We start from the raw sequence: 64,322 nt of genomic DNA, 5'->3' as shown, positions 1-64,322 counted from the left end.
GTAAAACTGAAGCCGCAATTCTTAATAATAATATTGCTTTAAAGAATGTTTTTATTCTTACAAAGGGTCTTCAGCAAACTGTTATCTTAGGGACTCCATTTATCAATTTGATAACTCCCTTTAAAGTGACAACTGCTGGTATCATTTTCAAAGCCAAAGATTCGAAGATTGTTTTTCCTTTTATAGAAAAACCAAAAAAGAGAAATTTGAATCTTATCAAAGCACATTCCATTTACAATTTTGAAATCAATGCTTTGATCAAAGGTAAACAAACCCATCTTTCTCATCTTCAACAAGATGTGGGTTTGAAGAGAATCCTAGATCAACTGCAAAATGATTTTATTCAAAGAAAAATTTTTGATTTTCAAATGAAGATTTAGAATGAACTCTGTTCTGATCTTCCAAATGCTTTTTGGAATCGGAAGCAACATATGGTAGATTTGCCATATGAAAATGATTTTTCAGATAAGCAAATCCCTACCAAAGCCAGGCCCATTCAGATGAATGAGTCTTTAGAAAGCCATTGCAGATTAGAGATTAAAGATCTTGAGTCTAAAGGTTTAATTTCAAAGTTTAGATCACCTTGGTCTTGTGCAGCTTTCTATGTCAATAAGAATAGCGAGATAGAAAGAGGAACTCCTAGGCTAGTGATCAACTACAAACCCTTGAACAAAGCTCTTAAATGGATTAGGTATCCTATTCCAAATAAGAAAGATCTTTTACAAAAACTGCATTCTGCATTCATCTTTTCAAAGTTTGACATGAAATCAGGATTTTGGCAAATCCAGATTGATCCAAAAGATCGTTACAAAACGGCATTTACTGTCCCATTCGGTCAATATGAGTGGAATGTGATGCCTTTTGGATTAAAGAATGCCCCTTCTGAATTTCAAAAAATCATGAATGACATTTTTAATCCATTTTCAAAGTTCTGCATTGTCTACATAGATGATGTTCTGATTTTTTCAAATTCCATTGAACAGCATTTTAAACACCTAGAAACGTTTTTCTATGTTGTTAAGAAAAATGGTTTAGTGGTTTCAAAGTATAAGATATCTCTTTTTCAAACAAAAATTAGATTTCTTGGTCATTACATCTCTCGGGGTACAATTACTCCAATTGAGAGATCCCTTGCATTCACTTCAAAGTTTCCAGATAAAATTTTGGAAAAACCCGACGAAGATTTCTTGGTAGTTTAAATTATGTTATGGATTTTTATCCTAATTTAAACTGTCTTGCAAAGCCCCTGCATGATAGGCTAAGGAAAAACCCTCCTCCTTGGTCTGATCAGCATACAAAGATAGTCCAAAGCATTAAAAAATAAGTTTTAGAAATTCCTTGCCTGTATCTAGCTGATCCTTCTGCATTTAAGATTGTAGAAACGGATGCATCAGAGTTAGGATACGGTGGGGTTCTAAAGCAAGTTCAAAATTCCAAAGAATGTATTGTCCAGTTTACTTCTGCTCACTGAAATGATACCCAAAAGAATTACTCTACTATCAAAAAGGAAATCCTTTCGATAGTTCTCTGTATTTCTAAATTTCAAAGCGATCTTTTAAATCAAAAATTTCTTTTAAGGATTGATTGCAAGTCTGCAAAAGAAGTTTTACAAAAAGATGTCCAAAATATAGCTTCAAAACAGTTTTCGCTTGGTTGGCAAGCTATCTTATCCGTTTTTGATTTTGAAATTGAATTTATTCGAGGAGAATCAAATTCTATTCCTGACTTTCTAACCAGAGAGTTCTTACAAAAACAGGAGTGATACAAAATGCCAAGAAAATCGAAGTCCAAAGAAGAAAAGTCCACGGCTAGTTCAAAACCGGCCCAAATTCAAAGACCAATGAAGGAAGTTCTCCCTTCAACTTCAAAGCCCATCAGGACTTGGACTGAGATAATCCAAGAAGAAATTAATCAACCGGATCCAGTTCAACAACAAAGGGATCCTTTCAAAGTCGATCAAGCCAAACAAATTAAGGAATGGCTTGCTCAGCAAGACCCTGAATTCATTCAAAGGGTGGAAGAATACAAAAGACAAATGGTTCAATCCCTGTCTGAACCATCTACAAAGCAAATTATTCCAAAGCCAGAAGCGACTCCAAAGTCGTCCTCTTCCTCTACAAAGGGTAAAGGTATACTATCTATCCCTTTTCAAAATACCGAGATAGAGATTTTCCCTCCAAATCTATCTCAAAACTCAAATAGTTTTTCAAAGCCAAACTCTCAGGAGATTGTTTTGACGCAATCAAAACGTTTTAAATCAAATGAGTATTTGGAAAAACCTATTTTTTAAAATGTTTTAACCATTGAGGAAGGATTCTGCACAGAAAGCCCCTCAAAATTGGTTTCAAAGATTTTCCCTCCAGGTTGGTTTTTTAAACCCTGGAATATTTCAAAGCCTCAAGCTTATTACCGGTCAATCCTTGAGGTTCTTGGTTCGACCAAATTCAAGCATTTCAAAAAAGACAAAGCCCATAAAGACCCTGCATATTCAACATGCACAATCCAAAGAATCCTTCACCCGTCTGATTGGGGTATGGATTTACACTCTCCTCATTCCTTCCCTACTTCTCTAAAAAGAACCTACCCTTCAAATCTAAACACCTCTTTCTCCTATTGGGATTACCAGCAAGCCTGGTTCAATACCTTTCTTATCCAAAATGAAGGAAGAAGCCACTCCTGGCTATTCTACTTCGACACCAACATCCAAACCTCCAAAATCCCTTACTGGTTTAAACAGTGGTGGAATTACTACGGTAATGCCCCTGAGACCCTTATTCCCGAAGTCTTACCCTGTTCAACATCTTCAAAGCAAATTACAAACCAAATTCCATGGAAAAGCGTTTTTCCCCGCTTCTCCTTTTCTGTTCAAATTTCTTTTTACCCTGGGTATGTGTATGGTACTTTCACTTCAATCTGCTTCCAGATGGTGAGATTACACTTATCCGTCGCTTCAAAGTAAAATGGTGGGATAAATTCAACCACCAAGACAAACTGTCCCTAAAAGCCGTTCAAAACTTCTTGACCAAACATAGCTTCTTGCCTCCTCCTAAAGAACAAACAACGTTCTTGGCACAGAAGTCTTTTCTCCTTCCAAAGTCGGTCATGACCAAACCGAAGAAGATTTCCTACAACTTATAAAGCGGTTATGCAGGGCGACTTCTTCTAAAGGCAAATCCAAAGCCTCATCATCATCCTCTTCCAGTGCTAGTACTGCTGCATTCGATTTGGATGATCCAGCGGGAGACGATTGTTATGGGATACTCAAAGTCTCATAAATATTATCTCATTCTTTAAAAGCCCATGGGTTGAAAACCAGAAATGGTAGCCCAAGGTTATTTGTGTTGGGCCAAAAAGCCCACACTAAAGCCCAGAAAAGGAAAAGAAAAAGAAAAAGAAAAGAAAAGAAAAGAAAAAGACAAAAGACAAAAGAAAAAGAAAAGTCAAAAAAGTAAAAGATTCCTTCAAAGCATGGCCGACAACTTTCTCAAAAGACGGTTAGCATTATCAAAAGACTCCAAAGCATGTGAAGCATCTCCACAAGACTCCAAAGACAAGTGGAATCATTTCTACTCCATTAAGCAAAGTATCCAAAGCCCGTGACAAGTATCCAAAGCTCCAAGACCTCTATATATAGAGGAGTCCTCCTTCTTCATCCCTCAGAACTTAGAAGAGAGAAGAAAGCATTCTAGAAAGAAAAGCCCTTCTGTTATCTAGTTCTCACAGAAGAAATTAGAGTGAAAAGAGTGAGTAAGAGAGAGAGAAATCTTGTAACTCCTCTTGTAAGTCTATATTCTTCTTGTTTCAAAGTTTTACAAAGTTGTATGTTTATTTAAAGCTTTCAAAGATTGTTTATATATTTATGTTCAAAGCCTGTTATTATCAATAAAGCATTCAAAGTTTATTTCTTTGTCTATCTTCTTCTTTCCTGTTTCTTTCATCAAGCGTATGCTCTGTGCTTGCCTCGTAAGAGGATCCTGCACATCAGAAACTTGCTGATTGTTTCTGTTTAAATTTATTTTCAGATCTATAAGTTTATAGGCTGGAAAACAGATTCTGCAAGAGCATCTAAAGCTCCCACAGGCTGCTGAAAGCGTGAATCTGGTTACAACACCACGAACTTAGATCTAAATCTTCATTGTTTATTATTTCCTTCTATTTTCTAGATCTTGTTTCAATTTTGTGGCTCTGATACTAAAATTGAAATAAATTTATGAGTTTTCAAAGTTCCCTCTCTTCAAGACTAATTTTACAATCAAGACTGAAGAAAGAGATATCCAAATTTCAAAGCCTTTTGAAGAGATTTATCTCTTAAATCCAAAGACCCTCCAAAAGCATATGGAAAAGGATTATAAGTATATCCACATAGGTCTAGTCCAGGTAGGTATTAAGCCCCTTACCAGAGAAGGTCTAGATACTTCCATATTAGCCGTCCTTAGGGATGCTAGGTTTACAAATTTCTATTTTCTAGATCTTGTTTCAATTTTGGTATCAGAGCCAATTGGGTTCCGGGATTAGAAGCATATCTATATTATAAAGATTTTACATTCATTTTAGACTGCATCAGGTTTCCTATAGGCAAGTTCTGTTCATTTTATCTTGTGATAGTAAGTCCCGACCAGACGGTGAGAGAGCTGTGGTCCAGGCTTGTCTAGAAAGTTATTTTGGTTTAGGTTAAAATGAATTTAGAACCTTTCTTCTGTAGATCTTCTTCTTTCTCAAATTCTTCTGCCTCTGAATCATCGAGGTACAAATGTCTAGTAAATAGTGAAGAAATCACTATTGAAGATTTTTCAAAGCATATTGACGATTGGAAAATACCCAAAGTCCAAAAGAAACAAATTTATGAGTTTTCAAAGTTCCCTCTCTTCAAGACTGATTTTACAATCAAGACTGAAGAAAGAGATATCCAAATTTCAAAGCCTTTTGAAGAGATTTATCTCTTAAATCCAAAGACCCTCCAAAAGCATATGGAAAAGGATTATAAGTATATCCACATAGGTCTAGTCCAGGTAGGTATTAAGCCCCTTACCAGAGAAGGTCTAGATACTTCCATATTAGCCATCCTTAGGGATGCTAGGTTTACAAATTTCTATTTTCTAGATCTTGTTTCAATTTTGGTATCAGAGCCAATTGGGTTCCGGGATTAGAAGCATATCTACATTATAAAGATTTTACATTCATTTTAGAATCGCATCGGGTTTCCTATAGGCAAGTTCATTCATTTTATGCTGTGAGTAGTAAGTCCCGACGGATAGGGCGATAAAGGTAGGAGGCGTGGTCAGGGCTTGTCTAGAAAGTTATTTTGGTTTAGGTTAAAATGAATTTAGAACCTTTCTTTTGTAGATCTTCTTCTTTCTCAAATTCTTCTGCCTCTGAATCATCGAGGTACAAAGGTCTAGTAAATAGTGAAGAAATCACTATTGAAAATAAAAATGAAAAGGGAAGTTAGAAGAAGGAAAAAAAAAAGAGAAGAGTTTGGAAAGAACAGTAAAAATGATATAAATGGAGTTAAAATAAGTAAAATGAAAGTCAAAATAAGTAAAAATAAAAAATATATATAGTAAAAATATTATTTATTTTCTAAAAAATAGTATTTTATGTAATTTCCTCTAAGCTAAATTGAGCAGTATAGAATGTGCAACCTACTTTTTAATAAAAGTGCCGAACTCCCAAACTACACACACATGTTTAAAAAGTTGAGGAGCCCATAAGCGTTAAAAACAAAAGACTAAATTGAGTCTTTAAATATCAAGTTAAATTTTATTCCAATTCATTTCAACCGAACATTATAAAAGCATTACCACTACATGATAGTCCAATAAGACATTTCCTTCAATTCAAAAGAAAAAAAAAAAAATACATTTCCTACCTAAAGGCAAATTGATGAGGAAGAGTCAAAATAAATGGCTTAGTGTGTTCTTGATTTCTTACATTTCCTTTGATTAATAACTTGAATTGAAGGAAGTGGAAGATTGCACAAACTAGTGGGCTCCTTCCTAAACTGTTCCTCTTCTATACATTTGATTTTTTAAAAAATTCAGTAAACAAATGGCAAAATAGCAGAATAGTTTAAAGGAAAGGTTCAGTTATATGTCCCTCATGTTTACCTTAAGAAATCACATTAGACCCTTATGGTTTTTCTTAAGACTATGTCCTTCTACTCTCTAAAAAGCAGCAGTTACAATCTGACTGAGCATTCCTTTTCCCTCACATCTATGATTCTGTAAACTGCAGTGGTCATCAAGTTATTGCTCTATAAGTGCAGTAGCTATGTCAATTTCAGGTGCATCAAGAAAACCTTCCGGAACTCTTTTCTGCATATCAAAATCTAGTATCTAGAAGGCAACTATTAGAGGGGATATTATATAGTTGAAGACTGGTTCAGGAACAGGATAACTAAGCAGCAAAGATTTACATAGAAGATTATCTGAACCTCGAAAGAGTACGAGCAGAAGAAAAGATTATGAATATTTTACAGAGTTCTTTGAAGTGAAAAAGTGCGAAAGAAAGGAAAAAAAGAATAACTATACTGGAAGGGACATGAACATCAATCAGATTCTGGAAGGGATTAGTGGGATGTTGTTCTGCAGGTAAGCACAGGCTGCTGCTACTCCACTTCCCAGCTTGACTGGGTAACCCACATCCTTCAGTATCATCTCCACTCCAGCTAGACAACCCAGTAGTTGCAACTGAAAACAAAGGTTTTAAGTTACAGTCAGGCAGGGCAACAAATAGAAAATGTTCCTGAAACAGGAACGAGTACATGTTTTGAGATATTTCTAAATGTTGAATTCCAACATGTAAATTTCACATCAAGGGATATGAGATTACCTCATTTAGGTTGCCAAGATGCCCTATTCTGAATACCTTTCCAGCAACTTTGTTAAGACCCAAACCCAAGCTCAAATTGTATCTTTTCCATGCCCTCTTAACAATTTCTGTGCTGTCAATATATGGAGGAACAAGGACAGCAGTCACCGTGTCACTGAACCATTCCTCCTTTTGGGTACAGTTGTTCAAGCCCCATGCCTCCACAGCAAGCCTACGATTTATTGCATCATTTTTCGTCATCCAATACTGAAGAAAATGGAAAACTTTACTATTTAAGGAGTTAGTTACCTTGTTGCCTTGCCAAGACGAGCATGCCTTTCAATCACATTGTCCAGTCCTTCCTCAAAAATGAGATCAAGAGCTGCTCTAAGTCCATAAAGCAACTGAATGGAAGGGGTGTATGGCCAAAATGTTCCCATTTTGTAGAACTTCAAATAGTCCTTCCAGTCGAAGAACACCCTAACTGATTTCGCAGTTTTTGATGCTTCAAGAGCTTTGGGGCTTGCACAGACAATACCCATCCCCGTAGGAAGGGAAAGAGCCTTCTGAGAGCCAGTTAAAGCCACATCTACGCCCCATTCGTCCATACGGAAATCAAGAGCACATATGGAGGACACTCCATCAACAAGAAACAGAGCTGGATGCCTGTAGTCATCTGAGCATCACACAACAAACATGAGGATCAGATTGTACAATATTGACATCCAGATTGAAACAAGGGCATCAGAAGTAGAATCAGCAGGTTTTATAAATGTAATGAAAGTTAAGCTAACATACTCCTTAAGTGACAGATGAGACAAAATCCATCAGTAAATTAAGTTTATGACACTGTCAACTTATCAGTTGAGCTTCTACAACTACAATGGGCGTCACCCACTTGAAATGTGCAAATATCAGCTTAAGATCTTGTCAGAATGAACAGAATTATATGCTGATGTTTCAAATTTCATAAGTTATCACTGAAAAATTGCATATGCTTTCATTATTTTAGAATCATATACTTACCAAGTATTTTTCTCACTTTGGCCAAGTCGTTGGTGACTCCAGTAGCTGTCTCATTATGGACAATGCAGACAGCCTTAATGGTATGTGCTGAATCCGCTGCAAGTTTTGATGCAAGAATATCAAGGTTGGCACCTTGACCCCACTGGCTTTCGACTACATCAACATCGAAGCCAAGGCGCTGCTGCTGATCAATCCAAAGCAAGCTGAATTGTCCAATCAGGAAAGAAATAGTTCGATCTCCAGGAGATAATGTGTTGGTGAGTGCACTCTCCCATGCACCAGTACCTAAACCAGAATAGCAACATTACTCAACACAAACTGATGCAGCAGAATGGATCCATTATGCATTGCTTCAAATAAATGCTAACATTTCTGTAAATGAAAGATCAGATACCTGTGGTTGGGAATAGAAAAGGAGTTCCTGTAGTTGTCTTGAAAATCTTTTTGACATCCTCAAGAAGGGTTTTGGTTAAAGCTGGAACAGCTGGAGAACGGTAATCCTCATTGTTCCGATTCATTGCTCGAATAACTGGTTCTGGAATATTGACAGGCCCTGGAACAAACAAATGGTTCCTTCCTGGTCCATAGACGTAATCCATCTTTCCCCCTTTTACCAGCTAATTTGATTCTCACTGAAATCCTGACGCCTCACAGCGTCAAAACACCTTCACTAGGACATGCCATTAAGAAAATCAGTCTCAAGTCCTCCAACCTTTAGTCTGTGTACATTTTTATAATACATTGGAAAGATCCCATTTTCCTTGTTAAATTTATATGAACTTTGTGCTAAAATTGTGTGTATATATAAGGAATCACAACTTGGAAGATTAGACCATAGCCACCAAAGGCACAAATACTACAAGACTGAAGGACTTGAGAGAAACATGCCTATGAGGAGTCGGAAAATTTAACTTAGCCATATTTTCAGAGCTCAAATTACTCAATGGACATTACGGAAACTGATGCAAAAGTAAAAACAGTACGAGCAGAAATGGGTTGAGAAAGAAACAAACAATCTGATATTCAGTAGTAGGATAAACGGTTAAGAAAGAAATTTACAATATGATGATGTGTTAAACTCAACTGAAGGTTTCTTGGCTTTGCATATAAAATTTTCTTTCAAGTTGCAGGCTATGCAGAGGAAATAGTTGGTGGATTCAGGAAAAGAATTACTAGGAAAGACGAGAAACAAATAAAAAGGACTAAATGAATCTTATAGTCAAAAGAAAGGAACCATGGAAACTAAGTTTCATCGTGAAGCCCACAGTCATTATTCTCAATTTATATTTGGAGAAAGAGCAGACGTGGGACTCGGTTCGGGGCGCAGCCTAACTAACAAAGCCATTCCATTACAACAAGAAGAACTGCAAAGCCGAGGCAATCATTGATATTCCACCACCCTACTATTCGAAAGCCAACCTCTTCTTCATCCGTGATAGCGGTTGCAGATCAAATTTCACAATTTTATCTAATTATTTAAAAAATTTAAAGTAAATATTTATTTTCTAAATTTATTTTTAAAAATATTTTTAATAATAATTTTTAAAATTTAATAATTAATAAAATGATGTGGAAAATCAATTTTATTTACTAATATAAAAATTATAAATTTTATTAGATTAAATATAAAATATATAAACGTTTTGATTGTCTTAAGCCTAAAATAAATTATTTTTATTTATTTATAGTTGTTATTCTTTTAATAAGTACAATCGAATTTTTCCATTATTTGTCTTACTATAAAAGTTTAAAATTGTCATCAGAAAATATTTTTAAAAATAAATTAAAAGTTTAATTTTATAATATATGTATATATATTATATATAATCTGTTATTATTTTTATTTTATTTTTGTCATGACCTAAAAAGGAAAATTAATTATGTATAAATAACAGTATAAATTATAAGTTTATTTGGTGTCATAAAATTTTATTTTTAATAAAAAGTAAAATTTATATCTTTAAAAAGTATTATATAATCAGAAAATAAAATATAAATATTAATGAAATGTTCACGTGTATTATCATAATATAGCAAAAAAAAATTTATTATTCTATAAATAAGTCTTTTATTTAATAGTTATGATTAAATTTTTTATAAATTTAATGTCTTAAAATAAATTTTTATTCGACCGTTATAATTAAAATTTTAATAAATTTAATAGTTTAAAATATTTATAACATTGGTATCATGTTACACTAAATTAATTGTATAGTATAAAAAAAAATTATCAAATAAATTAATAGCCTAAAATATCTATAACATTAGCATAATGTGACACCAAGTCAATTTTACAGCATAAAATATCAAATTAATTACAATTACAATAACTATCTGTTTAAAACTCTAGCTCTTTCTCTTTCTCTTCTATTATCTCACTTCCGATCACTGGTTATGACCAAAACATATTTGGATACATACAACACTGGAATAGTTTGTCATAACTTTATGAAACCAGTTTCTTAAATTTTATTTTATTAAAAGAATTTTGTGAATCTATTTTTTAAAACAATCTTTTTGAAATTACTAAGAAATTCAGAATCTTTCAAAAATTAATTCTAAAATAGATAATAATTTTTGAAAAAAATTCAAAATAAATAAATAAATTTATACTATGCAAAACGGGATAAAACAGTATTGAAGAGCAATATCATTTTTCTCACTATCATGTCCTTTCGTCTCAAGACAAAAGTATAAGACACCCTTTTCTTACGTAAAGAAAAATACCATTTGTATTAAATTATCAGATGACAAACAGGAACATACAACTTCAGGATCAAGAAACACAGCTTTAATCATCAATGAACTCTTCGTAATTTCTTCGCAATTTAGCTTTGCCTCTCCAAGAATTTCAGATTTATATTCATTACCATTCTTTATACTTTTGTGTTAGTTTTGGTTTCCAGGATTAAATCTCTCTCTTTATCACTGATTCTGTAGTTGCTTTTTATTTCTTTTCTTCCTGAGTTATGAATTAAGAGAGGAAACTTACCACCACGGAATTTGTTATTATTTTCATTTTCATTTTTTTCTCTTAGTATTAAGAAAGAAATTACAGTTGGTAAGACTAAAAACTAAGATAAACTTGTTGTCTTTATCATCAGGCTAAGTTACCAATCCCCAACTTGTGACAAAGAAAAACAGAACCACTGGTAGAAGTGGAAGAACCAAAAAAACAAGATTATAAATTTCACATAGATAAACACATGAAAGAGCATGTATTAGTACCAAACAATCAAATAAAAAGCCAGAACCAATCAAAGCATGACAATACTTTCTAGCTCTGAACTGAATTCTTTCTGAATACTAAAATAATGGGTCTAAAGAAGCAAAAAAGAGTACAGGAATATCAGTGAATATGTAACCCTAATAATAGCAATAATGGAAGAAAAGAAGGAGGACAAGCGTTGATGATACCTCTTATAAATGGTGAAATTTCCAAAGCTGAAACTAGCAGAGAAAGTGGTCTCAAAGTGTTGAATATAACAAAAAGCAAAATGCTGTACGTTGCTATAAGAAGCCAAAGAGGGAGTTCGTTTTAATATAAGAACGCGGGAGAGCCAATCATTATCCCTCGTGGGGCCCCAAGTTAGACACACGTGGCAGATAAGAGTAAACCCATAAAGAGTCTTGCGGCTAAGAATGACTGACATGGAGACATTTCTGATAAAATGGTGCCTTGTATACTAGCCTTTGGTTTTTCTCATAATTGCATCCTTCTCCCATTTTCTTTAAGAATTTCTAGATAGATTCAAATCTTATAATGGTAATATCAATTTTTATTATTAAATAAAATATTCAAATTAATTAGTTCCTAATCATGAGTGATTAATCATAATTATGCATTAGCCATTACCAATGGTTTTATCTATAGATTCATAATTATGAATGACATAGGAAATTATGCTCAGTTTAAACGGTTAGCTCCTGCACAGGTCTTACTAAATTATGAAAATCTAACATCACAGAACAATTTCCAATGGATGTGGGGGGGACGGAGTTGAGCCACCTATGCGATTGATCAGTCAGTAATAGAGTTTCATGCTTGAAATGCTAACATGGTGATAGCACTAAGTTTTGGCCATCAAGTTCCCAAGAGAAGCAACAAACATTAGGTCATCAAAATGTGCTGAACTATTTGTGACAATAGTTTTTAATTAAAGGGTGTAATTTCCCTTTGTTATATCAGTTTTGAGTTTCTTGTTCAAATTGTCTGAAAAAAGACCATTCTGCCCTCTAGCCGGCAAAAAGAGAAAAAAAAAAAAAAAAACTGAAAATGTTACCATATTAACATGACAAGGGCATAAATGAAATAAGGAAATCAATTAGTGGGCATAAACATGAAAATTTAAGAATAAAGGCAACACCAAAAGAAATGCAATAAAATATTTGGGCATCAAGTAAAGAAAGGAGGAGAATTTAAACTAAAAGACAAGATAATAAATAACAAATCTTATTTTGTCATGGCATACATGGTTCTTGGAAGTGGTTTGTATAATGAGAGGTTGAGAAAGCAATGTGAGAGATAATGTGATAAAGGGCTGCCAGCCACAGCCTTTCTTGAGGAAATTAAGACCACAGCACTCACTTTTCATGTATATACATATATGGGTCCTCTAATCTTTTGGCTTTTATCACCTAAACTTAGGCTCTTGGGTGTTGAAATAGTTTGATAATTTTCTTTTTCTTTATAATTTTCTCAGTTTTACCACTTTTTCGCAGCTGCCTAAAAAGAGTTTATCGGCATTTTATTAAACTTTTTTAAAATTTTGAGAACTACTTTCTAAGAAAATAGATAAATTAATGGATTTTTTTAAAAAACAAAAATTGGTACAAACAGTTTACAAAAGATTAATCAAACAAGCCTATATGCTTCGCATATAATTTATAACCACAAATGTGAAAATTGGACTCCTATTTTTCCTCTTTCTAAATATTCCGTAAAATAAAACGGAACACTGACACCAAATCAATAATAACAATTCACAGCAAGTAAAAACCATATATAAACCTTTAAACTTTTCCATTTTATGAGATATTTGTTTGTTTTATTTAGCTTGTTGATTAAAAATTCTTAATATAAGGGTTCAATAAAATAAAATAAAAATTTAAAAACTCTGTCAAATAAAACCAAGTGTTTAAAAATGTATTTTGCCAAAGCACTATAATCAGTAAAAAGAATGGACAGGATAAATATCAGTACTCATAAGAGAACAAAACCATATAAACAGCTGACAATTGAAATAGTAAAGCAACGTTCTTCATAATTTACTTACAAGAGCCGAGTAAGGAAGTATAATCAAGAATAAAAATTACATAAGACATCACAAAAAAGAGTTAAAAAGAGAGTTTACCATTAAAGTCCATATGTAGATTACCTACCTCTCCTCCAAAACGACTGGCCTAGCCTCAGATTTTGGAAACTATGGGCTGCAAACAAGCAAGAAGCAGATTACTTAATTTGAACAATAAATAACAGAACAGGGTCTTCTCTTTCAGAGAGAGAGAGAGAGAGAGAGAGAGAGAGAGAACTTTCCATTCTCCCATGAGACAACTACCAACTTACAGCATCCCTTCTAAAGGAGGAAGCATATGCTAATCGTCTCCATCCAACAGATACACCTGCCCAGACTTCACCACTAAAATTCCAAATGTTGCAAGGAAGCAAATGTAGAATTTTTATTCCGTACAACACAACAGTCTCTCAAGGCAAATCCCCTGGCTTATAAGGGCATGCCAAAGAGGTTTTTATATTTGGTAGTCAGTTTGACAAAATACTATACCATAAGAAAAAAGAAAAGAGAGAGAGAGAGAGAGAGAGAGAGAGGAAGAGAGAGAAATAAAATAATTACTTAAACTTCTAACAAACTTTGGAAGCACAAAAGAAAAAGAAAAGAAATGTTCATAACTATGCAAAACTGATAATGTACACTTTTCACATTGCAGAGTAAATGTAACTTTGTCCCGCTCATGTATGTATATTTGAAATTGAATTAGATGCTAATATTTCTCTTCCCTAATTTCTTCACTATATACGTAAACAAATTACTGGACTCATTTCCTAACAGACAAAAAAATTGTTGCAAGATACATTCATCTTGCTCATGTTAATTGAGTTTGGCCTTCTCCTCAGCCGCCTTTTCACAGAGATGCAAATTCCCCACCAAATAGAGACCTTCTGATCAGCCACATAAACACAAAGAGGAACCCACAAACTTTTATTTTGATGTTGAAAAAGAATTCCATAGTATATCCAATGGCTGACTCAGTCAAGCGACAAGGGGAAAGCCACTGGAATCAGTTTTCAATCAGCTGCTCTCCTTCATTAAATACTATGACTACTTTATACCTGACGGGAAATTCTGTTTCGGAGGAAAACCAGTTTGATGCATCCGGAAAAAACGACTATTATCAGATGGTGCAGCCCCAAGAATACCTAATGAATTAGGATCAGTTACACGAGCACCATTACTCATTGGTCTTTGCAAGGGAGGCTGAACTTGAGATTGCATATCTGCTTCAGCTCTTTTCCGTCGTTTCCATGCTTCAAATTTCCCATTATCATGACCTTTCTGAATTGGGTCTGACATTTGATAGGCATTCATATTTTTATACCCTCTTTGAACATGGCGTGAAAGAGGAAAATAACTGGAATCACCACCAGAAGCGGAGCCATTGATGTGGGAGGGCCCAACCCCTGCCTCCTCCTGCTCCTGCTTGAGTTTGGAATATATCTGGTGAAGCCTCTCCCCAGATAGATTTGAAAAGGTGGACACATAGTTCCATAATCGCATAGTAGTCCCTGGAAAAATTAATGTTATATTAAAAAAGGAAACTGGGGCAGAAAATAATACATAGATGTGGAAGAGGAAAACAAATTAAGAAGAAAAGATGGACACAACATACTATCTTGTCTATAAAGTTCTCTTTCATAATCTAAGACAATTTGGTCTATCCTCCGTCCAATAAGCTGCAAATAGTTCCGAATTTTTGAAAGCACCTGCAAGGGAAAGTTGAATATAGAGTTCTATGGATTGAGCACGCACAGAGAACAAAAATACAAAATATGGAATTAGAACTGATATCTTTATACCTTTTCCTTAGGAAGGTCGGCGCTGGTAGTCTGCAGCTTCTGAAGACGTCTAAGGGTTTTAATTTCAGCAACCATGACATCTTCACACCATTCCATCCATTTGACTTCCTTAAACTGCTCACACAATTCTTCATTGTCTGACATTTCACCCTCCTCTTTCACCAGCTGCTCAGCTTTCTGAGGTTTCTGAGGTCGATTCTTGCTCATTTGAACAGCGACCGTTGCAGAACCAGTTTTTCCTTTCTTGACCCTACCACGAGATACTGAGATGTTGAGAGCATTTTCCTTCTGCTTCTTGGTGGCCTTACGACCCACTTTAGCATTTGTACTCTTCCCACCAGCATGTGCAAGTTCCTGAACAAGTTTAAGGAATTAAAACAGTTTTAACAGTATAATTTATAAATGAAACGCCTGACAATTTTGAAACGATCAATCCACTTAAACAGAAGCAATTTAATCTCACACTGCTTCCATCTCGTTAACTGCCTGAATGTTGACATATAAAAGAACTAGGTGTTTCATGAAATGAGTGAATAACCTACAGAATGACGTGTGGTGAAAGAAAATTTTTGTGGAGGCCAGCCACAAAATGTATTGAGAAAATGGCACAGGAAAAGCAATTTGCCCCTGCTTAGTGTGCATTGGCTGGATAAAAATCACACTATAGTTAATAAAATTTACTTAGCTGATCTTATTGCTCACCATTTCCAGGAGTGCATTAGCACGGTCCCTCAAATTTGGAGCCCGTGGTAGGAAAGTCTCATGGTGTTGTAGTTCCACTGGAGCAATCTTTTTAGAAAGGCCAAGCTTTTCATCTAACCTTATCTTTTCCCAATTCCCAAATCCATGATAGTGTATTCCCAAAAGCAATCTTGCATCATCAACTAATTGACATTTGGGTTAGCCACAATTGTTTCTTTTTCCCCTTCTGAATCAATTTCATAATTACTACAGGTGGAAAATGATATAATAAAAGTAAACACATACTCTGATTCCAACCGCAGCCCTTGGACCAGTTCGAAGGTTTAAGGTATGTTAATACTCGAAATTGTGCAATTGGGTTTTCATAACGATTAATTCGTTTTGCCAGTAGCTGAAGTTCTTGAACGCGGTTTAGTAGATCATTAGCCTTCACGGGGACACCAAAAAAGTCCAACAAAGGACCCTAGAGGTAATCATTTGAAATTGTTAAGAAAAGCTTTGATAAACCTTTCAAATTATGAAAAGCTTGAGTACTCTCACGTAAACTGGCAAATGTACCAGCAGAAATAATGCATGGGCATGATACCTTTGGGTCCAGACTCTCTGCATCAACTGCTTCCTTGCAACCATCAACCAAAGCATCAAAAAGCTCAATCTGTGCATCAGGCGGAGCCACTACAAGTGACCCGCCAACCTCTGCAACTATTAAGTCTATTTGGTTTGCATTTCCAAATTTCATTACCTGTTCCAACAAAATGATACAAATAAGAACTAGATACAAGACAGCAGTTAGGATCAAATATATGACTGCTTGTCAAAGATTTTTCAAAATGACATTAAAGTCAAGTGATGCAGAAGGTCCATGAAGCAGAGAGAAAAATAAAGCATTTATAAGAACCCAATTCTCCTTCAAGATTTCCAACTCATAATAAAATGGCTTCAAAAATAGCAGAGCTGCCTCTTTTCGATCTTATAAAAAAAAAAAAAAAACAGGTTCTTACTGCCACCTTTAATAGTTGGAGAAGAATCCATAAAATTCCAACACTACTGAGAGAATATTTTACATACTACCCTCTTAACAACAAATGGTCAAAAAAATCTGTTGCAAGCTGTTTCTAGTCTCATGAAGCCTGCTAAGATCAGTAAGACCTGGTTGGAAATCAGAGCAACCACAAACTAATGATCTTGTTATAATGATACTTTATGGAGAAGGAAAAGTGCAGTTTAACTCGAGTACAGCCTAAATTCAAACTAAGAAAAGAAAACAGGCATTATCACATTATAAGCATGAACCGGTTGCTTAATTTTTGAACCTAAACCCATGGACCCAACACATCTTCCTTACAACAAAAACAACATTAAGAAGCATAAGACAAATTTTGACATGATTATATGACAGGAAAATAATAGAGACCTGAAGAAGACTGATAATCAATCAACATTTTCAAATACCAGACTCCAATAAACTTGAAAATTAGTCAGGTGTAGGCAATGACTGGCAAGGCTGAAAAAAGTCAATAGCGTTGACAATATTGAACAATTACCAAAATATGAAATTCCAAACCAGTAAAAGATCAAAGTGGTCACATCTCCTAAATTAACGAAAGCCTTGTCAGTCTAGATGTTAGTTCAATTGGAAAGGACAGATGCATTTAAGAAATCAGATATACCAAAATCTCTAGTATATCCAGGAAAAACCAAAGAAACAGTTTTGAACACAATTAGAATGCTTTATAATAGGGAACAAAAAAGACAAAAAAGAAGGCAATTACTCTAATCATTGAAAATTACATTCATTTTTCATTGTGATCACAAGACTTTCAGTTTGTTTCAGTAAGGTAATTAAAATTAAATCTTGTTTCTTGCCTAATTCCCGGTGAGACTCTTACCCCAGTCAGATTCTAACAGTCTCACCATAAAATACAAGTCAATCTATTGTAACACTAAGAATGTGTAGACTAAAACCAAACTGATAAAGCCTCTCTTTTTTAACACAGTACAAATCAATTCTGGAACTGAATGCTACATCAGAGTTCTGGCAGAATTTCCTAGGAGCTGAGTGATGCCTTAATTATATAATACAAATTGAATTCAGTGGCCTTACAGCAGCAATTTAGTTTTGTAACCACAATGAAATACTGTAGTAGTCATTTAACAGAGGAAAGAAAACTATTTATTCTACTTTGGAGAAAAGACTTCACATAATTAGCAAGAAAAGTACCGCACGAGAAAAACGCAAGGCATCTCTCTTAGAGAGATTCCCTTGAGACCATTCTCTCACTTGGGCAGATGCGCCTTCAATCATTGGGACTGAAGGAGCAGTATAATCAGATTTGCGACGCTTCAGCACTCGCTCCTGTGGCTCCAGAACCTCAGAACTTTTCTTTTTCCTTTTGTTACTTCCCTCAAAATGGTTAGCCTCAGCATAACTCTTGTTGTTTCTTGCAGAACGTGGAGCTAATGCATCCTAACCAGGGATATTATAAATATTTACAGATAAGGAGAAAACCCACACATGATAATAGGCTAAAAGAAAAACAACATAATAAGTTCATACTTCAGCTTGGCTTATAGCTTCTGGTTTTATCCAACGACTCCAAAAACTCCCATCGTCTTCAGTGCTACAGAAATTGGCAACCTATATTCCAAAGAACTAAGTTAACCCGCATACACTGAATGCAGAATATAACCAAAGCAGGGAAATATAGAAAGAGAGCAACATGATTAAACCATGAACAGTAGACAATTGCTTACCTTAAAAGCACTCAACAATTCCTTCCCTTCCTCTCCTACAGGTTCCTCCTCTTCAACTTTTTCTGCTCTTTCAAGAATTTCATCAATATCCATACTTAATAGTCTCTTCTTGCTTTCTTCTTCATTTTTGTCCTCTTTAAATAGCTCCTCTGCTCCGAACCTTAAAATTGCAGAAAGTTCATTCTGCAATATACAATGTAAAAGTTTGTATTAGCACTGGTAATAAGGATGTTAGAACCCTATGCCAAACTAAGATAACAAAGTTGCACTACAACGAAAAGCCAAACTCAACAGATTAGCAACTTATTTATACATCTATAGGAAACAGTTAAAACCAGAACAATGTCTTTAAGACATCCTTACTTTGTCAAAATAACTCCCTTTTTTTGCTTCTTTCTTCTCAAGTCTGCCCTCTGCATTCAATTTTTGGATCACCAAATGGTCAAGAACCTAGAGGAAACATGCAAAACAGATAAGATGCTTAAGTAATTGGCTCTAGTTATACAATCAAAGCACGTACACAAAATGCATATATAGAAAATATGCATATATTATGGGAATATAAAATACAAATACCATGCATCTTAACCTGTAACTGTAAGAACTGAGAAACACCACATGAAAGTTGAAGATGTAACTAAGAAAATTACCATCTTTTTCTTAGCTCGCTCTAGGATATCTTCCTCAACACTTTTGCTAGTGACAAACCTATATATATTAACAACTTCTTGTTGCCCAATCCTATGAGCTCTACTCATTGCCTACCATATGAAAACAAATAAACTGCGTTAATTACGAATAATCAATTCAGCAAACATGATGAGCAATAATAAATAGGAAGAAAGTAAAAAGAAAAAATAGAGGGAACTAGATAATCTTGAAAACCTGTAAGTCATTCTGGGGATTCCAATCTGAATCAAATATTATAACTGTATCGGCTGTAGCAAGATTGATACCAAGGCCACCAGCTCGAGTTGAAAGAAGGAAGCAAAAATCATCACTACCAGGTGCATTGAAATGATCCATAGCCTGCTGACGCAACTCAGCCTTTGTACTACCATCAAGCCTTTGAAACTGGAAACCCCTAAGAGACAAGTATTCTGCCAGTATATCCAACAGTCTGACCATCTGTAGCAATTATAGACATTGCATATCATTAATATTATTGTCCTGGTGTACTTTTGAACCAGCTTAATCCATACAGGTAGGTAACATTAATCAACTCCTACACTAAATAGATACATGTGTCAAATGAATTGAAAAATAAAGATAAAAAGAAGGATTTACAGAAAAATCCCTAAGCATATGCCAACTCAATCCTTACCTCGTTCATTGAGTTTCAGCAGAGTTGTGATAGAGACTAGCTTTTAGCACTTGTGGAAGTATTAAGAGGAGAAACTAATGTCTCAGCCCCTCAACCTTTTATGTTTTGGCCATTGGGCCCCTTGAATTTCGATTTCTTTTCCAAGATTGAAGACATTTTTTCAACGCTAAATCAGACTAACATTATTTGTTTTGAGGAAAAAAAAAGCATTTTTAGCATATTTGAAAATAAAAATTTAACGGTCTAAGGACTCAATAGAATCAATGAAGATAGGGGTTCAGGATTTATAGTTTTTCTACAAATTTTAGCTCGCTATTTATTTAATAAATCTTATGATTTAGTTATAGCAAAGTTAAATATCTTTTTAAGAGAAGTCCTCACATCTCTTAAACTAATTAAAACATGTTTTATATCTAAAATTTTGAGAAAAGGAAAAAGATAGAACTTGGAGAAAGTAAATTAAAGGAAATTTGGATATTGATTTTGTAATTCATAATATTCTCCTATATTTTTCTTTTTACTTGATTTCATAGATCTAATGTTCTCATAAACATAGATTAATCTAAAATTAAATTCTGTTGAAGATGCTACATTGGTATTAAACACTAATTAAAGAAGTTAGTATGTTAATTATCATCTTATCTACATATCTCTCACCTATTAAACTAAAATATTTTGCAAGTTTTGTGAGAAGATAAGCAAGTTTGATAATAACAATGGTGAACTTAATTTATCTGAAGTTCGAACATCAAGTTCCCATTGTACTTCTCTATTGTTTCCAATAATTAAATTTAGATAAAAGCTATCTCCACAACAAAAATTGCTAGACCACAAATTTTTCATGTAAATATTTTTTTGTGTAAAGAAAAAGTTGTGGCCTTAGGACTATATGTTGTGGAAAGTGGCTCACCCTTAAATACATTACTTGTGACAAAGCCCTTGTATTTTCATATTTTGTCAACTGAGCCCTTATCAAGTCTATTGAGCTTTTGAACTTCTATACATATATTAACGATCTTCCGACATTGGTTTAATGTGGCATTACAACAGTTACCGATTGTTATGTGTATGTGTGTAAGTAAAAGGTCCTGGTTGTTACATGTGTGTGTGTTTGTGTGTAAGTATAAGCTTGAGGACTTAGAGTTCCAAAGTAGAAGTGGAGGCCCAATAGCCAAAACTTGAAAGGTCTTAGGGCTCAAACATGGATTTTCCAATTAAGATACAAGTAGAAACTAAAAACCGGTGAAAAATTAAGACACATGTATATAAGATATGGCATCAAAATAATATAACACTAGTTCTAAAACCAATCAGGAAGCCATGTGAAAGTAGAGCAATCTGAAATGCCACCAAGCATGACCTCTGGTCCATGCTTAAAATTTTATTTCGTTCCACAGCAGCTTTACTGATTTGACAAAAGCCCCGTTTATTTCACAGAAATAACTTCCCTCAGGAATATTTTTTCCTCGGAAAACATTTTCTCAGAAAGTATTTTATATATATATATATATATATATATATGCACAAATATATATAAACTATTGAAATATTTAAAACTCATCAAAATTTTAGATTTATATAGGAGATTATTACACCAAAACAAAACATTTTGAATCTTTTCTGATTACCATCGAAAGGCAGTGCTGACCAGCAACCTCTTGTGGTAGCCAGAGGTCATCAAAGGTGATTGACAGTAGTTGATGTATTAATTGGTATATATGTAGTCAGTTTTAGTAAAAGTTTCTTTTAGCCAGAAAATTAGTTCCCGCTTTCAAAATGTTAAATCCATTTTCTAACAAATTTGCTTAATTTTCCCTTTGACCAGGAAAATATTTTCAGTTGACCAATTTCCATGGATGCACCAAAAACAAGAAAAGATACAGTAAAATAATTTACTGGAAAACAAACAGAGCCTAAATTAAGAATAGATAATGCATGTTAGATACAGGTCCGCAGTTCTAACTATTATTCTTGTTCATGATTACAATTATATTATTTCATAGAATATGCTATTCAAATATCTGTTAAAATGAATCTGAAACAAACCTGGGAAAATATCAAAACACGGTGTTTTGTCTCATGCAACCTAACAAGTAACTTGTCAAGAATAACCAGCTTTCCACTGCTCAAGATAATTCTCTCCAACTTGCTGCTATCATTGAAACCAGAATCCCCACCATAACCATGGTCAGCACTTTCAAATAGGAAGGGGTGATTACAACACTTCTTCAACTCTACCACAATATTTAGAAGTGAAACCTGCAAATGAGGACCATTTATGTATCTCTTATAAACTACTGACACCAAAGCAGTAATGACAAGGCAAAACAGGCATTTAGATACTTTCTCAGATGCAGGGGCCTAATAAGATCAGCAAAGAGGAGATGGCTGATAGTGTAGGTCTGAGGTTTAACAACTAAATTGGGTTCTGCTCATCTCCCAACAGATTTAAGCACCTAGACAAGCTGCAGACAGTTAATACATGATTCACTGCACAACCATGTAATTATGCTGTCTATCCTAAGACGGGCAGTATGGAAGACCTGCTTTTTGGTCTTCATACACAGTAGACATTTGGATGCTGTTACCAAATGGGATCTGGGTCAACCAAGCAGAAAAATTCTCTATTGCATAGCCGCACCATGTTAATCACCAAAAATATTCAGACACAGCAAGGTTGAAACAGAAACCCATCAACCTTGTGACTAGAAACAGTGTTCATAAATACTTCACTGTAACTCTTTTAGATTAAAGATCAGCAGATAAACTATTTCTAGATAAAGATCAACAAATACAAATGTATAATTCAAGGGAAAGCTGCAACATATCTTTCCAAGACAAAAATCTATCCAGGTAATAGTCAAAACAACTACTAACCTGATTTCCACGAACACCTTTGTTAAGGTCATGAAAATTTCGTTCCAAAATCCATTTATAGTACCTATACAAACACAAGCAGAAATTCATATAAAAAGGCCAATCAACAGATAATAGCAACAAAAGCACAGCAGTAACTAGAAATTGGAAAGAAGAACGTACTGTTTCTGGAGTGGGGACATCTCAACCCTCAAAATACGCTCAATCTTTGGAGGCAAGGATTTCTCTACATCCTTGATAACTCTTCGGAGAATGTGAGGCCTCAATTCCATATGCAGATTGGCCAGCTACAAACAAACAGAAAAAAAAAAGGGGGTTGCAGTTCATGGTGAAAGGAAGACTGTTCGGATAAATGGTAAGCATAGAGAAGATAATGCAACAAAAGCATCTCTAAATTCAACCTCAATTTCATTGAATGAGCTAAGGTTCTTGTAATTTTGCACAAAGTCATCCTTGCTCTTGAACTTATCAGAATCAAGGAAGTGGAGCAAAGCCCTGACAGCCATAAAAGGAGAAAATCATATAAGCTACGGAATCAAGTATGGCAGCAGCAACAGTAAGAGAAAATGAATCATCGGAAAAAATGGTTAAAAAATAAACCAGAATATTATCTTAATTGGGCCTGTATGTGAGAGCATGTGTGCTTGTCGACAATCTAAAAATAGAAGTAACATAATCCTTTTATGATTTAAGCACAAATGAATTTGATATTAGCATTTTGTTAATAAAGCAACAACTACTCAATTTCAAACTACTGCTAACTGAAGATGCTTGCCACTCATGGAAAAAACTGGAATTGCAATTGGATGCAGAATAGCTCCTGAAGTTTGCAGGACCAACTATAATCATAAAGGATAGGGAAAAAACTAGTACCATAGTTCTTCCACACTGTTCTGTAATGGAGTTCCAGTAATTAATAACTTGTTCTTGGTGCTAAATTCCTGAAGGAAAAAGAAATCCAACATCAAGTTATAACAGCTGACAGCAGAAAATATTTATGGAAAGAAATTCAATTATTTAGAGATTTAGCATTTACCGAGAGAGTCGTATACAACTGTGCCTCACTATTTTTTAACCTATGAGCCTCGTCAACCATTAGATAATTCCACCTGATCTTAGACAGCACCGCTTTATCCTTCAGAACAACCTCATACGTAGTCAATAGTGCATTAAATTTAATCGGCCGCCCAACTTTCTTATCATTATAGAATTCATATTGCTGGCAAACCTGCAACAAAGACATTCCATATATAATCTGAGCAATAACAGGAGACTTAGTTCAGCAACAAAGGTTAGTATTGCAAATTGCTACACATAAATTTGTCAGTATGCAAGCCCAAAATTACCACCACAAAGACAAGCCTAATGTTCCATATATTTGTAGAGAGAGAAAGAGAGTAATTTCTGCAACTACGCTACAACTAAGTTCAAAATTGTAAGACCTGATAATGGCTTAATGTTAGAATCCAAAATCCCTTTATATCTAAAAAGTCTTATTTTTTAACCTCTTTCCCTATCATGCTTCTTTGATTACACAAAGATTATTGTCTATTCACTTTAATTGATTAAATGAGGTTCTCTGCCCCAGATTTGACAGCAAGCTGACCTCAACAGTGGAGCAGAGCACCTTCTCCCTGGCAAGAGGAAAGAGAAAAAGAGAAGAAAAGAACTCACTCCTCCCAATATCATGGTGGGTTAAAAGAAGGATTTCACAGACCACCATATTACTAGGAAGCGTTATCACTAGTTACAGATGACTTTGCAAACATCAGAACAAGGAACCAGAATGCTAGATCAAGAAGAAATGGCAACTGCAATCAATTAATCTGTTAGTATCCATACTTCTCCTTAAGCTAATCAAGGATGATCATCAGCATTTCTCGTGAGAACAAAATATGAGTCTAAGAAATTGTGCGATTCTTCTTGTATTTTTTCCCCATGAATGATTCACAGGGGTTATTAGGACCCCTGACTGCTTTCCCTGATAAGTCTGGAGAGCGAAACCAAAAGAGACCTTGGAAAAGGGGGAAAAAAAGGAAGGAAGAGGAAGAAAAGAAGAAGAGAAAGGAGAGAGAAAGAAAGGAAGAAAAGAACCCTCAACTACAAGCTGATAACCCATTGTTATTAAAATGTTGCCCATCTTTTAATACCGAGAATGATAGTAACTTTAGGTTTTCTGCAACAATATTAGAGCATCATATCATAAGATCTTTGTAACTTGTTGCCAACATAATTTTAAGATGAATCGCCAATTCAAGATAAAATCTTAATTTTAACAACCTTTCATTACTGAACAGATAAATATGGAAATGAAGAGATGTATGTTATGTTTAACAAATGCAAAAAAAGTATTGACTTACCTCTCGGCTAGCACGGGTACCAACATATACAATAATATTCATATCAGGAAGCCATTTTCTAAATTCTTTAGCCCAGTTAGACAAAGTGGATAATGGTACAACAACAAGAAACGGTCCTGGGATTTGCTGTGCGTTCTGCAGGAGGAACAATAAACAAATATTTGTAATATTTTCGATGAACATGGAATTATAACTGTTAAAAGAATACAAGACAAAAAGCCTACCTGTAAAAAGCCAAGCATAGAAACTGACTGAACTGTTTTTCCAAGACCCATCTCATCAGCTAAAATGACATTCGTATCATTTCTCCAACTGTCAAGTACAAGAGACTAATTACAAGATGTAATAAAATGAGTACATTTGAAGTACCCCATTTTTCTTCAAGCAAAACAAACTACCGTACCTATTAACGAGAAAATTCAAACCCTCCAGCTGATAATCACGAAGCTTTCCTCCTTTTAGCCACTCCGGCTGTTCATCAAGCTTCCTTAAACTCGCTAAACACAATGACGTTCGCATTAAGTAATGTAATTATGAAAGGATATACCATGTAGAGAAGTTTAATAGTTAATGAATTGCATAAGATAAAACAACCTGCGTTTATAATAGAAAACAAAATAAATATAGAGAAGAAAGAAAACAAATTAAGAAGAAATATCAAAGTAATCGGGTAGGAAGCAAGTCCAAGAGTTCAAGTTGGAGGACAGGCTATGCTGGCATATAAGAATTAACCAAAAAGAGAATCTATTGCACAAACTGATGTAATACTGACAAAACATATCACTACATCTACAAAACATATACTAGCATTTTTCACTACAGTGTAATAGTCTAATAACGTTAAACTCAAATGCAAATAGCAGATGCAAAACATCCTTGGTTCATAACTGAAAAAAAAAATGGACACCTACATATTCACAATGCCTCTCACCTTCGGGTTTATCCAACGGACATAAAGAAAGATACCAAAGAAAGACATACCAAAAGCAAACTAGTACAGACCTTTGCTTTTCTTGCGTTGGAGATCCACCATTTTTCCTTGTACAGCTATTGCAGCGTCGCGTGCCTGCCACATGAAGATAAATATATAAACCACAGCATGATTCATGCTAGGCTAATTACTGAAGCAAGACCACAGCAAAAATAACTAGGAACATACAATACCTTGAACTCATCAATTGCATCTTGTGCAAATTCTATATCTAAATCCTTTTCCCTGCACCAGTAACATTATTTACAAATATGAGAACTCTTGAGATTTTTAAAACACATGCACATATAAGATTTTTAACAATTGCAAGTCTGGGAGTATAGCCTTAATGACAAGGAAATAAAATAAATTAATTTGGAAAAGGATTAAAAAATAACAATTAAAAAAAAAAAAAAAAAGCAATTCAGTAGTACGAATTAAAAATCTTAGAACATATATAGTTGAGTAATACCAGGTTGCTTCAGCATAAGATAATCCTTGCCACTTGACTAAATATTCTGGCACAACATTTCCTGAGCTATCTTTAATGATTCTATCAGCAACAACTCTCTCCACCTATGCACCAGAATGAAAATCAATCTGACAAAAAGAGAACTAAACAAAAAATAAAAGAATCTGACAAGACCCAAAAGAAGCTGCAAAGACAAACCTGACTATTTTGCTTGATTAGATCCAAATCCATTTCCTTACTCACATCATTGACCTCAATCTGACAGTATATACAAGGACAACCGAGTCAGAACACATTACTGATTGTCAGACAGATTACATGTCTGAGCTTGTATACATGGAATTGGAATTCAATGTTAGAAAGCGGTCCCTAAATTAGCTGAGGTTATCTGGACCCAACATGCAGCACTCAGCATGAAACCATTTAGGACAAAGAAGTTTCAATAAACAAGATGGGCAACACTGCAAAACCGTGTCTAGATTACAGATAATTTTCAGTGATGTTATTTATACTTTAAAATTCAGCTTCATGCCGAGAAATATAAGGGAGCATAAGTGTTATATTTTTTGGATATATTTTCTCTCCTTTACCATGAAAAAGTACATGGCTCCAAGGGTATGGGTACACTGCCAAATTGCTCTCTTCTCATTATTCTATATTATCCTCTTTTCTGTGCATGCAAATGTATGTTTATTGCCTTCCACATCAAAATCACCCAACCTTTTACAGTGTTTTATGCAATCACCATTCGCTTATACTGACACTGTATCACTAAGATAATAAAATAATATAAACAAGACGATTAAGCACCACAAAGTCATATAGTTTCTTTAGAGAGAGTAGCATATATTTGAAAATCCACGGCCAGAAATTTGTATATAACTTCATTCCTAGGGAAACAAGTCTCCAATTGATTATTTCTAATGATAACTTTATAGAAAGCAACTATTGCAAATCCATTCATCTCATCACATTAACCTTATCTCATAATTAATAAAACCTCAGAAATTGTACGCCAATGACATACCTCCTCACGTGTAAGCATTCTGCGATACTTTATATCTTCATTCACTTTTTTTGTGTAGTTTAATACCTTCTTAAAGCCGCTCAGCTGAAAGCACACAACCAGGGCATTTAAACAGCTGATAAAAGAAATTACAGCAATCCAAAAATTCTGAGCAAAAACTAAAACAAAAATGAAGCACACAAACAAGTACACCTTGAAAAATAAGCAACATAAAAATTTTCAGTCATACATTTTGTAGTTCTGTAAAAGATTTCCACTGACAGTGCAAATGTGACTGGCCTTTCCATTTTATTAAAAACTCCATTTCATACCAATCTGGTTCAGAATCAAACAAGTGACTCAACAACACAGGCTCTGTTGATTGATTGTTCCTCAGAGCATCTTCTGCCATGCCTTTTGGCTGATGCCACAGCACTCTTTCAATAGAATCGCCATCTTCTTCTTCAATTTCTTCCTAATAAAGTAATTGATAAGGCAAACTTGAGAAAAAGAAATGCAAGAAGAAAGGATCCAGACAAAATCTCATGACATGATATTTTATACATCAGCATAATCAAGCCCCATGGATTTGTATAGCGAATATGAAAGGATGAATCATAGAATTAAAAACCATTACAACCCTGGTTTTCATTCCATCTGGCAAAGTCTATTCTAAAGATCTCAATTTAAAAATAGCCATAACTTAACTTTCTACAATTATAAAACCTGGAAAAAGCATGTGCGTCTTCTAAATGAAAGGGAATAGAAAAGGGTGAATGCGAAGTGAAGAACAAAAAACTATGGTTCTACTCATAAAATAAGCCCTAAAAGTCACTTTTGGTCTGCTAGAGGAAACTCCACAATAAAACTTTTCCCAAAAAGTCTGAAAACAAATGGCTCCCCTTTCAATGGTTTACCCTTGTCAAAAGAAAAACAATGAAGTTTAATAACATAGTCACACAAAATTATAGCATATGACCGCACCTTCTGGGACTTTTTCTTTTTCACTTCATCAATTTCTTCACTCTCTTCACTTTCAACATATGATACCTTTCGAACCGACCTAGTAGAGGTGCGGACCTCACTGTTCCTCCCACTGATATTGGTTGATATAGTTGAGCGCGCATTCGATTTGCGGATATGTGATCCTCGCCTTGTCATGGTCTTAAAATTCTCATCACTATCACCATCAGAGTCCTCTCCTGAATACTCATCCTCTTCGAGTGATGGCTTTCCTCTCTTTTGTCGACTAGAAGCAGGTATTGACTTTCTTTCTACGGCAGATTTTGCATTACGCCCACCTTTACCTTGTGGCCTACTCTTGGGCTTTTTTATGTAATAAGCATCATCTTCATCTGAGACATCTACATCATCATCATCCATGTCATTCTCTTCCTCTGAATCTTCACCATCCCACTCTTTATCCTAGAATAAATAAACAACTTCATCAAAATACTCAAAGCATTGGCAACACAAAAACATTGTACCAATGTCCATATTCAAGTACATAATAAAACATTTTTTTACAAGGAATATGCATATCCAATCCAAAATTGATAAATACAAACAACCAGTATGTGTATTTTTACTAGCAAAATATCTTCTAAATAGATTAAAAGTAAGAAGAAAATAATTGGACGGACAACCAATCTCAAAATAGAATAATGTAAGAATACCATGTCAAGGTGTTTCCCAAGAGTATATATTATTGTACACCTGCATTTCAGACCATCATAGACGCAAATACAACGCACCTCTAGTTTTTCAATCAAGTTCCCTTCAACTACTCTCTGCATACCACCACTAGTTTGTTGAAGTACAAAATAGTGTTGTGTGTCATTAACATCTCCTATGCATTAACTCAAAAAATAATTTTGTCATACTCTCATGCCAGGACTTGGATAACTTCATCTCATTTACTCTTGCATATATTAATTGTGTTGACTAGTCCAACAACTAATGGCATCTTTTCTAGTGCCTTCCACGCCAAAAAATAATTTAAGATGAACCAAATTAAATCAAGTTTAGCAGCAAAATGGGAGAGACTTCACTGGAAACCCAAAAGAATTTAATGCTCTCTTCAAATCTTGATTTTGCAAGTTTCAAGGCCATCCTAATGTCTTATCACTAGAAAATTCCACAAAATAAAAAATGAAAAGCATAAACAGCACCACCCATACAAGTAACATGGTTCTGGTTCTATAGCCAGGATAAAAAAATATAATCAGTTGTACAAACAAACATTAACCATGCCTTGCAGACATGAAAAAAGCACCAGCGATAACAAGAAGTCACTTATCTATAATCCTTCCAGCAAACAATGTTTCAAACAGCAAGTACTAAGTTCAACTAATATCAGTTTCTCATCATCATCCAAACTTCGAAACAAATCCAATATTATCCAAAATAACATGACCATAGACAATAAGTTGTGTTTGCAAATCTACTCCATGGATAAAGGGTACTTCTAACCAATCAAACCAAGCCTGCCACTAATCTGATTTTTCAAGCTAGCTTATTAGAACTCTGGCTGACTTGGTTCCTCCTATTTAGTCAATATTCCAATATCATAACTCAAGGTTAGCTGACAGAGGCATAGAGGAACAGCTTTTTCAGCTATTCCAACCACATTAAAATTATTAGCATCCTTGCTATGGAATATATCATCATTCAAAAATTCATCATAACTATGAACATAAAGCAATCAAAAGTTCGCAATATGTCATCGATAAAGATTTAACAAATTTCTTGAGTATCTGGTTTATATGCTCATGAGAATAGAAAAGAAATGGCGAACCATGCCAGCTTATCAGTTGCACCATAAGCAGTTGGTATTAGTGAGCAAACTCTTTCCATGAAAAAAGTCATTAAAATCTCAAAATTCACTGTAATGATTGGAACCATTCCTCTGCCACTATCACAAGCTATCCAGACCATAAATGGTCTTTAGTCACTCTTATCCAAGCCTTGAAGCAATCTCTAGCCACAGAATGGATTACCCTCTATAGGATATTATCCAATAAGGTAAATACTATTCCCAATTATCTCTTCTCATCACTCAAAGGCCAATTATCTCTTCTGATCACTCAAAGGCGTCAACCTTTGAAACAACTTCAATTATATATAATGGAATTGATATTCTCAAAATTTGTGCAAACCACTTCAGAAGGCAAGTAAATGAGGCATCCACAACCCAAGAGCAGGCTCCAAGTTGGAGCCAAGAGACCTCTGAAACGGCAACGAACAAGCATGAAAAAGTGGCTAGCCAACCATTTGATTTCTCTTACATTCCATAAGCAAGATAGAAAAAGCTACAATCAATCCTCAATCATAATCTTTTCCAACAAGAAACTGTATTAATACAGTTCTAATCCCAATACCAAGCACTTTCTCAAGTTAGTATTGCACCAAAAAATCTCAAGAATAAACTTCAATGAACATATTTAGCCCAACTGTAACCATAGAAAACTAAATCGTTCTTAATTGACATCTATTATTTCTAATCACAAGGCTGGCCCATTTACTCAAAATTCAACTTGATACATCTCGGAAATCTAAAGGCACTATAAAGATTGAAGAGTTCATGTTATATTTGTGAAGTAACATCAGCATTACTGGCAGTAGTCAACTATCTCCATTTTTTTACCATACAACATGCTAACAATGCTCAAGATTGCCCTCCAGAGGTTGTAACCTAACTAGTATCTCTAAACAAGAATTAATAATTCTAAAATATGAGCCCTATAAACAATTGAAAGTCATTCCAGCAAAGGGCATGTATCAAACAAGCAGAACATAATATGGGGATAGAAGCAGAAGAAAAAATGATGCAAAATCATAACAGCTGGTCAATTAATCAGCATGGTGAAATAGCTGTAAAAAAAAAAACAAAAATAGTAGAGTGGACGAAACAAGATAACCTTTTGCCTTCCATGGCTGCTTGCGGCACCAAAATCAGGATCAAAATCTGCATCATCAGGATCATCTTCTGCATGCAATAAGATAAAGAATTCAGTCCCATGAAACAGAATTTCCAAGAGGATATGCATGAAAGTACATAAATTCTGCATTTTCAAGAGGGTATGATGAAAGTACAGAAACTTCTGTGAAACAACACTTCTACATTTCAGAAATGTTTCAGTCTTTCCAAAATGCTTCCAAATTATGAAAGCTCTTTCTGTCGTTTCTGTCATTTTTCTAAAAGTGAACATATTTCCAACTTGGTAAAACATTTTTTCCATTAAAAGGGAAATCTACAATAATATTATTTCTACATACTTTGATGGTTGAATATGATTTGAACACATCATTTATTATTTGTTATTCTTATGGTGATATTTACTCAAGTAAATGGTGTTTCTAACTTGTCATATAAAATTAATAATAAAAAATAATACCCCTAATTTTCAATGTTTACACGTTTCTCTGTCCTATATTTTGATAACTGCCAATATTTCCGCTTCCGTTTTCATCCTACATAGGAGAGTATTGATGACCTCATAGAAAATACAGCAATAGAAAAGAAGTTACCATCTTCCTCTTCCTCTTCTTCATAATCAGCATCACCATCATCATTATTCTCGCCATCCTCATCTTCAGGGTTAGGTATGGCTCTTGAACTCCTAGAGAAATTATTTTTAACAGGTGCAGGTTTCAAATGTAATCTAGAATTCAATCCAGCAGAATGGCCAAATCCTCTATAATGGATAGAGTCACTTTGATCTTCCCCATCCTGCTCATAGTATTCATCGGACAACATTTCATCTGCAGGGACATCTGACTGCCCTTTTTGGCCCTTATTAAGGTCTTTTTGTCCCTCCTCGTCTTCTGATTCTAATGTACCATCCCTTCCATCTGACATGTTATCTTCTGAACCTTCTGCAATTTTATAATCTGATTTTGAATCATGTGCAGAATCAGAGGCTCCTTGCGCACCCAAGGGTTGGCAGTCCTTCCAAAAACTTGAACCCCATTTTCCAGCCTCATTTCTCCTTCCAGGAGGCTGCAAATATGAATTGCTGACACTTACTCCTCCATTGTCAGGAGCAGCATCACCTTCCGTCCTGCCAGCATCTTCCCCTTCGCTTTCATATTGTGCATCAACATTCATGTCAAATTCTCTTTCACTGGCAATCACTTCTATATCTTCACTACCCACCATTCTACCAATTCGGTGTCCCTGACCTTTATCTTCCAGTACGCTGTGTGATACTGTTTGGTTTGAATAGTTCCTGAAAAATGCCATCCTCTTACATGGAATTTCTGCAAAAGAAAAAGAATTACCTCCAACCTCTTAATATAAAAAGAGCTTTCCGCAAAAAACTGTGCAGCAGGTAGCTTCTTTATCAGTCCCCTAGAATCCTCCAGTAGGCCTACAGAAGAATTAAAGGTAATCATCAGTTGTCAGCCATCAACAGATTAACCATAAAAAGAATAATAATAATAAACACAGAAAGGAAACCAGCATCCGAATTCATAGTTCATTGGGTAAAGGCAATCATTTATTTCAGGTGCCAGCTAATGAAATATCAAAGCATTTAACATCAGAACTTGACACATTTACTTATCTATAAGAATTCGAGGAAAGATAAATTAATGTTGAATAAGATTATGATCATACCTAGGAATTGAATGAAACCAAGTAAGCAAATGAAACTTCATAATCAATGCACAAAGAACACTACACTTGATATTTCGCTTTGGAGTTCAAAACCAATAATAAAAGACTGAACAAAACCATAAACAAGTAACTAAGAAAGTTCAAATGAAGCTAGACATGAAATAAGCACAATACTATACTCTATTCAACACACTCTACTAAATTTGCACATAGAAACAGACAGAAAAATATCCTAATAATCTAATCCAATCAAAACACAACCCGGTCAATTAAAAAGAAAGCAAACTACAGATCCATGAGCCAGTAGACGAAATCCAATAAAATAGGTCCACAAAAACTTCAATTCAAAAACCCTAAAGCACAAAAGCCACCTAAAATTTAAATCGGAAGCCTTGAATTCAATTCAATACACATTAAAAAATGGGAAAAAGATTGATATCTAATCAATCAGAGAGCTGACCTTTAAACGTGACACAGAAAAAGAGAGAGAGCGAGAGAGACGAGTGATTCAAGTTTTTGCTAATTTAGGTGAAAAGTTTTATCAAAAAAGTGCGCAGGTTAATAATCGTGCGCACCTTTCAAAATCGCCGGTTAAATTAATTGCCGGCGTTAAAATTTTTATTTGAAACGATAAAAAAGATTTTATTTAAAAGAAGAAGTGTTTCGTGATTCGGTTTAAGAAACAAAGATTCGGATTCGAGGTATGGTTTCGGTGGTGGTGGTGGTGGTGGTAGTGGTGGCTAAGAGGTGCCGGACGGTGAAGTTACGGCGTCGAGATTTTCAAAGGAAGACGATGAGGCGATTTTGCAGTAATCGTGAGAATAAAACAAAAAAAAAAGAAAAAAAAAAAAGAGAGGGTCTGTCTCTAGAGAGATGTTTTATCAAAGGGAAAATAATTTTAAGGTTAGAGATTTGTATGTTTTTATTTTCCCTTGGAGAAACGTGTTTATAGTTTTTATTTTCTTTAATTATCTCTGAAAATCGAAATAATTAATTCTCGAAAGAAAAGGAAATAATTATTTTTCTACAGCGATGCCAATGGGATGAGCCCAAGTGGCGAGGTCTTAAGGCGGTTTGCGATTAATCGGACGGTGAGTGTGAGGCGAGTTTTTGGAGCGCTGTACGCGGCTCGGAGGGTTGAAATTTAAGGGGTGGCTCTGTTACGCTCCGTGGTAAATTTTGTGAATTGACTTATATGCCCTGCCGTTGCTATTTAAATAAGAAGGGCTTTCACCCTTTTAGCAAGATACACGTGTAGAGGGAGAAGGAGAAGATAGGATCGCAAAATCACAGATCCTAAGGTCTTTTTTTTTTTTTTTTTACACTCATCGAATATAAAATTAGCGTTGTTTTATGATAATTTATTTTATGCTTTTTGCGTTTTTTTTATTTTTTTAATAAAATAAAATATTTACTGATCGATAATTTTATTATTTTATTATACAGAATAATATAAATTAAATTTATAAATAAATATTTTATTATTGATTATAATATTATAAAATAATAATAAATAAATAAATTTTTTAATATTTTAAAATTTTATCAATTTTAGAAAAATTATTTGCGTGATAATATAAAATTATTTTAAAAATATTTATTAATTGGCTTTTAGTATCATATAAATTAAGATTAGTATTACTCGTCACATCATTACGCCGGATAAATATTATTATAAAACTCATAATATAAAATATTATATAAATTAATATAATATAATATTTAATTATTTTATGAGTATTTTTAATGGATGTATAGACTTCAATAATAATAAACACATAAATTAATATATCAATAAGAAAATTAAAAATATCATACCTTTTGTTTTTTGACTTTTTGTCTTCAATTTTTATGAAAATTTAGATTGAGTTATTGAACTTTATCATATATATAATGTGAGTAACTCACCAATTTCTTATAGGATTAAAAATATTTATAAAATTATAATAGGATTAGGATTGAATTAGATTAATCACTAATTAATTCTATTAGGATTAGAAGATTAATTACTAATTAATCCTATTAGGATTAGGAAATTAAATTAATTATATATATAATTAGGATAAGATAAGATCAGTAATTACTGATTAATTAAGGATATTTTAGTCAGTTAAAAAATTGTCCATTTCTACTTTTATATATATTAGATTATATATAGCTCTTTTATGAGTATTTTCTTTATCATATATAAATTAGATTTCTTGGATATGAAATTTTTGAAAATAATGTTTCACCAATTGCAAGAGTTTTAGAATTTACTTCCAAATTTCCTGATGAAATTAAGGACAAAAATCAACTTCAAAGATTTTTGGGATGCCTCAATTATGTGTCTGATTTTTTCAAAGATATTAGAATTCTTTGCAAACCTTTATTCAATCGTCTTAGAAAAAATCCAAAACCCTGGACCCATGAACACACTCGAGTCGTACAAACTATTAAACAGAAAATTCGTCATTTACCTTGTCTATCCATACCACATCCAAATGCCTTTCTCATAGTAGAAACAGATACCTCTGATTTAGGTTTTGGGGGTATTCTCAAACAGAGGTTACCTGGTCAAAATACGAGTCTTTGGTTAGATTTCACTCCCGGAGCATGGAATGAAACCCAATCTAAATACTCTACTATTAAAAAGAGCTTTTATCAATTGTTTTGTGTATTACAAAATTTGAAGATGATTTAGTTGGAAAATATTTTTTACTACGTATTGATTGTAGTCGCAAAAATATTTTGGAAAAAGATGTTAAGAATTTTATTTGAAACAAGTTTTTGCCGGATGGCAAGCACTTTTAGGAATATTTGATTTTGATATTGAGTATATTAAAAGTTCTTCAAATTCTTTGCCTGATTTTTTGACAAGAGAAATTTTGCAGGAAATAAATCAAGCTAGTTCTTATGGGCACTCCCATTAAAAAAAAATTATCTCCGGTACCGATTTCGCATTTAAAAGTCTGGACAATCTTCGTTGGTTTCTACCAATGATTTGAAATACTTGACAAAACTCCTTCTACCCCACCTAAACCATCCAACTTTTTACAAGTCATTACAAAACCAGGTTCTTCTAAAACCGAACCACCCAAATATTTCACAAAACCTTAACACCAAATTGTAACTATTCTTGAAAGCGAAATATTCAATGGAAATTTGGAAAATCCCAATTACCAACAATTATTCCAACATATTTTTCCCTCTGGACAATTTTTCATTCCTGAAAGTTCGTACAAACTAAAAAAATTTTACGAACTTATCCTTTTGGACACTCACTCAATAGAAATTGAACATTCATTTGATAAAGACGTTCCTGAAAAGATCTCCTATTCAAAATGCAGAATTTTGAAAGTCCTTACCCTAACCGACTGGAACCAAAATCCTTATACTGCCAAAAAATTTTCTGTTACCTTTACACCTCCTTGTTTCAATTATTTTGATTATAAGAAAGCCTGGTACTATACTTTTTATCTTCGAAATTGGAACCATTCCTGGTTCTTTATGTTTCACAAAACCAACTCAAAAACCTTTCCCAATTGGTTTTCTGATTGGTGGACCTATTTTGGACTATGCCCAGAAATTCTACCTACTAAAATTATGGAAAGATTTACTATCTTTAAAGAAAAATTACCCATTCTTAAACATGACAAATTGATCATTTTTTCTGAAACTTTTAACCTACCTTGGATATTTTCTTGGCAATTCAAGGTTAAACCCTATAAACCCTCTCCAAATGTAAATTCTATTGTCTGCTTAGTTCGAGAATATAGTGTCAAATGGTGGACAAACTGCAAAGACATTCAAGCTAATAAAGAAACTGTTTTGAAACATTTTGCGGGAAAAAATCCCATGATATCTGGCACGAGCCAATCTATGGGACAATTTAACTTTTTATCGGATAAAAGTAAAATTTTAGCAAAATTATCTGGAAATACAACAAAAAAGGAATTCAAAGCAGCCTTGGAACAAGCTTTGTCACAAGTCTCTAGAGATAGTGACAATGAGGACTCTGGAAGCACTAGTGGACCTAGCTTTACTCCTCAAAATGAAGATGATTGCTATAGACTCGACAATTATGACATTATTTTTGACTAAATGGACAAGGAATCTTTTCCTTTTCACAAGTGGAAGAAAACGGACAAAAGAAGATGATAAGGATGAACAAAGTAATGGACAAGAATAATGGACAAAACAAGAAGACAAAATAAGATGATAAAAATAGACAAAGTGGCGGACAAAAATCTTTTCTTTTTGACAAAGTAGTTTAATTATTTATCTTTTGTAATAATGTAACGGACTCAAGCTTGTTTGAAGTCCGAATAGTGTCCTACTTCTTATTATATATAGATGTAAATTAGATGAAGGGAAGCATCACTTGAATGCTTGAGCTATCTTCCCTATAATCTCTTTGTAAAACTTTCTCTCTTCATTAAAAGTTTACATTATTTACTTACTTCATTTCTAACTATTCTTATAATATTAATTATTTCTCAACTATTACGATCCTGCTCCGCAAATGGTATCAGAGCCTAGATATTAAACTCGTAATATTGTTTAAGGTAGCGTTGGTCAGCCTGGTTTTCCGTTGGTCACCTGTCTTCCCAATTATCGGTCAAGGGTCCCGTGAGGTGGTCCCACTATCCTAAACATTATTTACTTGTTTATTGTCTTTGGTAATGACATCGTTGTTTCAGCGAGTTTTAGTAGTCGAGAAATAGTTCCTCCTTCTTCTTCTTCTACTCTTTCCGATTTAAATTCAAGAATTTAATTGCCCAAGGGTCTAATATCTCGGAAATAGAAAATCAGTTACATAATTGGTCCATCCCTAAACAAAATGTTAATAGTATTTATCGAATTGGAACTTTTGATTTTGCACAAAATTATTCTATTAAACAAACTGAACAAACTATTGCTTTAAATAAATCTCATGAAAATTTACATTTACTTTCGTCACTGCATGAACATATTAAAAGAAATTTAATTTTTTACATATAGGCATGGTTCAAATTCGCTAAACCTTTATTTAGAATTGGATTGGACATACCTATTTTCCTTTGTTTAAGAGATGCAAGACATTTGAATTTTTCAAATTCACTTTTGGCTATGGCTGAATCAAATTTAGCCAATGGTCCTGTCTATTTTAATTGTTATCCAAATTTTTCAATTTCATTATTTGATTCAAATATTTTAGACACTTTGATTTTAACTGTTAAAACTAAAAATATGAATTTTGCTGAAAATTCTAAATCTATAGCTGTCATTTATAGGATCTATTATAAAGTAATGACAACAACTATAGATCCTAGAGTAAGACATTCTTTAACAAGAAATGAAACGATTTTATTTGAAGCTAATCCTTTACATTCCAAAATACAAGTCCCCAAAAGACTAAAATGGAATGAGTTGTCGCAAGCTGGAACTTGGGATTTACAAGAAATTAATAAGCCTCAATCTATAGAAAATAATTCTAGAGTTTCACAAATTTTAGAGCAATCAAATGGTTCTGTTCAAATAAGTTTTTCACCTACTTTTTTACCTTCATCTATATTGTCTACTTTTGAAAATTGTAGACCTTCCACACACACAACACGTTTTCCAAATTCTAATACAAATTTACAAGGGGTTGATTTTGAAAATAGGATTCCTCAACCTTTTTACACTGATTCTGTTAATATAGAACAAGATAAAAATTCTGATGAACCTGTTTTGTCACCTTCTAGATCAACTATGGAAAATTTTTCAACTTTAAATATGATTTTTACACCTTTTGAAATAGATAAACCTTTTTTACGATCTGATTATTACCATATAAGAAATCGTGAAAAAGTTTTATGGTTTCAAAATCATTTTTCGAAGGGGGAGAGAGAGACTATTCAAGAAAAATTTTATGAATATTTAAATTCTGTTAAGGTAAATGTTCCGTTTTTTATCTGGTTTGAAATTTATTGTAACAATAATGATATAGAATTTCCTTTTAAAAATATTTTTACAAATGATAGAGTTTCTAAAACTTGGAATACAACCGTAGGAAATAAACAAATTATTTCTGTTCATCCACCTTTAGAAGAAGTTAAAATAAATGTTCATAATCAGGAAATAATTGCTTCACCCTTTAAAAGGATAAACTCTGAGAATGATGACAAACTCCCTTTATTAAAAGAAATTAGAAATGTTCAAAATTAAAATAATTATACAAATCAAATTCTTTTTACAATTGCTTCACAACTTGATATGATAGAGACATCTAGCCTAAATAATTAGGCACCTAGGCCAGGTGGTATACCTATGAAACCTATTTTTCAACCCCATGAGATTCCTGAACAACAATTAATTAAATTAAATGATAAAGATGATATTTTGAACCAAATAAATTTAAAATTAGCTAGTCTGTCCTTGAAAGATAAACCTTCTGTTAGTGTACTTAATTCTGATAATCCTGAACAAAATGAAGTTAATAATTTAGAGAGTCAATTTATTAACGATAAATTTAAAATAAATAAAATATACCATAATAGAGGTTTTGACAAACCTAGGACTAGACATTATTATCCTAGACCTACTCCTCCAGATGTCTTGTTTGAGGAAAGAGTTAGCTTTACTCAAGCAAAATATGATGGAGATTCTGTTTATAAATGGAACTTAGATGGTTTGTCTGAATATCAGATTTTAAATATGTTACAAGAAATGACCATGGCCACTGTGATGAGCCAGATCTGTAAATAATACTGATAAAAAAATAGCTCAGATGTTAATATCTGGCTTCACTGGTCAATTAAAAGGATGGTGGGATAATTACACCTCCTTAGAAGATAAATCAAGGATTCTAAATGCTAGAAAAATAGTTATAAAAACTGAAAATCAAACATCTATTCAAACTGAAGAAGAAGATGCTGTAGCAACTTTACTTTTTGCTATTACAAAATGTTTTATTGGTGAACCTAATCAATATCAAATTCGATCTTCTGAAATTTTTTTAAAACTAACTTGTCCTAAACTTCAAGATTTTCGCTGGTACAAAGATGTCTTTTTAACAAAAGTTTTCTCTAGAACTGATTGTAACCATAGTTTTTGGAAAGAAAGATTTATAGCTGGTTTACCTAAATTATTCGTTGAAAAAGTTAGAACAAGGATTAGAGATTTTTATGGAAATACTATTCCTTATGATACTTTAACCTATGGAGAAATTATTAATTTTATTAATAATGAAGGCTTAGCTTTGTGTACTGATTTGAAATTAAAAGCTAAAATTAAAAATGAATTTTCACAATCTAAAAAAGAGTTAGGAGATTTCTGTTTTCAATATGGCTATGAACGTATTCAAGCCCCTTCCTCAAAAACTAAAAAATATTTGAAAAGAAAATTTTCTAATAGAAATTATAGAAAGAATACTCCGAATTTTCAAAAAACTTCTTCATCCAAAAACATTTCTCAAAATAAAAATAAAAATAAAAATAATAAAAAGGAAGGTCCTCCTGTCTGTTACAAATGTGGTCGTGTTGGTCATTTTAAATCCCAATGTAGGATGAAAGAAAAAATCAATAATTTAGACATTTCTGAAAAACTTAAAGATCAAATGCTTAATCTTTTACTATCTGATACAGATCCTGAAAATTCTGATCTAAGTGATTTTGAAGAAAATGATTTAAATATTTTAAGTGATTCATCCTTTACAAATACTGATTTTGAAACATGTGAAGGTCCTGGAATTTGTACAGGTCCTTGTTGTAATTCAACTTTAAATGTTTTAACAAAAGAAACCCTTTCTGATCTTTTTGAATTAGTTGACAAAATTAATGACCCTTCTGATAGAGAAAAATACTTTTTAAAATTAAGAGATATTTTTTTGCATAACGAAACCCAAAAATCTGAACCTATTCCTTATAACTTAAAAGAAATTTTTCAAAGATTTGACTCAAAATCTTCTAGAAATTCTACACCTAATATTCAAGATTTACAAGAATAAATTAAAAATATAAAACAAGAAATTAATAATTTGAAAAATGAAAATTTAGATTTCAAAGAAAGAATTTTAAAATTGGAACTAAATAGGAAAAATAAAGATATTGCTGAGTCCTCTGAAAATACGAATGATTCTCATATTAATGAATTTTTAGCTCATATTACCAGAGTAAATTTTCATAAATGGTTTATTTTTGTTAGAATTCTTATAAATGATTTTAAAATTGAGACGATTGCTTTAGTTGATTCTGGAGCAGATCAAAATCGAGGAAGGAATTGTACCTACAGTTTTTGAAAAAATAACTGAAAAATTACATACTGCTGATGGTTCAAGAATGCAAATAAATTATAAGCTTTCTAAAGTTAAAATTTGTAATGATGGATTATGTTTTTACACTTCTTTTATTCTAATAAAAAATCTATCTGCTACTGTTATTCTTGGAACTCCGTTTTTAGCATTACTTTATCCTTTCACAGTTGACACACACGGTATCAAAACTAGATTATTAGGAAAAGAAATTTGTTTTAAATTCATCTTCTCTGAGCAAGAAAAAGACATAAATGTTTTGAAGAAAAAATGCGTTTTTAATGATCTTATTAGTCAAAAGAAAAAACAAATCGCTTTTTTAAACAAAGAAATCTTATCTTTAAAGATTAAAGAAGAGTTAGACCTTAATGTGACAAAAGCCAAAATAAAAGATATTGAGAATCTCTTTACTAAAGACTTATGTGCACCTGTCCCAAATGCCTTTTGGAATAGAAAAAAACATGTGATTTTTTTACCTTATGTTAAAGATTTTTCTGAAAATGACATACCAACAAAATCACATGTTATACATATGAATACAGAACTTGAAAATCATTGTAAAATGGAAATTGATGAGTTATTACAAAAAGGATTAATTCGTAATTCTAGTTCTCCTTGGAGCTGCTCTGCTTTCTATGTGTATAATGCAGCTGAGAGAGAACGTGGTGTACCCAGACTTGTCATAAATTATAAACCTTTAAATAAAGTTTTAGAATGGATTAGATACCTTTTACCTAACAAAAGAGATTTGTTGAAAAAACTTTATGACTCAAAAATTTATTCTAAGTTTGACATGAAATCTGGTTTTTGGCAAATCCAAATTGATGAAAACGATCGTTACAAAACTGGTTTTAATGTTCCTTTTGGTCATTATGAATGGAATGTCATGCCTTTTGGATTGAAAAATGCACCATCGGAATTTCAAAGAATTATGAATGACATTTTTCGTGATCATCAATCATTCACCATTGTTTACATAGATGATGTCTTAGTCTTTTCAAATTCATTAGCACAACATTTCTCTCATTTGCATAAATTTTACAATATAATTAAGCAAAATGGTTTAGTTGTTTCTGCACCTAAAATGAAATTATGTCAGACAAAAATTAGATTTCTTGGACATGAAATTTTTGAAAATAATGTTTCACCAATTGCAAGAGTTTTAGAATTTACTTCCAAATTTCCTGATGAAATTAAGGACAAAAATCAACTTCAAAGATTTTTGGGATGCCTCAATTATGTGTCTGATTTTTTCAAAGATATTAGAATTCTTTGCAAACCTTTATTCAATCGTCTTAGAAAAAATCCAAAACCCTGGACCCATGAACACACTCGAGTCGTACAAACTATTAAACAGAAAATTCGTCATTTACCTTGTCTATCCATACCACATCCAAATGCCTTTCTCATAGTAGAAACAGATGCCTCTGATTTAGGTTTTGGGTGGTATTCTCAAACAGAGGTTACCTGGTCAAAATACAGAGTCTTTGGTTAGATTTCACTCTGGAGCATGGAATGAAACCCAATCCAAATACTCTACTATTAAAAAAGAGATTTAATCAATTGTTTTGTGTATTACAAAATTTGAAGATGATTTAGTTGGAAAATATTTTTTACTACGTATTGATTGTAGTGCTGCAAAAAATATTTTGGAAAAAGATGTTAAGAATTTTATTTCGAAACAAGTTTTTGCCAGATGGCAAGCACTTTTAGGAATATTTGATTTTGATATTGAGTATATTAAAAGTTCTTCAAATTCTTTGCCTGATTTTTTGACAAGAGAAATTTTGCAGGGAAATAAATCAAGCTAGTTCTTATGGGCACTCCCATTAAGAAAAAATTATCTCCAGCCGATTTTGCGGCTAAAAAGTCTGGACAATCTTCGTTGGTTTCTACCAACAGATTTGAAATACTTGACAAAACTCCTTCTACCCCACCTAAACCATCCAACTTTTTACAAGCTGTTACAAAACCAGGTTCTTCTAAAACCGAACCACCCAAATATTTCACAAAACCTTAACACCAAATTGTAACTATTCTTGAAAGCGAAATATTCAATGGGAATTTGGAAAATCCCAATTACCAACAATTATTCCAACATATTTTTCCCTCTGGACAATTTTTCATTCCTGAAAGTTCGTACAAACTAAAATTTTTTTACGAACTTATCCTTTTGGACACTCACTCAATAGAAATTGAACATTCCTTTGATAAAGACGTTCCTGAAAAGATCTCCTATTCAAAATGCAGAAGAATATAGTGTCAAATGGTGGACAAACTGCAAAGACATTCAAGCTAATAAAGAAACTGTTTTGAAACATTTTGCGGGAAAAAATCCCATGATATCTGGCACGAGTCAATCTATAGGACAATTTAACTTTTTATCGGATAAAAGTAAAATTTTAGCAAAATTATCTGGAAATACAACAAAGAAGGAATTCAAAGCAGCCTTGGAACAAGCTTTGTCACAAGTCTCTGGAGATAGTGACAATGAGGACTCTGGAAGCACTAGTGGACCTAGCTTTACTCCTCAAAATAAAGATGATTGCTATGGACTCGACAATTATGACATTATTTTTGACTAAATGGACAAGGAATCTTTTTCTTTTCACAAGTGGAAGAAAACGGACAAAAGAAGATGATAAGGATGAACAAAGTAATGGACAAGAATAATGGACAAAACAAGAAGACAAAATAAGATGATAAGAATGGACAAAGTGGCGGACAAGAATCTTTTCTTTTTGACAAAGTAGTTTAATTATTGGACAAAGTGGCGGACAAGAATCTTTGCTTTTTAACAAAGTAGTTTAATTATTTATCTTTTGTAATAATGTAACGGACTCAAGCTTGTTTGAAGTCCGAATAATGTCTTACTTCTTATTATAAATAGATGTAAATTAGATGAAGGGAAGCATCACTTGAATGCCTGAACTATCTTCCCTACTATCTCTCTTTGTAAAATCTTCTTTATTCAATAAAAGTTTAAATTATTTACTTACTTCTTCTCTTTTATCTTGTTCTATTATTAACTATTTCTCTATTATTCTGATCCTGCTCCGCAGATGGTATCAGAGCCTAGATATTCTGGCACGAGCTAATCTATGGGACAATTTAACTTTTTATCGGATAAAAGTATGCAAATGAGAGAAATGTTGTGCTAATGAATTTGAAAAGACTAAGACATCATCTATGTAAACAATGGTGAATGATTGATGATCACGAAAAATGTCATTCATAACACACAACACGTTTTCCAAATTCTAATACAAATTTACAAGGGGTTGATTTTGAAAATAGGATTCCTCAACCTTTTTACACTGATTCTATTAATATAGAACAAGGATTAGGATTAGGAAATTAAATTAATTATATATATAATTAAGATAAGATAAGATCAGTAATTACTGATTAATTATAAGGATATTTTAGTCAGTTAAAAAATTGTCCATTTCTACTTTTATATATATTAAATTATATATAGCTCTTTTATGAGTATTTTCTTTATCATATATTAAGAATTCATGAAAATATATTGACCACATGATGTAATTTATTTGCAATAATTCTACTAATAAAATATTATAATAATAATAAATACATAAATTAATATATCCATAAAATAAAATAAAAAATATCATACCTTTTTATCTTTTGACTTATTGTCTTTAATTTTTGCGATTTTCGTATTGAGTCATTTAAATTTCATTATAGGTATACATATAGGGTGAGTAATTTATTAATTTCTTATAGGATTAGGAATGTATATGAAATTATGATAGAATTATGATTTGATTATATTAACTATTAATTAATTCTATTAGGATTAGGAAATTAATCACTAATTAATTTTATTAGGATTATAAAATTAAATTAATTACAAATAGAATTAGAATATAACACTGATTAATAAAAATGGTATTTTAATCAGTTAAAAAATTCTCCCTTTTTTGTACTTTTATATATTTATATATATTATAGATAGATAGATAGATTACTAATTTTTAGGATTAGAAATTATTATATAATTAAGAAATTACTTAGAATATCAACTTATTAATTAATAAAAAATTAAAAATATAATTTAAATATTACTTTTTAGAATTAGATTCACTGTTTAATTAGAAAACTGATTTGTTAATTAATAAAATACTAATACTTTTAATTAAAAATCTATTTTTTTAGAATTATGATTATTTATTAATTATTAAGTTATTAAAGAATAAGAAAATTATATATAAGCTTGAATTTCATGTGTCAAAGAATAAGTACAATGTATCAAAATAAAAATATTATGTGTCAAAATATAATTACGCATGTCAAAAATATTTGACCAATTACATATTTATGCCCCTGAACTTTAGTTATTTAGTCAGTTTAACTTTCTAATTTTTGATTTAACCTAAAAAAAATACCTAAACTTGCTTTTCTATGATATTTTAATACTTTTTTGAGATTTTTCTTCACTCAATTCGTCCACATGTATTTCACAAAGATGTTTAAATATTACTAAAAAATAAAGTTAATTAGATGTTTAGATGTAAAAAAAAGTAAAATCTAGGTGTTTATTAGGTTAAATCAAAAGTTTAAGTGTTAAACTGACTAATCGTTATAAATTCAGGGGCATCAATTTGTATTTAGGCAAAAAAGCTTATCTCTCGTAATTTAATATATATATACATATAAATAGAATTGTTATGGAAAGATAATTATTGATTGTTTAGTAAAAATTAGGATTTTTTTGTACTAATGATAATTAGAATTAATATTTTTATATATTTAATCAAGGCCTAATAGCCTAAACAATGTAAATTTTTACGCAATCTTGTTATTTTGGCTAATTCTTTAAAATTATCAATTTAGCCACGATTTAGTAAATTAAGTACAATTTTAGCTTAATTGAGTTTGGAAAGATAATTATTGATTCTTTAGTAAAAATAAGGATTTTTTTGTACTAATGATAATTAGAATTAATATTTTTATATATTTAATCAAGGCCTAATAGCCTAAACAATCCAAATTTTTATGGAATCTTGTTATTTTGGCCAATTCTTTAAAATTGTCAATCTAGCCACGATTTAGTAAATTAAGTATAATCTTAGCTTAATTGAGTTTTTTGTCAAAATCTAGCAATGTGAATAGTGACATGAACGCTAATTAGAAAATAAAAAATCGAAATTGATGGGTCCTAATGGCATTATTTATACATGTTACTTAATTTTAAATTCTCATTTCTTAAATTGCATCCACGTTACCGTCCATGTTGCTTAATTTTGACTAGTAACTCAATTTAACCAAAATTGCATTCAATTGGCCAAATCATGGCTAAATTGACAATTTTAAAAAAATTAGCCAAAATAGAAAATTATCATAAAAATTTGAATTCTTTAAACTATTAAGTTTTTAATTAATTAAGATTTTATTATTTTATTAAAAGATATCTCTACTATTAATAAACAACATATTCTTTTATTTTTACCTTTCAAACTTATATGGTCATGTGATGTGAGTCATCACTATGCAATTCTGGCAATTCCATGCATCACACTAGATATATTTTATATTCATAGAGTATTAATTGATATAAATTGTATATAAATATTTAAGGGTATTTAGAGTTTTATTGATATGTTTATATATATAATATGGTATAAAAATGTGTTTTATCTCACTTTAGTTTTCTTGTCTAAATTCAGAAAATAATCGCCAAAAAGGAGAATTTGAGCTAAAAATGCACTAATGGGCGTTAATTGGACTACGGCTATTAAAGGCTTGAAAATCAGACACGTGGGTTATTAATAGTTTGGACCTAGCTTAATTCATTAAGGCCTAAAAAGGGGGGGGAGGGGAAGGTTTAAGTAATTATTATATAATTAGTGGATACTTATTTTTTGAGTTGTTTAGGACAGTAAGGAATAAACTATAGGAGTTGTGTGTTGAGAAAAGAACTCTAAAAAGAGAATCTCTACAAGGAGTTGAGGTTAATTAAAACGGGGAGTTTTTTTGGCTATTGAGAATGTGTGGAGAAAAGGGTTCTATTATTTTCTGCAAAAATTTCTGGAGTTCATCATCTTTTACATCTAGCTAGCTTGTGTTGCATCATTCTTTGAAGAATTAGATAAGCTTTTCGAAGACGTGGAGAAAGAGGACCAATCTTCTTCATTCCTTGAAGAGCCTTTGAACTTTGAGGGAGTTTTAGTTTTTTGTTTTATGAATCTTAAGTATTTCTATTTAATTACAATGATCGTTGGATTAAGTATGTTAGGCTAAGTCTCATAAGTGTTTAGTTTGACTTTTTACTTATGTATGAACCTTATATATTTTGAGTTTACTAAATGATTTCTTTGCCTTCATATGTTCATTAGTTTCATCTATTATTATTAGTTGACCATCATATCAATTTAGTAGTAATATGTGTTATGAAAATCTTTAGGTTAAAAGTATTAGAAACATCATCTTTACTTTAATTTATGTTGGTATAAGAAACCTAAGTTGCATCATTAGCTTGAATGATTTAGGGAAAAAGATACATCACAATCTCATTTGTTATATTAGGGCTTAAAGGAATTAAGGGAATTACTAAGTAAAAGCTAGACTAAATGTTGTTTTATCATATAATTTATATTAATCATTCTAGTTGCATATTTATTTTCTTTTATTAAACTAAAGATCATTCTCAAAACATCGACTTAGAGTGTTTATATTTATTTTCAGTGTTTTGTGTGATAATTGGTCTTTATAATATATGTTCTACAATTCCTTGTGAAATCTACCTCGTGGTGAGCTTGCCCGAACTACCATTCGGTTCGTACACTTGCGAGTACTAATTTAGACACATCAATAATTCACTTTCCAAGCATTTTAGTGGTGAAATTTGAGACATGCAAGACTCAAAATCTTATACTAAAAAGCATGAAGTTACGAGTCCTCTTCAAGCATAATATCGAGAATGCTGATTGAGTGAGCAATTCAATAAGAAATCTCATGTACAAGAGATATACCAATATCAATTCGATCCAAAAAAAAATCTTAAAATTGGAATAATTTCGAGAGATTGGGTATGATTTTAATAGAAAAGTAGTCCTCCTAGTTCTTCTCAAACCATTATTATATTCTTAAATTCTTACAAATAAATTATACGAACCTAATAATTTTAGGAATCATGGGCAGTGAATTTCACGAACTTAACAATCTTATAGATCATTGCATTGAAGTTAAAAAATAATAATTTCAATTTCAATTATTATTTTATTTTATAATTTGAATTTCAAAAATTGTTTTTCAAAAAAAGGTAAATTTATGATTTTTTTTCAAAAATAGATTTGAAAAGAATTTTGAAAAAAAATAGTTTATAAGAAATAAAAAAAAAAGTAATATATTAAAATTTAAAAAATATAAACTTGCATTTTTACATCCAACCATTAAACTCAAAGGCCCATCTTAATTTTTCAACTTTTTGATTTGTATGTAGGTGAATAAATTTATCATGTATGGTGAGACTATTCTTACCGCCAGAGACAAGGGGTAAGAAGTTGAAGTGTTAAGAGGAGGTTTCTTATGATTTACTTCGTAAATTAAAAATAAATGTTCAATGCATATAATCAATTTTAGTGACATGAAAAAAGGAAACAACTTTGTTATATTAAAGGGTCCCGTCCTTAAAAAGTAAAGGAATTGATCAATTTCTTCGTGCCCGCGTTGTGTTAAATTATACTAGTAAATTTTTATATTTTTAATAATTATTTTAATATTTAATCTTTTAACTCTTTTAAATTATTATATTTTTAATTTAAAAATAGATGTTAAATATAAATTAAATGTCTAATGGATTAAATATTTTAATATTCTTGAAATTTATTAAAATATACTACTAAATTCTTCTGTTTTCATAATTAATTTTAACAATTTTTTCGTTTTATTACTTTAGACTATTACATCCTTCAATTAAAAATAATATCAAATAAAATTAAAATACTAATTTACTTTCATTATTATTACTATGTTAATATTTTTCATGATAGTTAACTCCAAGCTTTATATATATAATTTTTCTAGAATTTATTTATATATTAAAAATGTGAATAAATTATAATTCTTTTACCTAACTTAATATTAATTAACTTGATTAATTACAAAAAATATTATCTTGTAAAATATTTTCATATAATTTTATATAAGGTATTTTCTTTAGTTAAAGTATCTTAGTGCAAATCTTGATTTCTTTAAATTCCTCTAATAATTTATAACTTTAACTTTTAAATATTGAAGTATTTAACTTTTAAATATAGAGTCTAACAAAATTTAAATTTTTTAATTAAAATAATTAAAATCATAAATTTAGATTAATTATTTGAATATTTCTAAAAATGATGTTAAAATTAATTATTAAAGATAGAGGTGTCTATTAGTACAATTTGATAAAATTTAGGGACGTTAAAGTATCTCTACTTATAAGGGTAGAGCTGGTATTTTAGATAAAAATAACGGTTATTTAACGGAAAAATTTGATGGAATAATGTAATAGTTAATGTCATTAAATGAGAGATATATAAAAATTAATTATTAGAAATAAAGGGACTTATTAGTATCATATGACAAAATTCAGAAACGTTAAAATATTTAACCCTTTTTTGAATTAATATGACCATAACAAATTTAGACGGTCTAAAACAAGTATTAATAAAAGTGATTTTCATGTCAAATGCAAGTGGGAATATGCAAAAGGAAAACATATTTCTTTACTTTCTTTGGCAATTAGCTAAAAAATATGTTGGATCATTGTTGATATTTGAAAAAAATAAATTATTTATTTTTATAAAAATTAGCTATTTCCTTATGATAGTTTATTTTATAATTTTTTAGTTTTTTTTTAAACTTTAGCATACATAATATATTGAAAAATAGAATATCTTCTTATTTAGGAAGATTATCACTAATGATTTTGTGATGATTAGGATCATATCATTTCCTTATTTGCAATTATCAGGATAATTATCTAATTTTCTTTATGTTTAGATTATGTTTATTAAATAAGCAAAATTATAATCTTTGTTTTATTTGAAACTTGATAATCATTTTTGCAGATTTAGCGTTTACAACTCGATCTTGCGGCAAAATTAAAGGCTTCTATTTGGATTCAGTTTCTTAGAATGATAAATTCAAGATCTCGGGATTTGATTCTTTTAGAAAATTATTTTTCTTTATTATTATCAAGAATATTAATATATTGTTAATTTCTTACAAGTGAGTCATATGTATCTGATAATATAAACTTAAAGGTCAATTCTCATTTTTCAACTTTATGATTTATTTGTAGGTGAACAGATTGCTTAAGAGAATGGGAAAGTAAAAGAAATCTAAATTTTCAGGCCAATAAAATTAGACATATTTTTTTCTATTTTTGTTTGGTTATAATATTTTTCAAATATTGAAAGAGTTATGACTTAAGGTTCTTTTATAATGGCTCTTTGGAAATTTGAGACTATAAGTATCCCTTCATTATTGATCAACAAACCTTATTTAACATAAAACTATTGCACTTTGAAGTATCACCTTTTGTATTGATTTTTGTTGTATTTATTATATTGTTTTTGATTGTTAGAAGAGCATTAATAGATTTTATAGGTTTTGAATATTGGCCTTACACACTTGGATTGAGTTTCAAAGTTAACTTAATGTGAGAAAACTCTTATAAGGCTATGTGCTTGCCTTAAACGCAAGTTATAAGGTTTGATGTGAACCCAAACATTAAATTTGGGAGTGTGTTTAGGAAAACTCGTAGTGTTAGTAAAATTGTTAGTTAGTGAATTCTCAATCAGAGATTGAAGAGTGGATGTAGGGTTGATTAACAAGTAAATTACTATAAATTCTTGTGTCTCATTATTCTCCTTTTCTTTATCTCTTCTATTTTCATTTAGTCAAAATTTTAGCATTCAAATGTTTAACCCTCTTCCCCCCTCCCCCTCTTTTCTCGGTACTTATTGGAAGAATACATATGAAATTATTAATAAAGTATACTTTTTCAATAAGATCTGTCATTGATATAATCTAGAAATAAATTGATGGAAATCAAAAGATTCTACTATACTCCCCACAATAGCTTATCTTAAATATTTAAACTACTATTACAAGTCAAGTCAACATTAGAGAAATGTAAATTATGGATATTATTAGAGAAGTTATTAAAAGAGACAATATTATAATCAAAATTACTACTCAATTTGATCATAGATAGGTGCCTCCTATAAAAAGAAAATTCCTTGTAGTAATCTTTAATAACAACATCATTGAAGTTAAGACTATCAAAAACAATTATTGAGGTTATTAAAAGCAATTGTTAAGGACTTATTAATAAAATTAATAAAACTTATGCTAGTAAATATATAAACATAATCAAAGCATACTTTTCTTAAAGTTTTAGTATCTAAAAAAATATAATCCTTAAAGGATATACTTAACTAAATAGAAAAGGTCCAACTCTATAATTGCAACTGAAGACTATGATATACCTCTAAATAAATATCCTAACGAAAAATCAAGGGTACAAAGGGTCAATTTGCCCCGTGAACTTATGTACAAGGGTCAAATACATCTAATTTAGACTTTTTCAGCAAATAGCCCCCTAAACTTATGTCCAAAGATCAAATATATTTAATTTAAATTTTTTCAGCAAATACCCCTTGAACTTATATCCAATGATCAAATACATCCACTTTAGACTTTTTAAAAAGTGAAATAACATTAGATTTTTAGTGTAATACCCGAGATTTTCTTTTAATAATAATAATATTAGTAATAGTTAATAAATGAGTTTTTATTTAAATTTATTTTACTTTATTTTTATTTGATTTAATTGGAATGATTTAAATAGAATTTTAATGCTATATAACATAAGGGGGTTATTTTGTATATCTATTTTTTTATTTTTAAGAAATTAGTTAAAGTAAATTCTTTGGAAAATGGATTATATTTTCGGTCATTAAATTTTCCACAATATGAATGTATAAATTAATTTATATATATTTGAAGGTTATGAAAGAATTAGTAAAGAATATTTTATAAAGAATTATTGGAGAAATGACATTTTACTTAGCTAATGGTGTTAATTTTAATTGAAAAATATTTAGCAAATTGATTAATTAAATTAATTGTATGTTAGGATTAAATTAAAAATTTATCTTGGAATAAGGATTTAAAATATAATTTTATTAATATGAGATTTTAATGAAAATTTGTATGGTTGGTATTTTTGTAATTAAATGTGTTGGCAAGGGCATTTTGATAATTTTATATTTAAAAGCAAGGGTAAATAAGTAATTATATATTTTTAATAATTCCAATTTTAACCCAAAATTAAATAGTTAGGGGCTTAATTGAAAAGCTAAAAATAAGTTTAAGGATTAATTAGAAATTTTACAGGGCGAGATTGTTAGTAATTAAAAAAAGTTGAGGGACTAAATGGTAAAGAAGAAAAGTTTAGAGACTAAATGTCAATATAGGGAAGAAAGAAAAGAAAAGGAGAAAGAAAAGAATCGGGAGAGATTGAGATCGCGCGGGGAGAAGAAGATCGGCTGTGTGGTCGTCGGTGGCCGATTGTTTAGGTGCAGTGGAGCTGGCCAACAAAGCGGCTAGCGCTGGTGAGGGTGGCGGCAGCACTGGCGACAGGGAATGGCATCGCCAGGCAGTGGAAGAGCACGAAGGAGGTAGCGGCTTTCGGACGCCATTCATGGCGTTTCTGGCGGCTTTGGCGGGCGACTTAGGTAGCGATCGACTTCCCTCGGCCTGAGCTTCATTTTAGCAGTGGTGGTGTCGCAAATGGTGGCTGGAGTTGGAAGTTCACGATGGAAAGAGAAAATGGGTGGCAACCGAATTTTTTGGCTTTTTCGGCGAGTTCCAGCGAGGGATGGCCGATCAAAGGACATATTCGAACTCTTCTCAGCTCAAGCTTTTCAATGGCGTCGGTTTCGCGGCGATCGAACTCCGCTTGAAAATCAACGGCCGAGATCATTCGTGGAATCAGAAGATCGGAAGCTGGGATCGTCATCAGAGTATTGTTTCAAGTCCGTTGGTGCGTTCGGATCATCGATCGGACTTCGGCGGCTAGAGGCGAGTTGACCGAGCGATCAAGCATCTCAGTAATTCTCTGGCCCGTTGATTTTAGAATTCATTAATAATAATTTATATGTTTATTTATTGTATTGAGTTTTATAAAAGTTATGTTAGGTTTATTAGTTAAAATAAATAATTTTCAGACTGTCTGCCAAAAGCCGTGATTGTGTTGTGTTGCAGAGTTAGAAAAATTAATGCAGTTTTAGTGACCCGACTCCCGTTAGTTTATCGATGTATATTTGAAGTGTTTTCTGGCAAGTCCTGGATCTGTTATACAGGGGGTAAATGTTCATAATTTAGGGGAGGTTCTATCGGATTTTCAGTAGAATTAACCCGAGTCGAAAAAATTTTAGACAGTCAGTCATAGCAGTCTAAGCCTAGGTTTAATAGTCAAATATTTTACTTCTTTTGATTAAATTATTTCCATGATTAGATAAATCCATCAGTTCGGCTCGCTCCACCCTAGACATCGGAGCAGAGCTAGGAGGTCGTTAGAACTGTGAGTTAAAATGATATATCTGCTTACGTGTCTCATGCTAAGATTTTTACGTAATATCTGTAATTCAATTATTAATATTTTAATTATTTATTTATTTACTATTTATTTATGTTTCATTTCTACATTATGGCTATTGTGATTGCATGTTGACTCGAGATGAGACGGCAGTAGAACATATGACACCTAATGGGTTGCATCAGGACCGCATGCGCACCGGTATGAGTTTTGAGTCAAGTAATAGGAGAATGGTTTATGGTTTGTCCTGGTCGAGTTTATTTGCCCTGGTCGAGTTTAATTCTCTGGGCTGAGTAGAGTGAGTTGCCGAAGTAAAGGTCCCTGGTCGAGCATTGCTCTCTAGGCACTAGCTTAGTTGGAAAGTTAAGTGATCAGACTAGATTTAAGGATTCTGGTCGAGCTTCTCTCTCTGGGCGCCAGTCCTGTTAGAAACGAGAGAACCGAAAGGCTGAGACTGTTTAGCAATGGGGATTAGGGTTCTACTGAAGTACTCTGTCTCGTGGTATGTGAAATTTATTTCTATTTAAGCATGGCGTAATGCGTATATTTTTGCATGACTTAATATTTATTTTAAATTAAACAAATATGTTATTGAAGTGTTTGTAATTATTTTTGGATATATGATTTTAACTCGCTTCTGAGACTGACAGTCTCAATTTAACTGTTTTTCAGGTGTGGTTAGTTTTTCCGTAGTACTTTTCATCTAGCAGCTTGATTGCTTCATCTTCGGGTTAATGTAATTGATATTATTTGTAATGTTGACTTTTATAATTCTAGAATCTCTGCAGTAGAAATTTCAAATTTATTATTTTGTAATTTCATGTAAATTTCGGTCTTGCCTATTCATGCTGGCAATCCACATTCAAAATGTGTAGAACATGATGGTTAAGGTTGTTTGTGGATCAGTGCTATTAGATTGAGATTTGATAAGTTAGTGATTGGTCAGGCTTACTATGGGATTTAGTGGCCTTATGCCTACCCATTCCCTAGTGCCGGTCACGAGTCCACATATCGGGTCGTAACATTTAGATTTTGATGAATTATAAAATTCAAAAATTATATTTATTCATTAATTTACTAATACTATATCTAGTGAGGCGCTATACAAGAACGTATTTTGGTGAAATTTAGATTTTGAATCTAACTGATCTAAAAAGGACAAGTATTAAATAAGTCAAATTTCAACTTCTAAGAATTAAATAAGTTAATTTTAATTTTCTTAACAAATAGGCCTATAACTTGTCATTTTTAGGTCAATTATATTTGAATTTTAGATTTTATCAAATACGCTTTTGTATATTACATTACTAGATATTGTATCAAAATTATTAAAATAAATATTATTTTTAATTTGGATGTATTTAACTTTTGGACACAATTCAAGGGGGTATTTGTTGAAAAAATTTAAATTGGATGTATTTTACCATTGAACATAAGTACAGGTGGCTATTTGCTGAAAAATTTTAAATTAGACATAAGTTCAAGGGCAAATTAACCCTTTGTCCAAAATCAGGGGGATTCCAATTGATCACATTTTCAAACAAGCTAAGGGTTGAAGGTGGTTTTAAACTTAATTTTTGGGATAAATATTATTTACTTCTTTGGTTTGACATATAATATTAGTCCCCCAATAACATTTTAAAAATATATAATAATCCCCCTTTTACCTTACAAATATATAATAATCTCACTTTTATTTTACCATATGATACCACCACCTTCTGTTAAGTTTTTAGTTAATCAATCGTTAAAATTAATTTAAATGACAAGATGCCCTTAAAAATATTATATTAATGCCCCTAAACAAAAAAAGAATTCTTAATTTTTATTTTTATTTTTATTTTAATAAATTTTTTTCTTCCTTTTTCTACCTCAAATTCACTACTTTTTTCACTGTCGCTAACAACACTATCACCACCATTTTAGCCTTTTGGATTTTCTTTCTTCCATCTAAAAAAATTTGCACAAGAACATCTCATTTTACATTTCTTTTCCTTTTTACTGTTGTACACAAGAAAGGGGAAAAAAGAAGAAGCTGACATTGAATAAGCAATCTACTGCCTAGCTGCCCAGCAATCCGCTAGTGACCATAAAATTTGAACCATCGACGAAACCAAACTGTATTAATGGTCTTTGAAGATCTGAGATGGCGATTGGTTGGTTTGAGTGGGATAATGAAAGCTTCTGTGTTATAGATATGCTTGAACAAAGGTGGTATTTGAGTGGGTTAATAGAAGCTTTTTGTGTTAGTGGGTAAGCATGAAAGGCTTGTGTAAATGTATAAATGGTCTTTTTCATGCTTTTAGTTGTATACTGAGACATAAAAAAAAAGAGGAGAAATGAGTTCTTAAATGATTTGCCTTGGATTGTGTTTGATTTTTGGTCTATAAGCTTTAAGATCTTATGGTAGTGATGAATAATGTAAAGAAAAGATGGCACTGTTGACGAATGACTTGTTAATTGTTTTTTCTTTTGATTTTATTTTAAAAGAAAGTAGTAAAAGAAAATGAGAAATGAGAGTATATTCATCATTTTACTTTGAAATAATAGTTTCTTCTGAGAATATACTTTGAAATGATAGTTAACTAATGGAAAAGGTTAAAATATAATATAGTAAAATAAAAGGAGATCTTAATATATTTTAAAACTTTAGGGAGGAACTAGTATATTATGTAAAACTTAAGGGGGTAAATAGAATTTATCCGTAAGTTTTTCATTGAGTGAAGAGAATGTGAGTAATATCATGTTATCATCTATGGTTGAAAGAGAAAATGGTAGAGACACCTTTATTGTTAATTAATCTGTGAATAGAGAAAGCCAGTTGAAAGCTTATAAGGAAACCAATTATTGAATGGCAAAAGCCACTCCTCATTATCAATACCTCTCAGCAGAGTTTGAGTTAGAACTCGAAAATCAAATCTAACTTGCTCAAAATCTGATTTGTTTAAATTTTATATTTTAATAAGAAGTTAAGAATTTGAATTTGAAATGATTCAAGACCAAAATCGTCCAAATTTAAAATGACTGAAACTCGAAAGAATTTGAGGCTAGGACTGAATCAATCTAAATCCGACAATAGTTAAAAATCAAATATAATATGAAAGAGAAATAATCCAAACTCAAAACTAACACAACTTAAAACCTAAAATTATTCAAATTTATAAAAAGATTCCAAATGCAAAATGACTCTAATCACAATTTTTAATTAAAATAATAATTATTCTAATCATAACATTTTTAGGACAATTAATTATCATGTTTATAAACAGTAACTTCTGACATTAAACTTTTCATATATTTTATTTAAATTAAAATTTAAAAAACATATTTTATACTTTTATTTCTAAATTTCTAGTCTTTAAAAATATACATTTGTAAATTGTTAATTATTAAACAAAATAACTAGCTTGAATATATATATATATATAAAATATAATTCAAAAGATATTATTTAAATATGTATAAACAAATCAATTTTAAATACATTGAATCTATATTGAGAGTTAAATAAATCTATAACTCTACTAAATGTCAAGGCCAACTCGAGAACACATATAACTCTCTTTTCCTTGTTCCATTTAGGGAATTCTTTATTTAAATAATAATTATAAACTTTTAAAAAGCTTATAGTTACCATTTACAAATGGTACCATTTTAAGAATGTTTGAATAGAAAAAGTGTGACCATCTTAGAATCCTAAACTAATTAGGCTGAGGTTCCATATTTTAATTTTATTTACTTTACACAAATGTATAATTTTTTCATTGCATGTTAAATTTAGGTCAAATCCCATAATCCTCATTAGTTTCGAGACTAGATGTTTAAAATTGGAATTTTACTTGTGTTTGTTTTCTAATAATACAAGTTTATTAGTAAAAACTGTAAATGTCAATCATAAAATTACAGGTTCGTAAGTTAACAATTGGTTCATGAATTATAAACTATAAATTTATTACAAGTATACTTGAAGTTTATATATAATTTCCTAGAAGCTTATAAAAATATACAGATTTATAGGTTAAAAACAAAAGGTTCATAATATATAAACTATTAAGTTCATTATATGTACAATTACAATACATAGATTATAGTTTAGAAATTCATACTTTGAAAAGCAGATCCGTATTTTAACTTATGAATTTACAGTACATAACTGATGAACCTATAAGTAATATTTAATGATCTTGTTGTTTATAATTATATTTAACATTAAATCTTCAATGAACCTACAATTTTATATTTAATGAACTTACAATTTATGTCTAATGAACCTAATGAATATGCGTGATAGTGAAAATTCAATGTCATAAAAAAAATAAATATGATATTTTATAAAAAATAGAACTATCCTTGAAGTCATTAAAAAAAACTACTAAAAGATGTTAGAATTTGTAAATAAAAATTATATTGAAAATTTTAAATCATAAAACCAAAGCTTCGTAAGTCAACAACAAGTTCATAAATTATAAACCATAAATTCATTACAAATATACTTAAAGTTTATATATAATATCCTAGAAGTTTATAAGAATATATAGATTTGTAGGTTAAAAACAAAAGGTTCATAAGTTATAAATTATAAATTCATCACACATGCACTTGATATTCATAGATTATAGTTTAGAAATTTCTAATTTGAAAAATAGATTTATATTTTAACCAATGAATTTACAATTTAGAACTAATGAATTTATATTTTATATTTGATGAACCTATAAGCAATATTTAATGATCTTGTTATTTATAACTATAGTTAATAGTAAATCATTAATGAACCTACACCGTACTACCAATGAATTTACAATTTATATCTAATGAGTCTATAATTTATGTCTAATAAACCTAATAAATATGCATGACAATGAAAATTCAATGTTATATAAAAAATAAATATGATATTTTATAAAAAAATAGAACTATCCTTGAAGTCATTAAAAAAACTACTAAAAAATGTTAGAATTTGTAAATAAAAATTGAATTGAAAATTTTATACAAATAAAATTTTAGTTCTTTATTATTTCTGTTAATATGTATTATACTAACATTATTATAAGAATCAATTACTAATAAAATCATTAATTTTTAAAATAATCAATATTTAATGAAAATAAAATTAATTTTAGAACTTAATACTTAATAAAATTATTAATTTACCAAATATCAAATATAAAATTATATTGTGAAATTTATAATTAATTAGATTGGAATATTATTATTTTGTTGTGTAAAGGACTAAGAAAGCAAAAGAAAAAATACATTTAGTACATACACTAATCTTAAAATAAAAAGTATTAAATTTAATCATCAGCCACCGTGTTAAATGACTCAAGTCTACATTACTGCATGTACTTGGGTCCATGATATAATTTACCCTTAAAACTATAAATTACTTACGTGTTGATAGTACAAGTACAGACTTCATTGGAGATTAGTTTTCTTTTAGAAAAATGACTCATATGATAGTTCAGTATATAACTAATATTATAATTGAATGACTATAATTTTATTTATAAGGTTGAGGCTTAATTGCCAAGAACTTCTTGAACTTTGCATTGTTGGTATTCAAAGACACTAATCACACAAAAAAATGCATGGGAATTCTTCATTAAACTGGAAGAGTTTTGTGGCTGTTATAGCCATTACAAAATAAAAATCACGCATTTTAAACCTACTGCATACTGCATAGTGATTTATTTAAACAGAAAATCTAATCCTTATCTTTCCAAAATAATAGGACTTCCAGAGGACTAGGACTTATTTACCAGCTAGACTAATTAAAACAAAATTAAAAGACTATCATTCCCTCCCTTAAGCTAATGCTCTTGCATTTAGTTTACTTCAGCAGCTTTAATCATTCCAAGCATACCGCGAAGTTTCTCAAATTGCTCCAGCCTTAGTGGTTTGATCATTATGTCTGCAACTTGATTTTTCAGAGCTACAAAAACTCAACTTCACAACACCGTCATTTACCAAATCTCTAAGAAAATAAAATCTTACTCCAATATGTTTACTCATTCCATGAAAGACAGGATTTTTAGACAACTGAATAGTAGAACTATTATCATAATATAGCATAATACCTGTCTTTTCTTCAGCTTTGAGCTGCTCCTAAATTCTCCTAAGCTAGATGTACTAGCAAGCACAAAGTGCTGCTGCAATATATTCTGCTTCGGTGGTAGATAGGCTCACCATTGGTTGCTTTTTGGAAGACCATAAGACAACAATATGAATACAAACCTAGAAGTGCTCTTTTGATCATCCAAATCCCCAGTGTAATTACTATCTGTATAAGCCATGAGATCTGTGTTACCTTTTCCCTTCTTGTAGAATATACCAAACTCAATAGTTCTCTTCAGATATCTTAAGATTCTCTTTGCTGCCAGCCAATGAGACAACTTGGGACTTGCCAAAAACCTGCTAATCAAATTCACTGCATACATCAAATTCAGTCGAGTCACAATTAGATACATAAGACTCCCAACTGCTTGTTTGAACATGGTAGCATCTACTCCGGCGCCAGCCTCATCTTTTGATAATCTTGTTCCTGGAACAATAGGATTCTTTACTGGATTACTGTTTTCCATGCCAAACCTTGCTAGAACTTCTCAAGCATATCTCCTTTGACATATAAATATTCCAGCTGCACTTTGTAGGACTTCTACCCTAAGAAAATGCCTCATCCTTCCCAAATCCGACATATCGAACTCTAACATCATTGAGCTTTTAAAATCATCACACATACTGTTATTATTTCCAATAAAGATTAAGTCATCAACATAAAGACTAACTATTAAAATGTTACCTCCCTTTGCCTTGGTGAATAAAGTGTGCTCACTAGAACATCTTTCAAAATCTTCTTGCGTAAAATACACCTCAATCTTACTGTACCAAGCTCTAGGTGCCTGTTTAAGACCATACAATGCCTTTCTCAATCAGTAAACTTTGTCTTCTTCTCCTTTCTTAGCAAATCCTTCTGCCTGCTGGACGAGCACCTCTTCTTTGAGCTCTCCGTGAAGAAAAGCACTCTTCATGTCAAGTTGAAACACTTTCCATCCACACTGAGCTGCCAAAGCAAGTATCACACCTAAAGTATCAAGTCTTGCCACCGGTGTAAACACTTCTGTATAGTCTACTCCATATCATTGTGCGTATCCTTTTGCCACCAACCTTGCCTTGAATTTTTCCACCTCCCCACTTTTCTTAAGTTTTATTTTAAAAATCCACTTAACTCCAATCGGCTTAACTCCTTTTGATAAATCTGTTAGTTCCCAGGTCTTATTCTTTTCAATAGCTTTTATCTCCTCAACCATTGCTTCTCTCCACTTCTTACTTTTGATTGCTTCCTCAAAAAGAAAAGGATCACCTTCGCTTTCAGTCATCATCATCATATTTAAATTTTCTTCTTCTTCAGATGTAACAACCCCTGTTTCATAATCTGCCATCCAAGCTAGTTGTCTTCTACTTCTTGCACCCCTCCCTTCAACTAAAACCTCCTGAATAATATCATTTGGCTCATTCGAGAGGGAATCGATCTCACTTGAGCTGCTAATAAAAGCACCTTGATTGATACCGCCATCACTTTCTTCTTCACTTCGTTCGGTCTCTTGCTCATCATCATTATCCTCTTCATTTTCCCACACTAGACCATCAACTTTGCACTCTTCTTCAGTTCTGCCCCAATCCTAGCTTTTTTTTCTTCAAATACGACATCTCTGCTCACGATGATCTTCTTTGTGACTGGATCAAATAATCTGTAAGCTTTAGATTCATCACTAACGCCCAAAAATACACACCTTTTACTTTTGTCATCCAGTTTGCTTCTCTTTTGATATGGTACATGAGCATGGGCTACACATCTAAAGATTCGAAAGTAGTCCACTGTAGGCTTCATTCCGCTCCATGCTTCTTTTGGGGTTTTATTTTCTACTACTGCAGTTAGACTTATATTCTGCACATGCACACACCACCTTATAGCCTCAGGCCAGAAAACTTTGGGAACTTATCTTTCGTTCAACATGGTCCTCACTGCATTCATGATCGTCCTCTTCTTCCTCTCGGCAACTCCGTTCTACTGGGGAGTGTATGCCGCTGTCAATTGCCTGCTAATGCCTTGAACCTTGCAGAATTCTCCAAACTCATTTGAGGTGAACTCACCACCCCTATCTGTTCTCAAACAAGTAATGCATGCACCAATTCCTTTTTCTACACAAATCTTGAAATTCTTAAAAATTACAAATGCTTCTGATTTTTCATGTAAGAAATAAACCCAAGCTTTACGAGTAAAAGCATCGATAAAATTTAAGATATATCTCTTATTACTATTCAAAGCTGGCTTGATAGGACCACATATATCAACATGCACTAACTAAAGTTGCTTTAAAGCCCTCCAAAAACTCCTCATTGGTATTGATTCTTTGTGTTGTTTTCCAATTAAACAAGTAGCGCATATCTTCTTTGGAGACTTTAGAGAGGGTAAGCCAACCACCATCTTCTTATATGAGAGTGTCTTGAGCCCCTTATGATTAAGGTGCCCAAAACGACAATGCCACAAATGAGCTTCTTTCTCCGATACTACCTCAATCTGTAAACATATAGAATCTTTGGGTACCATAGTAGTTAGCAAATAGAACATTCTATTTCCACTCATATCAGTATGCATGATTAACCCTTTCCTATGATGAAACACTTTACAAGTTCCATACTGAATCAAAATTGCTAATCCTTTCTCTTAAAGTTGTCCTATGCTAAACAAGTTGTTTTTAAGCTCAGGAACATAATAAGCATCTGATATTACCTGGGTGATACCATTCACCTGCATCTTTATGCTTCCTTTTGCTACGACTGCCATTCTTGTATCATTTCCAAGTTTTACGGTTTGACAAAAGCCTTCTTCAAATTCCAAGAACCATTCTTTGTTTCCCGTCAATGTGATTGATGCATCCAGAGTCGAGAAACCATACCTCTTCTCGCTTGGTTTGATTCAGCTCTACATATGACATTAGCAAGAGCTTCTCTTCTTCCTCTAACTCAGCATAGTTTGCATTCTTTTCCCAATTGGGACACTCATACTAAAAGTGTTCCAAATTATGACACCTAAAGCACTCAATAGTTGCTTTGTTTAGGGGCTGTCTTCCTCTTCCTCTACCACGTCCTCCTTTGAACAGACCTCCAACCCCTCTTCCTCTGCCTGGTCTATCATCATGAGTTATTTGCAGCACTTATTCCTCTGCCTGGTACCCCTGCATCCTTTGTTCATGAACAAGTAGACTCCCATGCAATTCATCAATGCTTAAGATACTTATATCATTTGACTCCTCTATTGAGCAAACAACATAATTAAATTTGGATGTTAAAGATCTAAGTATCTTATTAACCACAGTACTCTGCTCCATTACTTCGCCATTTGATTTCATCTTGTTCACCATAGTAAGAGTTCGCCCAAAAAGATGTCTACCTTTTTTCTTTCTCTCGTAGCAAGTAACTCAAACTCCCTTCTTAATGCTTGAAGTTGTGTCCTTTTCACCTTTGTAGATCCTTGATACTTTTGTCGCATTGAATTCTAGATTGCCTTTGACGTACTTTTGTCAAGAATTGTTTCCATAATTTCTCTATCAATGGCTTGGAACAGAAAATTCTTGACCTTCAGATCCTTAAGCTTGGCCTTCTCCACACTCTTCCTTTGTGCCTCACTCGTTGGTATAGTCCCAATTGTTGGTGCCGGAATTCCTTTGTCCACCAGGTTCCACATCTCCTTGCTCCTCAGAAAATTCTCCATCATCATCGACCAATAATCATAATGGCCATTGAACTTTGGAATGGAAGGTTGTACGAACTTTTCTGAAGTTGACATTCTAATCTCTTAGTGTTTTGCTCACACTCACTGTTTTACTCACTCTCACACTCACTGTTTTACTCACACTATAAGGTCCCTTTTGGGGCTTTGATACCAAATGTTGGTATTCAAAGACACTAATCACATCAAATAATGAATGGAAATTCTTCATTAAACTGGAATAGGTTTGTGGCTTTTATAGCCATTACAAAACAAAAATCACGCATCTTAAGCCTACTGCATACTGCATAGTGATTTATTTAAACAGAAAATCTAATCCTTATCTTTAAAAAATAATAGGACTTTCAGAAGACTAGGACTTATTGACCAGCTAGACTAATTAAAACAGAATTAAAAGATTATCATGCATTAATTATCAAATTCGACACGTAATTTTAAAATTTTAAAATCTTAGCATAATATTTTAATATTGATTTCAATTTTAGCCTCTGGTAAAATTATTGATCAAGTTTGTTGAAGTGGCATGTATTGTGACAATAAAAAATAAAAAGAGATCGAGTCAACAATTTTATTATTAAAATATTATCATTTAAGTCCATAAAATTAGTGAAACCCTCAAAGTCAAAAACAAAAAATTATATA

The 64,322-nt window shown here is 31.9% G+C and overlaps 2 protein-coding genes across 4 annotated transcripts; both read right to left on the bottom strand.

The window, feature by feature from the left end:
* Nucleotides 1-6,336: 6,336 nt before the first annotated feature.
* Nucleotides 6,337-11,394, bottom strand: LOC8286122 (serine--glyoxylate aminotransferase). Of its 2 annotated transcripts, none has more exons than XM_015726575.3 (6): nt 11,254-11,394; nt 8,231-8,501; nt 7,837-8,121; nt 7,120-7,486; nt 6,832-7,042; nt 6,337-6,689 (listed from the first exon to the last, which is right to left on the bottom strand). In XM_015726575.3, exons 2-6 carry the CDS (start codon nt 8,433-8,435, stop codon nt 6,552-6,554), a joined length of 1,206 nt encoding a protein of 401 aa, XP_015582061.2. In that variant the 5' UTR covers nt 8,436-8,501; nt 11,254-11,394; the 3' UTR covers nt 6,337-6,551. The 2 variants fall into 2 exon arrangements, with proteins under 2 accessions (XP_015582061.2, XP_002531124.2); XM_002531078.4 differs by having other exon boundaries at nt 8,231-8,506; nt 11,254-11,390.
* A 2,326-nt stretch (nt 11,395-13,720) lies between these two features.
* LOC8286121 (protein CHROMATIN REMODELING 5) lies at nt 13,721-33,939 on the bottom strand. Of its 2 annotated transcripts, none has more exons than XM_048372102.1 (31): nt 33,475-33,939; nt 31,925-32,766; nt 31,315-31,379; nt 28,379-28,819; nt 27,645-27,869; nt 27,416-27,499; nt 26,587-26,646; nt 26,389-26,492; nt 26,111-26,162; nt 25,949-26,012; nt 25,350-25,443; nt 25,171-25,258; nt 24,947-25,081; nt 23,623-23,814; nt 23,460-23,527; nt 22,988-23,081; nt 22,749-22,873; nt 22,587-22,650; nt 21,756-21,968; nt 19,271-19,513; nt 19,036-19,146; nt 18,749-18,835; nt 18,386-18,568; nt 18,189-18,269; nt 17,853-18,098; nt 16,218-16,373; nt 15,917-16,094; nt 15,632-15,813; nt 14,930-15,283; nt 14,743-14,836; nt 13,721-14,638 (listed from the first exon to the last, which is right to left on the bottom strand). In XM_048372102.1, exons 2-31 carry the CDS (start codon nt 32,637-32,639, stop codon nt 14,175-14,177), a joined length of 5,262 nt encoding a protein of 1,753 aa, XP_048228059.1. In that variant the 5' UTR covers nt 32,640-32,766; nt 33,475-33,939; the 3' UTR covers nt 13,721-14,174. The 2 variants fall into 2 exon arrangements, with proteins under 2 accessions (XP_048228059.1, XP_048228057.1); XM_048372100.1 differs by having other exon boundaries at nt 31,315-31,382; nt 33,475-33,938.
* Nucleotides 33,940-64,322: the final 30,383 nt, after the last annotated feature.

The sequence above is a fragment of the Ricinus communis genome, chromosome 1 (assembly GCF_019578655.1).
Source record: "Ricinus communis isolate WT05 ecotype wild-type chromosome 1, ASM1957865v1, whole genome shotgun sequence".
NCBI classification, from domain to species: Eukaryota; Viridiplantae; Streptophyta; class Magnoliopsida; order Malpighiales; family Euphorbiaceae; genus Ricinus; species Ricinus communis.
The sequence above is the reverse complement of the archived record's forward strand: the minus strand, read 5'-3'. Positions and strand labels throughout refer to the sequence as shown.

Coding starts and splice junctions, on each gene's coding strand:
- LOC8286122 (XM_015726575.3), bottom strand. CDS start 8,435: ATGGATTACGTCTATGGACCAGGAAGGAACCATTTGTTTGTTCCAGGG. Junction 7,487..7,836: donor CAAAGTGAGAAAAATACTTG/GTAAGTATATGA, acceptor TGTGATGCTCAG/ATGACTACAGGCATCCAGCT. Junction 6,690..6,831: donor ATCTTGGCAACCTAAATGAG/GTAATCTCATAT, acceptor CTTTGTTTTCAG/TTGCAACTACTGGGTTGTCT.
- LOC8286121 (XM_048372100.1), bottom strand. CDS start 32,639: ATGGCATTTTTCAGGAACTATTCAAACCAAACAGTATCACACAGCGTA. Junction 26,013..26,110: donor ATGCAATTGATGAGTTCAAG/GTATTGTATGTT, acceptor TTCATGTGGCAG/GCACGCGACGCTGCAATAGC. Junction 25,082..25,170: donor CTATGCTTGGCTTTTTACAG/GTAGGCTTTTTG, acceptor TTCCTCCTGCAG/AACGCACAGCAAATCCCAGG.